The sequence below is a fragment of the Bacillus rossius genome, chromosome 18 (assembly GCF_032445375.1).
Source record: "Bacillus rossius redtenbacheri isolate Brsri chromosome 18, Brsri_v3, whole genome shotgun sequence".
Taxonomy (NCBI): domain Eukaryota; kingdom Metazoa; phylum Arthropoda; class Insecta; order Phasmatodea; family Bacillidae; genus Bacillus; species Bacillus rossius.
This window is the reverse complement of record NC_086345.1, coordinates 26,491,470-26,563,558: the sequence shown is the minus strand read 5'-3', so window position 1 is coordinate 26,563,558 and position 72,089 is coordinate 26,491,470. Positions and strand designations below refer to the sequence as shown.

Sequence of the window (72,089 nt, the reverse complement as noted above, 5' to 3'; positions counted from 1 at the left end):
TGAACCAATAGCAGAAGCAGCACAACGGTATAATTATTTGAATTTTAGCATATCACGAAATGAACCCGCGAATTTTTCCGGTCTCTACTCATTAGTAGGGGCAGGAAATTTTCGCGAAAAAGTCTGAACGCTCACTAGACTGTATGAAGGTATGCCCACACCAGCGGTTTCTTCCTTGTGATTGGCGGCCGTCTGCGAAAGAAGTCGTTGCCCTTTTTTGCACGAGCCACTAAGGACGAGTTTGCTTCCACACTGAGTTAGTGTGATTGGTTGTTGTAACAATCGACATGCACCTCAAAGTAACTCGCCCAATCACGAAACACAGACGATGCTACAGTGTTTTAACTTCCAGCTACTCTCGGGATCTTTTCACGAAATTTTCATGGCCCTACTCATTAGTAGAGACCTGTCAAATTCGTGGCTTAATTCTGTGATAGGCTACAATTCAAACACATATACCTCTTAGATGATTTTGCGATTGGCTTACTGTTCGTCTGGACGAATCACAAACCAGTTATAAACCCTCAACCAAAGAAGGATCGAATCACGGACAAACCATCTGAGACGACTTACAAGTCGGCAGCCAATGAACTTGCGTTATTTGCCCAAGTGTACAGGGGTATGTGCAGTCTATCCTGAAGGCCATCGAAACCGCGAATTTTGCAGGTCTCTACTCATTAGTAGGGACTGGAAAAATTCGCAGTTTCAATGACCACTAGGATGGACTCCACGATTCTCTATGTACTCGGGCAACTATCACCTGGTCATTGCCTACCGACTCGGGACACCTGTTTACTGCGATACTTATGATTCGATACTTCTTTTGTTGAGTGTTTGCCATTGGCTCAGAGTCCTTCAGGTAAATTGCGGTCCATACACTGACGCAGCATTAAGCTAAACGAGTTCGGATTCCAGCCTGTATCGAAAGGAATCCGCGAATTTTTCCTGTCTCTACTCATTAGACTGCAACAAGGTATGCTATTGCTCCCTTGTGATTGGCGGCCGTCTGCGAGAGAAGTTATCGCCCTGTTTGGCCGGGCCATTCAGGACGAGTTTGCTTCCGCACTTGGATGGCTGTGATTGGTGCGCCGACAGTAGACATGCACCTGGAATAAACCCAGCCAACCACGAGACACAGACAATGCTACAGAGTTTTAACACGCAGCTGGTCTGGAAAATCTTTTCGCGAAAATTACATGGCCCTAGTGCGGCGATAGAGACTGGAAAAATTCGCGAGTTCAGTGACCTTCACGATAGACTGGAATGATCTTGTGTCTACTTGGGCAAACGGCGCCCGTTCATTGGGTGCTGAATTTTGAGGCGTCTCAAGTGGATAACTTGTGATTGGATACTTCTTTGATTGATGGTCTCGAATTGGCCAAGAGTCCTACATATTAACAGTGAACCAATAGCAGAAGCAGCACAACGATATAATTATTTGAATTTGAGCATATCACGTAATGAATCCGCGAATTTTTCCGGTCTCTAGTGATAGAAAAAGCAACCTTAAAGGTATACTTAATTGAATTTTAGTCCATCGCAAAACGATGCCCGAATTTTTTATTCTCCTGTCTCTGCCCCCTTTAAAAATGCACGCTGCACCGTCGTGTATCGGTTTTTCTGAAATGAACAAATTAATAGATAAATGGAACGTCTCAGACGGGCCTAACTGCCGCACTCAAGTTGAAGAAACTTGACCCCGCACATGAAAAGGGATAAGGGAAGAGAAGGGGAGGCGGGTGGCATGTGCTCCGAATAACAATCGTCGTCCTTTCGGGGAGAACTTTCTTGAAAGAAAGATGCGGAGGGGAGGGGATGACAAATGGAAGCTATAGAAGCGACCGACACGTTTATGTGACCCCCTTTCCCCACCCCTCTCACCCGGGGTGGGGGGTGGGAGGGGTAACACTCTACTCTGAGGACACACAAGATCCATCACAGGCGTGTAAAGTGCGAAACACTGTAGCGACATCATGGCCGCAACCCGTGGTCCTCAAGCCAATCTTGCCAACCCGCCGGAAAGAAAAGAAAGAAAAAAAAAGACCCGGTTCAGTGGCTCGTCACACCAACAGTGTTTACATAGAGACCTGAAAAATTCGCGGGTTCATTTCGCGATATGCTAAAATTCAAATAATTATACCGTTGCGCTGCTTCTGTTGTTGGTTCGCTGTTAATATGTAGGACTCTTGGCCAATTAGAGACCATCGATCAAAGAAGTATCCAATCACAAGTTACCCACTTTAGACGCATCAAAATTCAGCACCCAATCAACGGGCGCCGTTTGCCCAAGTAGGGCAGAGGATCGTGGAGTCTAACCTGGAGGCCATTGAACTCGCGAATTTTTCCAGTCTCCAATTATAAGTTTATTTGCAACATGAACAACACCTGTATTCGCTCGTTACCGAGGTTAGATGTTTTAAAATTCACTAGCAAGCAGTGAAAGTCTCGTCCACAATTTTTTTTTTAAACTCCCGGGCTATCCCGGTCGCAGCCCCCAAAATAACCCCTCTGTGCAAACTCTCTCTCTCTCTCTCTCTCTCTCTCTCTCTCTCTGTGTGGTTTCTTTCTCACTCCGGGTAATACATACGCACACGCACGCACGCAATAGTTCCATCGACCGGGGAGGTACGACAGGTAGCGTTGGAGGGGTTGGCCGAGAACACCTGAGATTCACTTGCCCCGAGTCAGAACACCTGAGATTCACTTACCCCGAGTCAGACCACCGGACAACCCAATGTAGTTAGGAATTGCCAGGAGATGGCATGCTGGTGACGTAGGTGAAGTCACTTTTTAACCTCGTCATCGTCATTTGCATGCGAAATTTCCGTATCCCTATGCGTCGCCTCCACTTTCCCCTACGGCTAGGGGGAATGCAAATTTCCCGGAAAAAAAAAATATTCTGAGACTAGCTGACATTTGTAACCCTGTAGCATCGTCCGTGTTTCGTAATCGGGTGATAAGAGACCTGAAAAATTCGTGGGTTTATTACGTTATATGCTAAAATTCAAATAATTATACCTTAGTGCTGCTTCTGCCATTGTTCCAGTGTTAATCTGGAGGACTGAGGGCCAATTAGAGACCCTCACTCATAGAAGTGTCGAATCACAGGCCACCCAGTCGTGACGACTCACAAGTCAGCAGCCAATGAACAGTTGGCATTTGTCCGAGTGTGTAGAGGATATTGGAGTCTATCCTGGAGGTCATTGAACCCGCGAAATTTTCCGGTCTCTATCGGGTGAGATTCTTTCAGGTGCATCTCTACTGTTACAGCACCAATCACAGTGATTCAGAGCGGGAATCAAACGCGTCCTGAGTGGCCCGGTCAAACGGCAGAAGGATGTCAATCACACGGAAGAAACCGCCTGTGCGGGTATACGTTTTTGCAGTCTTAAGAGGCGTTCAGATTTTTTTTTTTCGCGAAAAAAAAACTGTACCCCCTACATACGGCAGTAAAGATTTTTTTGTAGAGACCTGAAAAATTCGCGGGTTCATTTCGTGCTATGCTAAAATTCAAATAATTATACCTTAGTGCTGCTTCTGCCATTGGTCCACTGTTAATCTGGAGGACTGAGGGCCAATTAGAGACCCTCACTCGTAGAAGTGTCGAATCACAGACACCCAGTCGAGACGCCTCACAAGTCGGCAGCCAATGAACAGTTGGCATTTGCCCAAGTGTGTAAAGGATATTGGAGCCTATCCTAAAGGGCATTGAACCCACGAATTTCTCCGGTATCTAATGTTTTGCTTCGAAAACAAAGATGATTTACCCAGGCATCTGACTCGGGGTAAGTGAACAGTAGGGTTCCTCGTAAGAGGGTAGGTGAGGGGGATGGGGGGAAACAAAAAAAAGGCAGTACAATTTGTGAGAATGAAGGGAAAACATCATCTGTGATGAAAATGGAAAAGGAAACGTCGGGAGGGGGGGGGGGGGGGTGTTGAATAAGGGGGATGGAATTACAAAATCCTCTCGCGTTTGTCCGAGCGGTTTCGCGCACACACATAAGGCCCCTCCGTTGGCGCGCCAGCAATTTTAATTAAATATTCGGATGGGTCAGGAATCGGTTGGGTTTTTTGTTGCGGAGGATGAACTCTCAGCTGAGGCCAACCCACAATTCACTGCGACGCTTCTCCTTCACCCGGGAAGACGTAACGGGTCAGTGATAGGCTATATAGGAACATGCACATTTCGCGGAAAAGATTCCGAGACCAGCTGGAAGTTAAAAACACTGTAGCGTCGTTTGTGTTTCTTGATTGGTAGAGACCCGGAAAAAATTCGCGGGTTCATTTAGTGATATGCTGAAATTCAAATAATTATACAGTTGCGCTGCTTCTGCTATTGGTTTTTGCTGTAGATTTGTAGGACTCTTGGCCAATTAGAGACCATCAATCAAAGAAGTATCCAACCACAAGTTACCCACTTGAGACACCTCAAAATTCAGCACCCAATGAACAGGCGCCGTTTGCCCAAGTAGGCAGAGGATCGTGGAGTCTATCCTGGAGGTCATTGAACTAGCGAATTTTTTCCAGTCTCCAATGATTGGGTGAGTTTCTCTCGGGTACATGTCGATTGTTACAGCACCAATCACAGTGATCCAGTGTTTAAGCAAACGGCGTCCTGAGTGGCTCGGTCAAACAAGGCGACGAATTCTCTCGCAGACGGCTGCCAATCACAAGGAAGAAACCGCTGGTGCGGGTATACCTTGTTGCAGTCTAACAGGCGTTAAGATTTTTTTCGCGAAAAATGCCTGCCCCCTAGTGATATATTATTAGTGGATTCGATCCCGGCCAATTTACAGCCCCCGAAAATTTCGGGATGTGAATTTCCTAAAACACGGGATTTTCGGGATCTACAAAGAAAGAAACATTCGTATGAAACTTTCATCATCAAACGAAAAAATTTCCGAACGAAACGCACTTGTTTATGTCACTAACACTTTGGATTTTTTGCCCGCCATCTTGCGGCATAAAAGCTACATACCATAAGCTAGTGTTTTTGTATATTTAAGTTGGTTTTTTTTTTGCATAGTGTACGATTCGCGCACTGGGGTGATGTCACGACTTAGAAACACAGAATATAGGATTTTCTAAGTCATGAAATTTCAAAGTTGCGTGTTCAGGTTTTGTTTTTTCCTAAATTGCATGTTTCTAAGTTATGAATGTTCTAAGTCATGAAATTTCAAAGTTGCTTTTCAGGTTTTGTGTGTTTTTTAGATTTCACGTTTATAAGTTATGACTGCTCTAAGTCATGAAATTTCAAAGTTGCGTGTTTGGGTTTTGTGTGTTCCTAAATTACATGTTTCTAAGCTATGACAGTTCCAAGTCATGAAATTTCAAAGTTTCGTGTTTAGGTTTTGTTTTTTCCTAAATTGCATGTTTCTAAGTTATGAATGTTCTAAGTCATGAAATTTCAAAGTTGCTTTTCAGGTTTTGTGTATTTTTTTTTAAATTTCATGTTTCTAAGTTATGACAGTTCTAAGTCATGACATTTCAAAGTTTCGTGTTTAGGTTTTGTTTGTTCCTAAATTACATGTTTCTAAGCTATGGCAGTTCCAAGTCATGAAATTTCAAAGTAGCGTGTTTAGGTATTGTGTGTTCCTAAATTTCATGATTCTAAGTAATGACAGTTCTACGTCATGAAATTTTCAAAGTTGCATGTTTTTTGGTTCACGTTTCTAAGTTATGATGAATCTTCTAAGAATGTGACTTTCTAAGACACGTGGTGATCCCTCGCAGCACCAAAAATCACCCGCCGACCCCAGAGGATCAAGATGAATGGACCGGGTTGGAAGGGGGGGAGGTTAGGTGTTGACATGCGATCCCAGGGTCGCCTCTCCTTAACTGCCCCCATCATCGCTTCATCCGGGGGGGGGGGGGGAAGCTAGAGTGTGAGAAGTGGAAAGGTTAGGTGGGGGGAGGGGTGTGTTCGAGATTTTCGGGAAGACGTGATTACACGGTTCCCATCCTCGGTTTATTTTCCCTGCTCCGACGGGTGGACGTGTTAGGCGAGAAGAAGGAGTGAAGAGAAGAGGGGGGGGGGGGAGAGAGGGGGCCAGAGAGGATGAAGGAGGCTAGATGTTCGCCAGCGAGGTTGTAAATATTTGCCGACGACTCATTTCGGCGCCGGCGATCAGAAACGTCGCGGAAGGCGCAATGCAGATGGCGCCATCTCTCTCTCTCTCTCTCTCTCTCTCTGGTGGAGGCTGATCTCCCCCCCCCCCCCCCCCGAGAGACGAGGCCCATGCGAAAGGGCTTAGCATCATTCGGGGGGGCAAACAAACCTCCCCTCCCCAACCCACCAATACACCATGTCGCATCGCTAGAGACCTGAAAAATTCGCGGGTTCATTACGTGCTAAGCTAAAATTCAAATAATTATACCTTAGTGCTGCTTCTGCCATTGGTCCACTGTTAATCTGGAGGACTGAGGGCCAATTAGAGACCCTCACTCGTAGAAGTGTCGAATCACAGGCCACCCAGTCGAGACGACTCACAAGTCAGCAGCCAATGAACAGTTGGCATTTGCCCCGAGTGTGTAGAGGATATTTGGAGTCTATCCTAAAGTTCATTGAACCCGCGAATTTTTCCGGTCTCTACGCATCGCACGTGAGTTTTTTTTTCTGAGTTCATAGCTTGGACACGTTGCTACATGAACCGCAGCGATTTTTTTTTGACGTGATAACTAGGGGCAGGCATTTTTCGCGAATAAATCTGAACGCCTGTTAGACACCAACAAGGTACACCCGCACCAGTGGTTTCTCCCTTGTGATTGGCGGGCCGTCTGCGAGAGAAGTCGTTGCCTTGCTTGACCGAGCCACTCAGGACGCTGTTTGCTTCCGCGCTGAGTTACTGTGATTGGTGTTGTGACAATCGACATGAACCTGCAAGAAATTCACCGAATCACGAAACACAGACGATGCTACAGTGTTTTAACTTATAACTAATCTCGGAATCTTTTCGCGAAATATGCATGGCCCTAGTGATAACGTCTTATAAAAAGGGATATCAATTTTTCGCGAAATAATCTGATTGCTTGATAGACTGCAACAAGGTATGCCCACTATAGCGATTATTCCCTTGTGATTGGTGGTCGTCTGCGAGAGAAGACATCGCCCTGTCTGGCCGGGCCATTCAGGACGAGTTTGCTTCTGCACTGGATGGCTGTGATTGGTGCGCCGACAGTAGACATGCACCTGGAATAAACACAGCCAACCACGAAACACAGATAATGCTACAGAGTTTTAACACGCAGCTGGTCTGGAAAATCTTTTCGCGAAAATTACATGGCCCTACGTGTACAGAAAAACGACGTAACAGTGCCTTTTCGGTCTACGCGTAGCGGCACTAACGTAACGTTTGGATCCGGACATCTCTAGCTTTTTGGCAAGCGTCCGCGCGCGACGAAGAAAAAAAAAAGCGGTGGGTCAGAATTGACGGCGTGAATCGCCGGATAAAAGAATCTCTGTGGAAGAGAAGGTAAAAGAACACTTTAGTTCTCAGCGGCAACTTTTATGATCGTTTTAAACTTGGTCCAGTTGGCAAAGGAACGGCGCCATCTCTTCATTCCGACCTCCTTACGTCAGTGTCTGTCAACAATCTTTGTGTTTCTCTTCCTTCTACACTCTCATACATTAAATATTAGTTTGTTTTTTTGTAAACGGAACATAAATATTCGTGTAAAACTACAGATGTTTATACGTTTGTACACTTACACGAAAACCGCTGTTTCACAACAAAATAGTGTTCGCAGTAATACTGGGTTCGGATTCTTAACCCGAGCATTTATGCTTTGTGTTGTTCCAGCTCCTCCAATAGTAAAACTTTATTTGTAAACCGTTTCCTGACTGGGTTGCCATCATTGACTGCGCACATGGTCAGTCTGCATGATACAACAAAATAAATCTCAAATCGTTGAATATTCTATTATCTTTCCCATGGTTCGGGTAAATTATATGCTTGAATGAAACGTGAATTAAGGTATAAAATTATGCGGAGATTTCCTGAAGAAATACTCAGAATTGTCTCGGAAAAGGTATTTCATACATGCAAAAAATAACCTTAGCCATGTGTAGAGACCGAAAAAATTCGCGGGTTCAATGACCTTTAGGATAGACTCCAATATCCTTTACACACTCGGGCATATGCCAACTGTTCATTGGCTGCTGACTTGTGAGTCGTCTCGACTGGGCGGCCTGTGATTCGACACTTCTACTAGTGAGGGGTCTCTAATTGGCCCTCAGTCCTCCAGATTAACAGTGGACCAATGGCAGAAGCAGCACTAAGGTATAATTATTTGAATTCTAGCATAGTACGTAATGAACCCGCGAATTTTTCCGGTCTCTATTAGTAGGGGCATGCAGATTTCGCGAAAAGATTTCGAGACTAGCTGAAAGTTAAAACACTGTAGCATCGTCTGTGTTTCGTGATTGGATCAGTTTCTCCCAGATACAATATCGATTGTAACAACACCAATCACAGCAATTCAATGCACAAAATGAACGCGTCCTGAGTGGCCCTGTCAAATTAGGCAACGACTTCAATCGCATTCGGACGCCAATCACAAGGAAGAAACCACACGTGTGGGTATACCTTCTTGCAGTCTATTAAGCGTTTAGATCTTTTCGTGAAAAATGCCTGCCCCTGTCTATTAGCAATTAATAAAACTGTAACATTGTTAATTTGGCGAACGAGACCACGGGGTAGCGGGGCTTGCAACTCTGCGCTTCTGTAACAGCGCGCGCTCTTGGCCGGCACATGGGGCAGGGATGCTGGCTGCTGTCAGGTCGCGCGCAGGCAGCCATCACTCACGTCTCGAGCCAGGCCTGCGCGGGAGGAGAGGGGGCGTAAATAATCCACATCGCGCATTTTCAAACACTATCCCCCCCTATCCCCCTTCCCCCTTCCACACCACCAATCCATCCTTCCCGTCGCAGTATCTGGCTCCCGACAGCTCTGGGCCAGTGGAACTACGACGGGGCCTACTGTGATTCCCTCTTCCCCGCTCTCTCTCTCTTTCTCTCTCTCTCTCTCTCTCTCTCTCTCTCGTCAGGAGGTAACATCAATAGAGACCGGAAAAATTTTCGCGTATTCATTTCACTATGTGCTAGAATCCATCCAACTGTACCTTTATATTGCTTCTGCGATTGGCTTACAGTTTATCTGAAGGACTTTGAGCCAATGGAAAACCTTCAACCAAAAGAGTACGTACCGAATCGCAAGCGTCCCAGTCGACAGGTGTCACGAGTCGATAGCCAATGAGCAGGTGGCATTTGCCTGGGTGTGTAGAGGGTTGCGGAGTCTATCCTGGAGGTCATCGAGAGCGCGAATTTTTTTTTCCCCGGTCTCTAAACATCAACCAGCAGAGGCTAAATAAAGTAGCATTGGCTTCTGGGTGTTGTAGCCGCGTCTTCGGCGAATAATTCAAACCCACGTTTTCGGTCGACATTCCAGTCGCCATCATCAGGGAGCAGTTTACCTACTGTACCTACTCCTACAGTAGGTAACTGCTCCCTGATGATGGCGACTGCAATGTCGACCGAAACGTAGGTTTGAATTATTCGCCAAGGACGCGGCTACAACCCAGAAGCAGGGGCGTAGCCAGGTTTTTTTTTTAGGGGTTCAAACACCCCCCCCCCCCCCTTAGCAACAAATCTTTAGTTAATTTCTTATTCATCACTCAAACAAATTTCATATTAAAGTTAATAAAATTTTTACCATTGCAATATTTAAATTTAAGTAGCGAAAACTGCTAAAATAGCATTATTTTACACCTTAAAATCCGAATTTTTCCGGGGAGGTCCCCCGGACCCCCCGCTTTAATACGGGGGGAGGGGGGGGCATGCTTCTTAACACCCCCCCCATACACAAATCCTGGCTACGCCACTGCCCAGAAGCCAATGCTACTTCAGACGATGGCCGTGAAAGCCTGCGAACATCATCAACAGAGGCTGGTTGAAAACCACAGGCATTATGGTGAGCTTGTTAGTCCCATTCCTGACGAGCAAGAAATCATTAACGTGGAAGGTGCATTTATTTTCAAACTTACAGTTCACAAAGGCTTAGCGTGGACGTGAGCGACGTATTAAATAATATTTTAAAGGTAGGTAATACTGAGCTATAAGTAGGGGCAGGAAATTTTAGCGAGAAAAAAAATCTGAACGCCTGTTAGACTGCAACAAGGTATACCCGCACGAGCGGTTTCTTCCTTGTGATTGGCGGCCGTCTGCGAGAGAAGTCGTCGCCTTGCTTGACCGAGCCACTCAGGACGCGTTTGCTTCCCGCACTGAGTCACTGTGATTGGTGTTCAGACAGTAGAGATGCACCTGGGAGAAACCCACCCAATCGTGAAACACAGACGATGTCACAGTGTTTTAACTTTCAGCTGGTCTCGGAATCTTTCCGCAAACTATGCATGCCTCCAGGTATAACTATTTGAACTTCGGCTAACACGAAATTCGGTTCCTGGTTCTTCACGGTCGTAGAACGGGCGTTATTAAAAAAAAACTGCTGACCAATAACATACTCGGTGCGAAGTTTGAAGATTTTTTTCATTCTTAGTTACGACCAAATGAATCTGCAAATTTCCAGTATCTCTAAAAATTACAAAAAAAAAAAAAAACTAAAAAATCGGCTGCGATGCCATTTCGCCCCCGACGTTGGAAACGAACCCAGTTCAAATCTTCCCACGCGAGGGAAGGAGATATTACACTAGACCGCACACGTCCTCTAACTCTCCCGCTATCTACCGTCTCCTTCCACATTTGAGGCATCCTTTACATCCACGCTTGGGGTTTTTTTTGGTCCAAAATCCTTCCCAACCGTACCCTTTAGGAGGCATACGCCGTAAAAAAAAATTTTTAAAACCTTCAGCATACAAAGAACCCTGGTTACTAATTATCCAGGGATCTTGGTAAAATTTACTGGGACACTGAGTTCACTTTCTTTTAACATCAAAATTCTTGGTAAATTAACATTACATTCAGAAACTTTTTATGTCCACGGTGAGAACAATTTTCGATTGTCCAAGTGTGTGTTCATCTAGGTTTATATCGAAACTAACAACTAGGTAATAGTCGAAATAGGTTAAATGGGTGCTAACTTGTGAGGCGTCTCGACTAGGTAGCTAAGGGACCAAAAAAAAATTCAGATTATCAATTTCCCGAAAATTACGTCTTGCAGACGGCGTACTAGTCTACGTATACGTTCTCCTAACTTTGTTGTTCGGGTTCCACATTGACCGCTGCGACATCTCAGCTGGAATGCCACGAAATTTCTTCTTCAGTTCTTTGTATGGACTGGAATAATTCGCGAGTTAAATGACCTCCAGGATAGACTACAATATCCTCTACACACTCGGGCAAATGCCAACTGTTCATTGGCTGCTGAATTGTGAGTCGTCACGACTGGGTGGCCCTGTGATTCGACACTTCTACGAGTGAGGGTCTCTAATTGGCCCTCAGTCCTTCAGATTAGAAATTGGACCAATGGCAGAAGCAGCACTAATGAATAATTATTTGAATTTTAGCATAGCACGTAATGAACCCGCGAATTTTCCAGGTCTCTAGTCCCTGCTAACCAACGCGGTATCTACTTTACCGCGGCGCGGAGTGTACGCAGTCTATGCCCTGCTTGCTGCGGTGGCATGTCGGGGCTCTATGCGGCTGCGGCACGCACCTTACCTCCGCCCCTCCCACCCCCACCCCACCACCCCGGTGACCTCACGAACCTCATAAACCACTCGACTGCAATGGCGTGTCAGGGGCGCGTGTCGATACGGCGGTCTGGCTTCGGGCTTCGACCCTGCATGGAGGGGGGGAAGTTTCCTTTGGAAACCAGTTGCCAAGAAATATGTTTGTAACTTTGTGCAACGCGTGGGCCATGGTTAGAGACCGGAAAAATTCGTGGGTTCATTTCGTTGTATGCTAAAATTCAAATAATTATACCGTTATGCTGCTTCTGCTATTGGTTCGCTGTTAATACGTAGGACTCTTGGCCAATTAGAGACAATCAATCAAAAATAGTATCCAATCACAAGCTACCCACTTGATACGCCTCAAAATTCAGCACCCAATGAACAGGCGCCGTTTGCCCAAGTAGGCAGAGGATCGTGGAGTTTAACCTGAAGGTCATTGAACCCGCGAACTTTTCCAGTCTCTACCAATAATATAATAAACGAGACGTTTCACGTCTGTCACGCGTGGACTCCACGCACATTGATTTGATTTTTTATTGCGACACGCCTCTTTTTTTTTTTTTTTTTTTTTTCGTGTCTGCGCAGTTGTCCGCCCCATCGACCCGTCGAAATCTGGAGAAGCCAAGCAACTGCCCTCGCTGGCTTTACTCGTCTCGCTGGCCAATCAGAGTGCGCGTTACCTTTGAAACCTACGAGTACGTCTGACAGGCTGTGAACAGGCGACACTTTCGCCGATCCGAAACGCCTACAGCCCAGAAAAAGAACAAAATCTCTCTTGATTCTCCCGAAATCACCTGGAATACTATTTGTAAGGCCATGAAATTTTCGCGAAATGATACTCCGACTAGCTGTGTGTTAAAACTCTGTAGCATTTTATGTCTCTCGTGTTTGGCTGGGTTTACCCCAGGCTAGGGACCTGAAACATTCGAGGGTTCATTACATGCTATGCTAAAATTCAAATAATTATACCTTAGTGCTGCTTCTGCCATTGGTCCACTGTTAATCTGGAGGACTGAGGGCCAATTAGAGACCCTCACTCGTAGAAGTATCGAATCACAGGCCACCCAGTCTTGACGACTCACAAGTCAGCAGCCAATGAACAGTTGGCATTTGCCCGAGTGTGTAAAGGATATTGGAGTCTATCCTAAAGGTCATTGAACCCGCGAATTTTTCCGGTCTCTACCCCAGGCGCATGTGTACTGTCGGCGCACCGATCACAGCCACCCAGTGTTGAATGGCCCGGCCAGACAGGGCGATGTCTTCTCTCGCAGACGGCCGCCAATCACAAGGGAACAATGGCATACCTTGTTGCAGTCTAACGAGCGAGCAGATTATTTCGCGAAAAATGCATGATTGAACCGCAGTTTTTTTTTGGACACGCCCCTCTGCGACTGCCAGACATCTGTGCCCAGCCAGGAGAGAAGATAGCAAGACAGGGAATGCCTTTTCTACTCAGCTCAGCTCCAGACCCAGATGTGACGTCCCCAGTAATTAATAGAGACCGGAAAAATTCGCGGATTCATTTCACGATATGCTAGTATCCAAACAACTGTACATTTATATTGCTCTTGTGATTGGCTTACAGTTTATCTGAAGGACTTTTAGCCAATGGGAATGTCCTTCAACCAAAAAAAGTATCGAATCGCAAGCGTCCCAGTCGACAAGTGTCACAAGTCAATCGCCAGTGAGCAGGTGGCTTTTGCCTGAGTCTGTAGGGGGTTGTGGAGTCTATCCTAGAGCTCATCGAAAGCGCGAATTTTTCCAGTCTCTAGTAATTAACCTTCCACACTCGCCTGAGAGATGTATAACTAGAGACCGGAAAAATTCGCTCATTTCGTTGTATGCTAAAATTCAAATAATTATACAGTTGCGCTGCTTCTGCTATTGGTTCGCTGTTAATATGTAGGACTCTTGGCCAATTAGAGACAATCAATCAAAGAGGTATCCAACCACAAGTTACCCACTTGAGACGCCTCATAATTCCGTAACCCAATGAACGGGCGCCGTTTGCCCAAGTAGGCAGAGGATCGTGGAGTCTATCCTGGAGGTCTTTTGACTCGCGAATTTTTCCAGCAGTCTCCACTGATTAGAGATGTAGAACTGACCCGAGACTGCTTCTCCCCCCTCCTGCGGACCTTCTGTTCGTATCCCTTCCTCCTCGCGAGGGTCGGGAATACGTCTGTGCGTCGCGGGCACCACTTACGAGCTGCTATTTCCGGCGGCCGGAGAACAGGCCAGTCCGCATTCCGAGAAGGCTAGCTCCGAGCCGTTGCGGTGTCGGCCGACACGGCTCCGAGTGTTCCCTAGCCCGATGCATAGTCGACGTGGTGAGCGACGACACAGCTCCGGTGCTAGCCTGGACAGCTGGCAGAGGTTTGGATAGGACCTCCACCGGGTGTGATGTAGGCGCCAGCAGTTGCTGATGAAGTCTCAGGGCTCAGGACACAGCCAACTGTCTGGTCAGCTGAGCGAGGCTGGGGATGTGAAGGTGGTGTCTATGCTGGATCACTAACACCTCTCCTGTTACGCGTATACGGCCCGTGTGGGCCCCAGGTCGGTATGGCTCAGGCTAAGAGGGCTGGATCAACAAACCAAAAGGCGGAGAAATCCCTTGAGCAGTCGTACCCGACAACTGCACAACCTTGGTGTCCCCACACGCGGTTGAAACCAAAACCAATCATTTTACAAATTTTAATTCCCTCAAATAAACAAAAAAAATTGCTGAAATTTTTTATTTAATTCTTTAAATGGTTCATGCAATGGGGAATTTTCGATTTAATACAATTTCTTGGACATATATAGGGACTGGAAAAATTCGCGAGTTCAATGACCTCTAGGACAGCCTCCATTATCCTCTGCATTTCTTCAAGTAAACACTCGTGTTCATTGAGTGGCAAAAAATTGTGAGGCGTCTCCACACTGGGTAGCTTGTGATTCGACGTTTCTTTGGTCGATAGTCTCTCACTGGCCCAGAGAGCTCCAGTTAAACTGCGAGCCAATGGCAGAACCAGCATAATTGTACACGTGTTTGAATTTCAGCCTATCACGAAATGAATCCGCGAATTTTTCCGGTCTCTATGTATAGGCCTCCACCGGGTGTCTTGAGGGGTCTCAGTGTGATTTAGGCGCCAGCAGTTGCTGATGAAGTCTACAGGGCTCAGGACACAGCCAACTGTCTGGTCAGCTGAGCGCGGTACAGTTTCGAAACACTGCAGTGTCCGTCTGGTCTGCGTTTCGTTACCGTGTAACGTGTGTTCTCCTCCAACTCCGTTACGCTTTTCCACCGCGACGCACGAGGTGTTTCGTCGAGCCCCTGAAAGGACGCAATCATCTCTCGCCTGTGGGTTAGGTGACCCGCGAAGCTTGAGTGAGGCTAAGTAACGTACAGGCCGGGAAGAAATTCGCGATAGACTGAAATGCAAATATTTATTTATTACCTTATTTTAAGTGGCGAAGTTGTCTTACACTTAACCACATACATATTTACTAACTAGTAGAGACCTGAAAAATTCGCGGGTTCATTACGTGCTATGGTAAAATTTAAATAATTATACCTTAGTGCTGCTTCTGCCATTGGTCCACTGTTAATCTGGAGGACTGAGGGCCAATTAGAGACCCTCACTCGTAGAAGTGTCGAATCACAGGCCTCCCAGTCGTGACGACTCACAAGTCAGCAGCCAATGAACATTTGGCATTTGCCCGAGTGTGTAAAGGATATTGGAGTCTATCCTAAAGGTCATTGAACCCGCGATTTTTTCCGGTCTCTAATAACTAGGTACATGCAAAATAAACCTGATAAATATTATAGCCTAGACATAACCAAAAATTGTCATAAATACATTTAAATAAAAACTGAACTTGTACCTTAGGGCTAGTTCTGCTTATGGCTAGAGTCCTGGAAATTTCGCGGATTCCTCTGGCCTCAGGATAGAATTCAAAGTTATAGGTGTGCTCGACCCATGTTTACTTTCCCATTGGTTGATTTCTTAGCGAGAACATTTTTATCCTTGTTATTTGGCACTACCTGATTCGCTTACTTCTCTCCTAGCTGGACATCGTTGGCTCACGGTCGTAGAGGGGCGTGTCCAGATAACTGCGGTCCAATCATGAACACAGTGCGACAGTGTGGAGGTTTGCATTCTAGCTTGCGACTAAATGAATCCGGGAAATTTCCGTGGCTCTACTTATGGCTAGGAGCATGCCTTCTCCGCAAAAAAAAACTGATCGCTCGTTAGACTGCAACAAGGTATGCCTGCGCCAGCGATTTTTCTCTTGTGATTGGCGGCTGTCTGCGAGAGAAGACATCGCCCTGTCTGGCCGGGCCATTCAGGACGAGTTTGCTTCCGCACTGGATGGCTGTGATTGGTGCGTCGACAGTAGACATGCACCTGGAATAAACCCAGCCAACCACGAGACACAGACAATGCTACAGAGTTTTAACACACAGCTTATTTGGCAATATATTTGCGAAAAATACACGGACTTAAAGATTTGTTTTTAATCGAGTATTAAAAGCGTCTCTTGAGTTGTTTAAATATTTATTTTTTTAACGCTTAACCTAATTCTGGCACCCATTTCGAAAGGAAATAACTTGATATGTACAGGCAGTGAAGAAGTAACAGCCATTCCTTTGGATCAGGAATTTACTGCTAAATTATTAAGGGAGAAGAAAGGAGTTTTACTGTCGAGACGTGACGTCATCCAAGAGGAAATAACTTGCCGTGTAAGGGGAGGGGGGGGGGTATGATAATGGGAGCAATGGATGGAGAGACGAAACTTTCCGAGCTTTCAATTCCATCACGTACGCTTTTCATAGTCGCCTTTAGATTCATAAAATAATATCCTCTGATCTAAAAAAAAAAAAAAAAAAATCCTACTTCGATAAATGCGTTATCGCTAGAGACCTGAAAAATTCGCGGGTACTTTTCGTGTTATGCTAAAATTAAAATAAGTATTCCTTATTGCTGCTTCTGCCATTGGTCCACTGTTAATCTGGAGGACTAAGGACCAATTAGAGACCCTCACTCGTAGAAGTGTCGAATCACAGGCCACCCAGTCGAGACGACTCACAAGTCAGCAGCCAATGAACAGTTGGCATTTTCCCGTGTGTGTAGAGGATATTGGAGTCTATCCTGGAGGTCATTGAACCCGCGAATTTTTCTGGTCTCTAGTTATCGCAATCGACATTCTCTTCCAACCTCAGATTTTAAAAAAAGTTAAGTACACTATTGAGAAAAAAAACATTAATAAGACCCACTGAAGAGAATCATGTTTTTGTTTAGTATATATTTGGCGTACCTGCAAGCAAAAGAAAAAATTGAATACAAATGATAATTTATTATTAGGGTCATGAAGATTTCGCGAAAAAATTTCGAGACTAGATGAAAGATAAAACACTGTAACACCGTCCGTATTTCGTGATTGGGTGAGTTACTCCCAGGTAGCTACATATCGATTGTAACAACACCAATCACAGTGATTCGTTTGTGGAAGGAAACGCGTCCTGAGTGGCTCGGTCAAACAAGGCAACGACTTCTCTCGCAGACGGCCCGCCAATCACAAGGAAGAAACAGGTGAGGATATACCCTGTTGCAGTCTAGTAATTGTTCAGATCTTTCCGCGAAAAATGCCTGCCCCTATTTGATTGTTAGAGACCCGAAAATTCACAGTTTTGTTTGGCGTATGGCTAGAATTAAAAGCCATATATTTGCTATAACAATTCTTGGCTTTTATATTGGCTGATAAATTAGCGAGAACATTTTTTCCCTTCTTAGTTGCCACTGCCTGATTCGCTTTTTTTCTTCCGGCCGGGCATAGTTGGCTCACGGTCGTAGGGGGCGTGTCCAAATAACTGCAGTCCAATCATTAACTCGGTGCAAGGATATGAGGGTTTGCAGTCTATCTTGCGGCCAAGCGAACTGCAGAATAGCCATACCTCTACTAACGGCCAAACGCTAATATTTAGAGTCCGGAAAAATTCGCGAATTCATTTCGTGACAAGATGAAATTCAAACATGTGTACAATTCTGCTGGTCCTGCTATTGGCTCGCAGTTTAACTGGAGTTCTCTGGGCCAATGAGAGACTATAGACCAAAGAAGCATCGAATCACAAGTTACCTAGTGGTGACGCCTCACAAATTAGACACCCAATTAACACGCGTGTCTGCTTGAGAAATGCAGAGGATAGTGGAGGCTATCCTAGAGTTCATTGAACCCGCGAATTTTTCCGGTCTCTACTAATATTAACTGATGTACGTGGATTTGCAAACAGATGTTCCTAATGATTTATTTCAAAATATACGAAACGGATTAGATGAAACATCAAGTTTAAGAAATAATATTTTCTGGAATAAAGGTTTGCAAAAGTGCAATTTTATTACAGTTTACTGGGTAATTGTTATGTTCCTTTTCGTTGAGGATGCAGGTGATACAATACCGTATTGCCGTTGTATAAAAACAACTTATCTTGACAGTAAAGCAAAATGTGTTTAATCTATTTGTTACGGCCACAACATTTGTTTGCAAACATATATTTTCTTAGTGTAACTAGTCAGTTTTTACACATTACTGTTAACTAATGTTTATTATTTCAAACAACCTTTTTCCTTCTTTTATAGGAACATTCCGACATCACCTTTCCCAGTTCTCGAATACGTAGAAAACTTGCAAAGGTAAGTAAGATTAATTTTGGCACTTGAATATTAGTTTCTTATTTGTTTTTATTTTATTAATTTGCAGCGTTTTCCAGAAATAAATTAGATCAGCAAGTATATACATGTATTGAAAAACTAGTAGTTTTATTATAAATCAATGTATTCTTAAGTTTTGTTTATTACATTCGTGCCACACTCTTGTTTTTTTTTTACTGTTAACTTATATTGTTTTTAGATGTTATGTTTGTTATTTTACAATCAAAAGTAGGAATAAATTTTATTTTCTTGTGTTAAGTGAATGTAAGACAAGGCCTTTACTACATCGCGTGCAAGAATAATACATATAAATAAAATAAATAGTGATGAGTCGAATCCCAAATTTTATCAAATCAGCATCTAGAATTCTAATTCCACAGAGTGCCTTCAATAAACCCCTCGAATCCGAACCAAGAAATCAAGAGTCAAAAAGAATAAATGAAAAAAATATATTAACTATGGTGTTGAAACATTCAACCCTTTAAATGGATGTTTCACCACCCAAGTTTCCAAAATCAATACATAGTGTAAGAGTTAGTAAACTCCGGAGGTTATTAGTGTTGAATTTTATAATTGACTTTATTTCGTCCAATATTTTTTCTTCGAATCTTTTTCCTCGAATATCGAATCCTTTCAATACTAAGGATTTAATGGGATTTGAGGATTTGAGGGTTTGATTGGCCACATTCCTGTGCTAAATAAATATTGTCTCGCCCTACGATACCAGGAGAAAACAATGGAGTGTTACAGGTGTGTGTTTGGCTTGCGAGAGATCCAGGTTGACCATAAATCGATTCACGAACGCTCGGTCGACTTAAAAAAAAAAATACTGCCACCGATAGCGAAGTGTTTCAACAATCTGTAGTCGTAATATTCATAAACTATTCATGCAAGTAGATTTGTAGCCAGGAAAGATTGCGTGGAGCATCTAAGAACACATAACTTTTTTTTATTGCGTATTCTTATTACTTTTAAAATAATACGTATACTTACCTTCGAGTTCCAACTGAGAGAAATAATTAGTTGAGATTTTTAATTAATTAATTTTTTTTTTTACTTTTCATGCAAATAGATCACAAACATATGCTCGCAAGTCACGCTTGTACATCGGAATGATAAAAATTCTTAATTTATCATCTTCAGACGTTTAAAAATGAAGAAAACAGTTTGATGACATGTCACCAACGCTGCATGATTTCTTGAGTCTAAAATTGCAGATCATTTTATGTTACGTCGCATTTACGTCACGTGAGATTTCGATTAAGGGAAAAAAAATTAACCTAATTTCTTTTTTTTTTTAAAGACCTACGTTGCAATTAATGCGAGGGCGTAGCTCGCGATTAATATCAGGATATGTTAGTTATGACTATGTGTATGGTAGCAATATGATGAATAAGAACGCCATTGCGTCGCAACAATCAACAGGTCTTCAGACAAGAAAAATCCCATCCGCTACATCACTGAAATCTAGACTCTTAAGCATGCAGAACACCAAAGACGAGAGGGTCAAAAAAATTTTTTTGTACTTACAGACAGAGGAAAAAGAAGTGTCAGGCTACTTTGGAGTCACGCTTGCCCGTATTTTTTTTCCCCCTCTCTCTCTCCCCACGACGGGGGAAAAAAAATATTTTTTTTAAACGTTCACAGTGGGTTCGTTGATGCGTTGCCAATCATGATGTTTTCCAACGCCGTCTCGAAGGACAGTCAGTTTAGCTTCGACGTGAAGATGCGTCGCGTATGGAGTCGTCCAGCTTCCTTCAGTTCGTTCACGTAATTGACATGCGTTTGGCGGAGGGGAGAGAGGGTGATGAAGAGCGGGGGAAGAGAAGAGAAGAAAAGGGGGTGAGGAAGAGACGGTTGAATGGCACGCACCGGGCGGAGTCCTCGGCGGACGTAACGGACAAAGAAGAACCACGAGCTGCCGAACCCGACGCGGGGCGTCAACTGCTTTGGCGCGCCCGGTTTCCGGCCCGCAGGAAGGTAGCAGCTTCGGGCCGCGTCCGCTACGCAGCGCCACCGTCGCCTCTACGGCGCGCGCGTTGCCATGGCGACCAGGCATCCCCTCCTCCTCCACCTACGTCTAACCTTTGAATATATTATACTGTATAGAAGTCGCCAGCCCAGGTTAAAATTTCTAATACGGTTTTGAGGTAGTTGGTTAATTCACCGCCGCAAATCGCCACCGTCTCTAGGGCCATCGACTTGTGGTGGTCCCTGGCGGACAAGTGTCGAACTCTTCAAAAAAACCCTTCCCCCTCCCGTTGAACGACCTTGAGCTGCAGTGAATGATTGATGGGGGGGTGCGGGGTATGACAGCGGGCGACAGTGCTGCGCTCTAACGTGTAAATAACAACTAAGACGATGCAGGGCGTTACGGCAGCGCACTGCAGCGGTGAAGTTCCCAAGCTGCTCATCATACGCTCCTGAAAAAACGTAGAGTAAATCCTATCCACTCGCGACTTCTATACAGTATATATAGCCTATATTCAAAGGTCTAACCTCCAAACCTCCCGCTACATTGTTGAATCTACCACACCTGTACCCTAACCACGGACCCCCACAAGGGTGGGGCAGGGTGGACCCCCGTTTATTTTTAAATGTTCGAATATTACAAGTTTTTTTTTATTTTCTTTTTACAAACTAGAAAAAAAAACATATGGAATATTTTATTGACGTGATAAACGTCTTATAAATCGATGAACGCCGGCTGCACGTACGAAAAAAAAGCATGACTCGTTGTCACGTTCCGCCTGAGCCGAGCGTGCGAGAACCGGCCAAACCAACGTGCGAGAAAACCTTCTGTAATGTCAAACAGGTTAAGGCGGGCTTTTTAAAAACAGCAATTTAAATTTTTTTTTTATTTATTTGTCCAATTTTGTCATTTCAAATGAATAAAATTATTGACATTGATTTGATTTCAGTTTATTTCTATAACTAATTGTTCGTGATTATATTTTAACAAATTAGTTAAATTAAATTTGCAAAAACTGTAAGTAATATTTGGAAATTTAAAAGTATGCAATTTTTCATCAATGTTTTCGTATGAAGTTATCACGTAAAATTATCGTCCGTAAACCGACTTTACCGACAACCCCCCCTTTTTTTATGAACGATGTTTTCTGAAAAACAGCACTCGAGGGATTTTTTACCCTGGGCAACGCTGGGTGATTCAGCTAGTATTGTACGCGAATATTTTTAAAACCATTAATTTGTGTGAGTAAGTGTATGCACAATCTTCTTTAGAATGTTTTTGTAATTATTTATGAATGATGAGTTGGTGATTAGAGACCGGTAACATTCGCGTAGGCAATAGGCTAGAATTCAAACACATATACCTCTTAGATGATTTTTTATATTAACTTGCTGTTCATCTGGACGCCTCTCAACCAATTATAAACCTTCAACCAGAGAAGGATCGAATCACAGACAACCCAACTGAGACGACTTAAAAGTCAGCCAATGAATTTGCGTTATTTGCCCGAGTGTACAGGGGAATGTGCAGTCTTGAGACCTCCAGTGCGAAATATTTATTGCCTTTTTGGCCAGTGTGATATCAGGGATTATAACATTCGGAGATGGCCAGATGGGGTATTGTTTAGTTATTTTGTGTTATATTACACACCTCTTCTCTGATCCTAACAGCCTGGTACTACCTATCATATAAAGGCGAGAGAGTTCTGATAATTTGCTATTTAGCTGTTTGTTTATATCACTGATATCAAGAGCCTATGAGATTGTGAGAGGTGACATCCACTATCTTGAACACTAAATAAACATTACCTACGTAAGTACGAAATTCCACCCTTAAAATGACGACAAAACGGTAACATGTTGTTGCATTAATTAATTATAGCTCCAACGCTAATCGAGCAAAATTTAGGTTATTGGTTACAAATATTAAATCTATACTAATAACAAAACTGTTCGAAGCAAAACGTCTGTTAATTGGAAGGACTGATAATATATATATATTTTTAAATGGTTATTTACATTTTAAGAACTTAAAAATATGTTTTTTTAGAATTTTTTACTGTTTGTCCGTTCCAGCATCAAACGAAAAAACTTTGTATTTTTTATGACAACGGACCTTTGCGGCCCGAACAAGATGTTGATGTTGCTTGTTGGATTCTGTATCGATACATCGCTGTCGAGGTAATGACGTCTTTACTCTCTGCCACCCGGCATGGTCTTTGCATGTCTTAATCTTATCATTTCTTGCAAACTGCTCACATGCTTACTTTTCTCACAACTAAATTTCCTGCAAGATGGATTTTATTTCGGACATTCATCTCGTGTAAGTCGAGCATTACTGTTGTTCGAGAACTTCTTTCCGCCTTGAACACATCGATATGAATGACGAGGTGGGAAAATGTGGTTATTAAATGCGGACTACACATCCACATGTCAAAACTAACAAAAAAAAAGGGGGGGGGGTTGTTTGTCTGTAAAGTCGGTTTACGGACGATAATGTTACGTGATAACGTCATAAGAAAACATTGATGAAAAATTGCATACTTTTTTTAATTTTCAAATATTATTTACAGTTTTTGCAAATTTAATTTAAATAATTTGTTTAAATATAATCACGAAGAATTAGTTAAAAAGCCCGCCTTAACCTGTTTGATATTATAGAAGATTTCCTCGCACGGTGGTTGGCCGGTTCTTGCACGCTCGGCTCTTGGCGGAACGTGACAATTTTTCGTGCGTGCAGCCGGCTTTCATCGATTTATAAGACGTTATCACGTCAAAAATAAATATAAACTAGTTCCATGTCTTGACATTTTCTGGACACGAGATACGCGCCTCTGATTTGCAGCATCTCAGAGTACTGTGCGTGTTGCATATCTAACAGGCGCTGCACTTTTGATGTGTTACGTCTTAACTCTCGGTATACTTACTGCATTTGGTGGGAGAAATTTCGTGAACGGATGTCACACGGAAGAGACATGTGTAAAAACGGTGCTGCCATCTGTGGCGGATGGCACGAACCTAAGTTCACAAAGCCAAAGGGAATTTTTTTTTGTATTAACATTTAATGAGTTGTGACAAGATGGGCCGTATTTTAATAAAATTCCTTATCGAAAACCAGGCCCATAGCCGGGGTTCAGTATTTTTTTTTTTACTTTTATCGGAGCCGTTTTATTACACAAATTAACATTTCGGTCTCCAGATGGAATGATTAGATAGTCGACGTGGCTGCCCTGGCAGCGAATTCTAACGGCGGGTGCGGAAACTACGTGTTATTAGCGTCCAGAAATTTTATTTGGAAACACACTCAGCGTTATTGTTTCGTTCTATAAGTGCATTTGAAGGATGAGAACACGCGAATTTACTTGTTATCTGGGTTAGATGTTACACATATCTGGTAAGTACATACTGAAAGACATAAGTGACTTTTTTTTAGTCATCTACTGTTTCTAATTGCAACGTGTCCGTCTGAGCTATGACATGTTTCCAATTTCTTCCATGGAATTCTGTGTGATTTCTGTGATTTTGGCTTGTTTTATGAGTGTTTACACATAAATCCATCTTCTACATTATTGAGTTTTACTTACGAATTTCAGTATAACTAGCAAAGGATGTAAAAAATATATATATTTGGAGCTATTCTTCTTTAGGCTTGTAATGTAAAAACGAGTTAATTTTTGTGATGCATGCACACCATGCAACACAATATTCACAGGAACAAAAAAAGGCTACATACAAAAAAATATATATATATGCTTTTAAATAATACACTTTAGTGATATAAAATGTGTTTATAAACTTTTTAAAATGATTTAGCTTCCATTGTCGCTGGCAGGGAGTGTCTGTGGTAGGTTTTGTAGTCTCCTGGCCGTTTTCATGGAAGTGTTTGTGTTGTTATGTTCCAGAATACATAATTTATTTGCATTATGAATTAAATAATAATTAAAAATTTTCTAGATTATTTTACTAAATTAAATAATTAATGTTATACACTATTAACATTGAATAGTGAGTATTTATTTAATTTGTAATTTTTTTTAATATATGCTTACTGACTGTATTTATAATATCACTCCAGTCTTTTTATTCTTTTATTTCTATTAATTATTTGCATCAAAATTGAAGTTACTTTTTTTACCATGCCAAGTAGGTATAACTTTTAATGCATGTACTTAAGCAGATTCGCCCTTTTATTTTTAATTATGTTATGTAATATACGTCATTTTTGTGACAATTGTTTTTGCAAAATAAAAAACTGCACATATTTAAAAAAAACTAAGATTTTTGGACACCCTTGTTCCATGAGAACCAGCGAGATCAAACCTGAATTCTTCATCTGAAAATAAAATTATTTTGTATTATAATTTTTATAGGAAAATATATTGATCAACTGTCTTGATGTGAGCTTAAGTTTGAACTTGGCACATGTCAAATTAAGCTCGACTGTGTTATTGGTCACAAACATTGTTACATTTTCAAATGTTGACATTATGCATTCATGATGCACATTGCAATAAAATTCGACCTTGAAATTTTTACTCCCGTCACGCCTAAAGAAGTTTCACTTCAAAAACTTGAGTTTCTAGGATGCTGAAAAATAATTTTTTTTTGAAGTGCAACTTGTTTGGGCACCAAGGGAGTAAAATTTCAAGGACAAATTTTAATGCAACATTTACGTGAAACATTTTTTTTTTGCTAACCTAATTACTAAGTGTATTTGGGAGGGGTCTGGGTAGGGAAGACTCTAAGTGCGTCTCAGGCCGAAGCCTATACGCTCTAAGCATGCAGGTTATGAACTATGCAGGAGAGGAAGCATGCATAAAATTTTTACCATTGCAATATTTAAATTTAAGTACCGAAAACTGCTAAAATAGCACTATTTTACACCTTAAAATCCAAATTTTCGACCCCCCCGATTTGATACGGGGGGCCATGCTTCTTAACACCCCCCATACACAAATCCTGGCTACGCCACTGCATGTATAAATCAGTATTGTTAAACAGTGTTATATGAGTAATGTTTAAGCTGTGTAACTGAATAATTTTGAAGTGAAACTTCTTTGAGCACGATAAATAACATATCAATTACAATTTCAAAGGCCGAATTATAATGCAAAATTCATTTTCGTGAAACATTGTTTTGGAAATTTTCTGACGACAAAGAGAGATAAAGAGAGCACTTACAAGTCGAGGCTTGAATTGCCAAAGAGGTTTCACTTCTATCACATGTCCCGAGTTACACGTGCTCTTTTTTTTATTTTTGTTATAGTTCTATACGAGGTTCTCACGTTTGATGTTTACGTTACTTTCTAATGCTGCCGTAGAGGGGGAAAAAAGAGAGAAAGAGAGATATAGCCAGTGAGTGATTGCTCGATGGAGCGAAGTTACCGATGCTTAGAGACACCTGTAGTTTGCGAATACATTTTGTGTGAAGGTATTTCACAAAATACTGTAGCTTTTCTCCTGTGGTTATTGGCTGAGGTCGGTGAGAGGTGTCGTCTCGCTCTTGACAGGACCAATGAGAATGTGGTCACCGTACTGCTACACCCTCACAATTTGCCATGACTCTTAGAAAAAGCTAGTGTTTTGTGAAATACCTTGACATGAAATGAAATCGCGAAATACAGGTGACCCTACCGATGCTGGTTACTGGCGGCAACAACAGCATATGATTTCATATACTTTCAAATACTTTTGTAAAAATTTGCATATTTCCTCATTCTTTTGTCTACGTTTGCATACTTCCGCAACTCTAAAACTCTTAACTCTGAAGTAGGATCCCACATTAACATTAAAATTGTGAAAAGAAAATATGTACAGACATTTCCAATACGGTTATTAATCATATTTTTGGCTATCATGATACCCTTCGAATCATTCTTATATTCCATTCAAGACATGGACAGACATTAGCAAATGTCTACTTTCAAAGCATGATTACAAGTGTTTAAAATAATTGAGTACCGCAAAAATTTTCTATCCCTCTTACATGTGACGTTGCACTTCTGACGCGCATGAAGGCCAACACCAAAGATTTTTTCTTAATTTGAAATGGAGAAGCTAATCTTCACAAATTATTCTATTGGATGATAATATACACCCAAGTACTTTACGTTTGCTCGTTACACACACAAAATGGGAACTATAAATAATCATTGGAGGAACAGTATATCACTTGGTAAACACATCTGCTAAGTCCGGACAGCTATCAAGTTACATGCTGAGTTCAGCTGGTGACGAGCACAACAAATTGCCCTAATTTGTCTACATCCATTTAACATCAAATGCCATCTATGGGCATTAGGCACAACTTTTCAAGTCCACTGAATATGGTATGCAATCTTATGGAAAATTTTCATTTGGTTGAATTTATACTTTAGCAACAGTATTTATATTATCACTCCAGTCTTTTTGTGATTTTATTTCTATTAATTATTTGCATGCAAAATTAAGGTTGGGTTTTTTTATCACACCAAGTATGTATAACTTCTAATGTGGGTACATAAGTACACGCACCCATTTTTTTTTTCTTTAATTACAAATGATATACTGAAAAAAAGAAGAGTTTTACCACAAACGCTACACACAAACCATAAATTAACTGTCAGTCTCATGTCATGATGGGATTGAAATTTTTAAATTTGCCTTTTAAGATTATCAAAACAAATAAATAAAAAATTTATTTCATAAAACATAGATATATATAAACAGCTAACAATACTTATTTTATTCATTTATTTTCTTAAATCATGAGCAAAGCATAAATTCATAGATGCAAAAATATTATGAATAAAACTCCTCTGAAAACATTTTTAGAACAGGGTTCTACTGCAGTTGAATAAGGCAACAGGGATAACGCATTATTGGTGGATATCATGAGAAGCACTTGTTTCTGAAGTACTGTATGTCAAATACAATTAAGCATTATATCTTTGGTGTGCTGGAAAAGATAAAAATTGAACGAAAAAATTTCTTCTAGCTGTAAAGGATTCAGGTTTGGTGGGAACATAAATAATTTGAACATGGCCTCTGACTTTAAAAACTTTAAATTCAAATTATTAACAACCAAATCATAAGGAATCATGATTAACACAACAGCTCACTAAACACATTATTAATGTATTTGTTTTAAGTTGATACATATAACAAAAAATTCATCTGTACAAATTTGTGTTACTTCAACTACCCACTGGACTTTCATGACATGTTCTATGATTTAAAAATATGTTGTGATAAACTATTTATTTTACTATAAAATGCAAAATTTCAACATTATTGTATTTTGATGGAATACATATAACAAAAAAATACCACCAAAATTTCCTGCTCTAAATACTAAATTTGAACTAAAATAAAAACATAATATATTTTCTCTATACAAACATAATACTGATTGTATTTTCCCCGTGCATAAGACAAGTATCGTATTCACCTGAATATAATGCGATGACTTTTATCAGAACTGCTGGAACTGAAAGTGAGGACCGCAGTATAATCGCAAACATATATCTTTGCTGCTAGAAGAATGTTTTGAAACGGCACGAGACAACAGCCGGCGCCAGCAATGCGACCATAAATGTGAAATAACAGAGCTACTAGTTAGCGCTTGGGTCAGTATTAGAAGTGATTACCTTTTTTTTTTTTTGTTAGGACGCCTGTGCTTTGGTTTGCATTGTAGGAGAGTGAAATTTTTTTTATGAAATGTATACTGTAGAGAGGCATATGAGTTCACAATTTAAAATGTCAAAAGGATTGAGACGAAGTTACGATGCTAACTAAAGATGATAGTGGCAAAATCACGCAGTAACAAGCCAACAACTGACAAGTTGCTCATAAATATGGTGTTACTGAAAGCAACGTGTGTGATTGGAGGGCGGATATGCTTCTTCTCAAGAATACAGTAATACTTTTTTGATTTTGTGTACACTATTCTATTCTGGACCCTTGATGAGACATAGATTCGGATTCTAGGGGTATATTCCAAGTAACATTTGTGATTCAAATTTGAAAAAAATTGGTATTCGACCCATCAATAATTTCAATAAAACCAAAATAGCATAGTACAAAACATATTAAATTTTTTTATGTGCGAAATTCAACGAATGTCATTATTTTCGGATCTAGTTTGCAACAAAATGTACACTTAAAAATATTTACATATTTTTTTTTATTTTAAATTTCTTATAAAAACTATTTTGAACTACAAATGCTTGCTGATTTATTTTTAATTGTTCTGAACAAATATAATTAAACTCATAAGTTATTTTATTGTATATATCGATGGCTTAGAATGAAAACCTTGTATCTCAATTTTTTGACGAAAATACTTTTTCATGTTTTCGGCTGGAAAACCTCGTATCTCACAAAATGGTTTGGCTGAAAGAAACAAAATGTGCATCCTAATGCTTTCTATCGGGAAAAAAATAAAAACCACGTATATCAGTAGGGTGAAGGGGGGGGGGGAAGGGGAGTAGGGGGGGGGGGGGGGGGGAAATGAAACTTTTTTTTTGTCCCTGCTGTAAAAATTTGCATTTTATGAGATACAAGGGGTTTTCATTCTAAGCCATCGATATGCAGCATATGAATGGTAGAATGGTAGAGTAGGTATAATGAAAAAGAATTTTCGAGATTTTAAAAACAATTAGATCAAATTTTTCATAATTTAAAAAATTAAATTTAGCTGACAAATTAAACCACAAAATGTTTTGTCTCCGATCCGACAGCCGTGTGGTCAGCCGCAGAGCGGCGGCCCGTCGCAAACTTCAACCAGCGCGGCCGTGACGTTCCTACCCGGGAGATCCCCGGGACGGACGGACGATCGGGCGGGCGTCCCGTCTTCACCGCGCAGACCGGCCCACACGGACGACCAGCGCGCGCAGAAGGTCGCGCTGCTCCGTCGAGAGGCGCGGCCAGAGGTCGGGCTCGAGCGAGCGCAAGGAGTCCACGTCGCGCGACTGGCACGCCATCACCAGGGACTGCAGCAGGAGGAACTCGTCCTCACTCAGGTAGCTCACTGGAACACACACACGCCGGTCATCGACACCGCCAGCTGCCGACCTCTAGGAAATATCTGTGCTTGTTGCGTAAAAGGGGTCCAAAACCAAAATCAGTTTTGAGAATAGCTCACTGGAACACACCCCAACATCGAAACCGCCAGATGAAAACCTCCAGGAAATATCTGTGCTTGTTGCGTAAAAGGGGTCCAAAACCAAAATCAGTTTTGAGAATAGCTCACTGGAACACACACGCCCCGATATCGACACCGCCAGCTGCCAACCTCCAGGAAATATCTGTGCTTGTTGCGTAAAAGGGGTCAAAACCAAAATCACAGTTTTGAGAAAATCGCCATTGAAAATTATCAGGTTTTCTTGAAGTCAGCTTTTTTTTTTAGCTTAATTAACTGCTTTAGAACTCATTAATTGTTTTAAAAATAATGTCTCTGATCTCCCTTATCAATTTTAAAAGTAAATAAATCAGTGTCGCTATGTATTAACCATTTGTGACTTACACAACAAGCACAGATATACGAGAATTTTCTAAACCTATTCTCAGTCACACTAACATATGCCGCGTTTCATCGCACAATCGTCGCACATTTTACGTTAAAATCAAGTTTGAAAAGTATAGGTGCAATTTTTATGTGAAAATTTTTTTTTTATTAATAAAGTTATTCATAAAAACAAAATCTATTCACTGAAAGTATGTTTATTCAAAAAGAAGAGTACACAAAAGCATGCCAAAAATTCAAATAATTAACTCACGCAAAAAAACATTTTGTCAACTTTAAATAGAAAAAAATGAAAACTATGAGCCGATAGTCAGCCGGAACTAACGCATAACTATTGTCATAGTACACACTTGCCACGAAAGAGTGTGATGGGCACAGCGATTTTTTTTACAGAATCGGTTCATTTGAATCGATTCCAAGTAATGATTCTTTCAAATGATCCATTCTTCTATGGATGCGGGTCTTGTCAAGAATCGTAACTCGTTTACCCTTCCGAGTATTAGTTATGTCTTTGTACCTGGCTGGTTATCATAATATGCTCGGCTCGGATAGCTGAAATTACAGACGTCTAGCTGTATATTGTCTGCTAGCTGATGACAATTTTGCCTAAAATAAAAAGCACTGTTAAATAAACTTGTTTTACAAATTATTTTTCTTTATATGATATTTATAACAACCTGGTTTTAGGACCGCTCTAAAAAGCCAGTACAAGCATTGTGAAGTAATTAACCTGAAAATGGTAAGTGTGGTGCATTTTTGGTTGTGACTTTCCCTGTTATTTTTTGTTTGCATGGTGTGTTATTTTTTTTATTATTTCCAAAGCTTGTGTGTGTACGCAAAAAATAAATTTTAGACTACTACTTAACTGTTGACATTGTCAGGTGCAGATACTTTCGTGTTACCCTAATTCATTTCATCGAGTATTGTTTGCCCTTGTGCATACGCATGCTCACGCAGCGATTACTGATTACTCTGACTCCCGACGTCAATATTCGCATCACAAACGAATCCAAGGAACAAAACAGATTGCAAACGTGGCCGGTTCTCATCTTGTTCATTCGCAGTTTCGTTGTTCTGACTCGTGTTCAGCTTTCAAGGAATCAACTCTCAAACAACCGATTCTTTAAATCGCGAACGAATCACATGATATTGTTCGTTTTCAACGAATCGTTACCGAAAAACACATCACTACTATTGTTTACCATCGCATTGCTTAGTTCCTTTGTTGTTAAAACCCACGTTCCACCAGAGGACCACGCAAAATAATTGCGAGATATAATTGCACGAAACTATCCAAACCCACAAGTCCTATGGTCCAGAACACGAATTGTATGCACGGCATACCCCAATGTTCTTGTTCACGTTGAAGTCAACCGCACAACCTACTCAAATTATGTGAACAAAAAAAAAAGAACTGAACAATCACAAAATGGGGGTCCGGTAACAACAGTATCCTTATGGTCAGTGTCGCCAACATCTCAACGGTTAAATTCCCTTCTAAACACCAGTTATACCTGGTTACACAACAACTATCCACGAGACGTTATCCTCTCGTTCCGATGGTTCCCGCCGGCACGGGCGAGCGAGCGAGAGAGAGAGAGAGAGGGAGGGAGAGACGAAGGTGCCCACCTGCAGGGCCGGTGCAAGGTAAATTTGCGCCCTAGGCGAAAAAACATTAACCCCCCCCCCCCCTCCCCCCAGGCTGACACCCCAAAAAAAATTTTCCTTGCCTCAAAATACATCACGTAAGCCTAAGATTTTTTTCAACAATCAAATGTAAGCAAGCATGTGTTTTTTTTTACTTTTTTTACTTATTACAAGACATAAACAGGTCACACAGTGGACTTTAAATAATTACTTATATCAATGTAAACATTCCGAAATGTTACAAAAAATCCATTTTCATCTAGTTTCAATAGTCGTTAAACATATTGTATCAGCTGTTATGTGTCGTGCTGCGCCGCCCCCCGGCTACTTGGCGCCCCGGGCGGTCGCCTGGTTCGCCTGCACGGACGCGCCGGCCCTGCCCACCTGGCACGGAGACGTCCTCCACCCAGGCATAGCGCTCCAGCACGGCGGCCAGGTCGGGAGGCAGGCGCCGCGCCACGGGCTGCAGCACGAGCAGCAGCAGCACGCGCGTCACCTCGCAGTCGCGCAGTGCGTCGCGGCACGTCCCTACGGCCGGCCCGCCGCCCTGCTCCGCCGCCAGGGACGCCTCCTCCAGCACGGCGAGCGCCCCGTCGTAGTCACCTGCCGGGACCGCCGACACACGTCACAGTTCGTCACTAGGGGGCCACGGCTACACGGTGCACAATTCATCACTAGGGGACACGACTACGCGGTTAACTGCGATACAACATCATAGGTTCATCACTAAGGACACGGCTACACGGTGAACTGCGATGACACGTGACAGTTCATCACTACAGACATGACTACACGGTGAACTGCGATACGTCACAGTTCATCACTAGGAACACGGCTACACAGTAAACTGTGATGACGACACGACTACACTGTGAACTGCGATGACACGTCACAGTTCGTCACTAGGTACACTGCTATGCGGTGAACTGCGATGACACGTCACAGTTCGTCACTAGGTACACTGCTACGTGGTGAACTGCGATGACACGTCACAGTTCATCACTAGGGACACGACTACACGGTGAACTGCGATGAACGAAGTAACCTTTTAATGTTTGAATTTCAAGAAATGTCTTTTCCTGACAAAAAAAAATTGTACAAAAAAGGGCATTGTTCAAAAAAAATCAAATTAATTTTTTTTTTAACTGTACATCATTCACTTTGAATCCACAAATGCCGGCTAAATTAATTTTTTTATTGTCCTGAACGTATACATTTTAGGCAAATTAACTACATTATCTCTCTCTCGGTTCTATATATTTTTTTTTTTTGCAGGGGGACGAATCAACGCACAAAGACGAGAATGAAAACGAGCCCAGCAACGTATGTAGCATAGCGCTGCTCTCTTTGGCCAAGTACCTATTCTCCATCCTTTTTCATGTCACAACATTTTATGAAAATGTTACATTAAAGTTCCAGGTTTGAATTCTTATGCTCATCACGGCCAAAGAACACTGGCATACCTGCCGACATTCAAATTTAAAAAATCATGAGGTTTTCGGTAAAAATTTTCTGGTCCATAAATATAGGTTAGATATAAAAAACAACAAATGAGAATCTTTAAATTTAAGTGACATACCTGTACATATGTTACATGGTCTCTGCTTCAAAATTTATTTCAACAAATTATAGGTTGCAGATTTAATTCAGTTGAACATAATTTAGCGCTGTCGTGTAGTGATCATGCAGGGCCGCAACTAAAAAGGGTGTAAAATAACATCCTGCTCGTATAACACTTTTATCACTGTTCACAGCAAAATTAATTTTTTTTATTGGTAGCAATACACTTTCACGTGTTAGTTGTGTTTTTTTTTTGTAGCGACATGTTTCACAATGTCTCCTCTTCCACTATGCGAGATAGAAAAAATCAGCACGGCACACGCTACAAAAACGCGAAATTGCTTCCTTTACGCGACTCGAGTATTGATGGAAACTCGTCACTGCAAGCTTTCGTAAATATTGTTTTTTTAACTTTTACAAACAAAATCTCGGGGTCCCGAAAAAATCGCGAGGATACACTGTTTTGGCGTGAGGGCGTGAGATGGACCTTAAAATCGGTGAGCCTCGCACCAAAATCGTGAGAGTTGGCAGGTCTGCGTACGTAGCATAGTGCTGCTCTCTTTGGCCAAGTACCTACCTATTCTCCATCCTTTTTCGTGTCACAACATTTTACGAGAATGTTCCACTAAAGTTCGGGTTTCGAAATCTTATGCTCGATCACGGCCAAAGAACGCCGGTAATGGTTGTTTCATGCGTGTCGACACACCCACCCAGCTGCATCTTGCAGGAGGCGAGGAGCCGGAGGCTGGCCAGCCGGCCGAGCGGGCTGCAGCGCTGGGCGTCGGCCGCTCGCCGGAACTGAGACGCCGCCTCCTCGGGCCGCCCCAGCCCCTCCGCCAGCGCCTGCCCCAGCTCCAGGGCCAGCCCCGCCGCCAGCGGGCTCGACGCCTGCGCCCCCTCGGCGGCGTGGTGCGCCTGCCAGCGGCCCGCCGCGTGCGCGTAGCAGCTCACCGCCGCCTGCACACGCGCCCCCTCCGTCGTCGGGACTACGCCTGGCCGCGTGGCGCGAGGGGGAACTGTACAAGTAAACTAGTCAGAGAGAGAGAGCGAGAGAGAGAGGGCGAGAGGAAGAGAGAGAGAAAAGAGGGTGAGAGGAAGAGAGAGAAAAAAAAGTGGAAGGGAGAGAGAAAAAGAGTCGAAAGGAAGAGAGAGAAAGAGAGCGAAAAAGAGGGCGAAATGAAGAGAAAAAAGGCGAAAGAAAGAGAGAGACAAAAAGACAGCGAAAGGAAGAGAGAGAGAAAAATAGGGTGAAAGGAAGAGAGAAAGAATAAAAGGGTGAAAGGAAGAGAGAGAGAGAGAAAAAGAGTGTGAAAGGAAGAGAGAGAGAGAAAAAGAGTGTGAAAGGAAGAGAGAGAGAAAAAGAGAGTGAAAGGAAGAGAGAGAGAAAAAGAGAGTGAAAGGAAGAGAGAGTGATTTGAATGCGAGTGGCCATGCAGAAGTACTGATAGGTCCTCTCTCCCTCCCTCTCATCGTTGTGAATGTCCGAGAACCGGCACAGTAACAAACTTCACGCGTTTATAGAAGGAAAGAACAGAAGTAGTAGTGTTTCGCATTATTCTCTCTTGGGCAAGGAAATGTTAAAAAAAAATAATAGATGAGCAGGAAGATACACATATAAAATTATTATTCCTTAATTTTTTTAAGTGAAAACTTCTATAGGAAGGTTTGGATAGGGAGTAAATTCATTTAAGTCGTCATCGACATGGTCATGTGACGTGTTAACGATAACACTATATCTGTTCCTATTAGTATAACTTATTGCGCTTTTAAATCTTAAGTACACGATTACTGCACATTAAAAAGTGAGTATAAAATATATTAATATTCTCATATAGATATATAGTTTGGAAATGAAGAAAACTAAGTCTTTGTAGCAATATAACCTAAAAATTAAGAACATCCTTATTTATTTTTTTAATACCTAAAATTACTATGCAATGCGTATTTTATAGTAATTCAGGAGTTATTTTACTAACGTGATAAAACAAATTTGTTGTGTGATAATATTTTTTCGTAAAAATTGCGGAAAAGTCTCTGATTTGTATCAAAATATATTTTCTTATGTTACACAATGTTAGTCCAAATTATACTTGTATTTCCTTAATTTTATTACAAATATTTATAATAGTTACTTCTATTTTTATTATTATTATTATTATTATTAATTCTATCATTTGAAGTTTATGAAAAAAATTATGTGTACATTATATTGTTATTCTCTCATAATACTCGTCTTTCATGCAACTGTTTGTTTATATAGTTTTAAGTTTTCACTTCTGTCAGCAGTCCTCATGACTACTTTGAAATTTTTTCTTTTTGTTACGTAGTCTGGTGAGAAGAGGGGGCAGAGACAAAAGAGGAAAAAGGTCAACAGTGGTGCCGTATTCCTTAAGCCACAACAAGCTAAAACATTAATCACATCACTGCTCCTCTACTGCTATACGGAGGGACAAGATCATACGGTGAGCTGCGATAAAACACTGGGTAGCATGTCAATATACCACATAACACATTATTTTTAAAAAAAATAGCGTGTGCGCTTAAGACCGCACGGCAGAAGTGAAAACTTCACTGGCAATCGCAATCAATGTTTATAATTTTTTTTTCAATGCATAATATCAGCACACACTAACCTCACAATGTAAACCAAATAATTGTTAAAATAATTATTATTACGTACCAATAATAACTATTAAATTAATAATGACAATTATTACGCATTAACTGAATATACTAAACACAGCGACACAACAGCGAAGAGCAGCTGACTGTGTATCTTTCTCGCTCGGGTACACTCGGCGGTCCCAAGTTCACCCGATCGAGCCTTTTCACCTCAAGAGCGTGACGGATCAGCCCGACTTACTACGTGCGGAAAAAAAATGTGTGTGCGGGTGCGCCAAAAGAAGTTTTCACTTTAAAAAAAATTTTGGTTTTTTTTTATGAACGCAACTTGGTTTGGAACCGTGCACGGTGGTTTGTAATTTTTTTTTATGAACGCCACTTGGTTTGGAAGCGTGAACCACGGTGGTTTGTAACGAGGCCGGGACGGACCTGCAGGTGCTCCCCGCCGGGACGGGGGCAGCCCAGCGCCTCGCCGCCCGCCTCCGCCTCCAGGAACTTGCGCCCGGCCCGCAGCAGGTCCCAGGCCTCGCCGGGGGCGTTGCCCAGGGAGCCCTCGCACCGCGCCGCCGCGATCCAGCACAGCCCCGCGTACTGGGGCAGGTCCTCCCGCTCGCACCGGGCCGCCAGCTGGCCTGAGCGCACACGGGGGGCCACGGGGGTGAGTACGCCAGTTCCCCACCCGGGCCATCACACCAACCTTTCCCGACAACACCTCGCATCGCCACCAGCGTATCAATTCCACCTTTTACAAATATATCTCTAATTCAAGTCTTGGACGGTAAATATACAGATTCACTTGCAGAAATATTTAGTTCACCAGTTGGATGGTTACGCGTAAAAATTACCAGTTTTTAAATATTTTGAAGATATACATATGCATGTTATCTTTCGTTACAAATAATAATACAGTTCATCTTTCCAACATTACACGATATTCAAGTAAATATCTATAGTAAAAATTACTTTGCCAGTTCCCCCCCCCCCCCCCCCCTGGGGCCCCAATGTGGAAACCAGAGCACAAGCGCCCCCCTTCCCCCCCCCCCCTACGTCCCTGACTCAGCAAAGCAAGAGCTCTCCGAACAATTGGAGCGATACCCGTTTGCATGTACTTACATACGAATGTTATGTTCCTACATATGAAGGTATGAGACTCTCTGTCAGATGATAACTTTCGAACCGTTAACTTGATATTCATACAGACATACAACGCAGCAAAGAAAAACGCACCCCATTCGACAAAATTCGAAAGCCACAAGCAAGCTATATTTCATGAATTCACTACAAGTTGAATCAGGCAGTCTAGGAGTTAATTCATCAAACTCATTTTTGATGTGCTTTCAATTGGCTGATACATTTCTTTAGTCTCATTGTAAACACTTAAATATCTCAATCATTGTGAATGCCTTACATAGTACAACAGATAGCAAACACACAAACAATAATGAATTATAAATTTCAATGTGCTTAGTTTTGGAGGACTTACCAAACTGGTTACTTGCTTCTGTAACATTTGGTTTCCTCAGAAATCTCCTGCAACAAAACCAGTATATTATTAAATCATTTTTTAAAGTAGAACAAAGTTAATACAATTTGAACAATAAAGAATGGTATCATTTTTTTCTCTCCATTTACCCATTGTGTATTTTCACAATCAAGGAGTGTAAACAAATTTAGGAATGTCTCACTGGTGCAGAAGATTAAAAATTGTAAATTAAAACTATAATCTGGATTTCGTTTTGATATTTTGCAAAACAAAATTGTGCACATAAACATACAAACAAAATTAAAAATTGGTTAATGTTACTCTAGAGTAGCTACTCTAAATTATACAAAATACATCAGTGGGTTCTAAAATTTTTTTCAGTTCCAATACTTATGTATTTTGTCGCTGCTTACCTTGATTAATCCTGCTAATCTGAGCCACTCTTACATCGTTATTTTAAATAACCCATAGTATTTTCGAAATTTTATGACTACTTTACAGAGAAGCCACTATGTGAGAATATTACCCATCAGCCTTTCCAATAGGGGGCTGGAGGTATAATAAATTTCATACAAATTCCTTTTTTGTGTATAATCAAGAAAGGTTAGCAGGTAGGTATTAATCCATTAATCTTTTGATACAAGTGTTCAATTGTATGACGCCCATAGAACATGGCAAAGAAAAGCTAATGCATACCTGATCCTCACAAATATTTACGAACCGTGTGATACCAATATATCAATCGGCATCGTAAAGAAAACTAGAATGGTTGTTAATGTAGTTTATTCTATTATTCCCACTATCGGGAAAAAAAACTGTGAGTTAAATAACATAAAACAGAAACCCGTGCTATAACTGCTATTAATACATGCAAAAATAGAAACAAACATCAAAGCATACAAATACTAAAATTATAATGATCATATAAACTGAAGGTACACTACATACTTTTTTAACTTATTTGAAACACTCCTGTACTGTGACAAAATATCACTACTCCCGCTGTCTGCCATTTTTTGTTTGTTTTGGCGAAGAGTGAAACGAGTGAAACGACCATTTATTTGGTTATGTTTACATCGATATAATGATACCAACACAACACAATAAAATACTCTTTAATGTTAACGTTATTTTCTTAAATTTTTTACAAAGAACGATTTGCTAGGTGCATCACTACCAACGTATATAGAAACTTATAGATATTTATAAATATTGGTTAGAAAATGAGACCATGGAACCGCCCGAAAAAAATCCGTGGTTATGTTTTTTTTTTCTTCCTGTTTTCAAATGGTGGTAAAATGTTCCATTTAAAAAGTGAGGGCAGCAACTGTACACACAAATACCAATAAATACATCAAAGTGATTGAAAAACATAATTTTTTTTACAAATGATTATTCAAGTGATGATTTCAGAGACATATATTAAGAAATTAAGTTATTTTAACGGGTTTTTTTTGTTTTATTGAGGTTGATAAAACGTATTCATATGCAAAATAACAATAGTTCGTTAAAGCATAGAACCCTAACTTTTTATAACCGTTGGCGTAACGTAGGTATCGATTTTGGCAAATCTTACGGTTTGTTTCTTCTTGATGGTGTCAGAAATATTTCTCTAAAGTAGCAGTTCACAACATGTGGGGCGCACAGACTAAAGTATTTTTTTTTTAACTACCCCTTTTTTTTTATTATTATTATTATTATTATTATAGACAATAGCATTCGCAATGATATGATTTTCCACGTTAAAAGAAAAATTAAAACAAAGTACAAGTAGTTTTACTGCTCACCACTCAACGTTACACGTTACAATTTTTCTTTTTTTCCATTCTACCCCTCATTTTTTCAACCCCTTGCAACAATGGTTTGTCAAATAAAATTTAAAAAATTCTGACAAAAGTTTTAGATTAAAATTATAATATTTACACCCAAAAAAAAAATCGCAGACAGCGGGAGTAGTGATATTTTGTCACCGTACAGGGGTGTTTCAAATAAGTTAAAAAAAAGTATGTAGTGTTCCTTCAGTTTACATGATGCTTTGACGCTTGTTTGGTTCTATATTTACATATATTAATAGCAGTTATAGCATGGGTTTCTATGTGTTTTCTGTTATTTCGCACAGTTTTTTTGTGTACTTTTCGAAAGTGGGTCTCTGTGTGTGTGTGTGTATGTGTATATAATTATATATATATATATATATATATATATATATATAGTGGAAGTTCTGCCACTCAACAAGTCTATGAGTTTAACCCTGTTAAACGTAAAAATAAAATAATGAATTGCAAATTGCAACCGGACACACACCTATAAGCATCAGGGTGTCCACAGTTAGTACTTTCGTACTAGATCTAGTACTTTTATAAGTTTTTTAGTGGTCTAGTACATTTACGCTCAGATATAGTGTTTTTTTTTCTTTCATATAATAATATTACAGTAACTCCAATATGTTTTATTATTAAGCGTAATTATTTTTAAAAACTATGGAATGTATGTGTGTGTGGTGTGTGATATTTAAGTTCGAACATTGCTATGTCATAATAACTTCCTAAATTGTTAAAGCCATAACAGATTATAATTTAGCACTTTTTTTTTTTTTTTTTTTTCAAATCTAGTACCTTTTTCTCTCCTAATTAGGTACGAAATATTTTTTTCCTTGTGGACACCCTGATAAGCATAGTGGAATGTGTTGTGGAGGGAGGGTTTCGGGGACTTGGCTGCCTTCTAGGCTTGTCGCCGAGAGTAGTAGGCCCACAAGCACCGGTCTGTCCTGATCTGAGCTCGTTGAGCCCATTGACGGTGCCATTGTGTGTGTGTGATGACAACTGTGTGTGGAGTCCACCTCACAGCTACAGCTTCGAGCCGCTGCAGCCGTTCATTTATTTGTTTATTCAGTAATTTAAACTCCAAAAAAAAAAATTTCAGCGCGAGGCCTGTTTGCAATTTATTTCGTGTTATTACACAGTATACAAAGATAAAAATAAACCATTCTATAGAACCATTAGAGAAACTTGACGAATAAATAAATCAACGCAAAATAATGTGGGCGTGTCTTTCAGTGCTCGCCAGATGTGGGTTAGCATCTAACCTCGGTAAATTCGTGTGTCCTCATGTTGCAAATAAACGAAAATCGGAACGAAATATAACGCAAAATTCTTTTAAAAAAAAAAAATAACGCCGAAAGTGATAGATGTACGCAAGTTGAGTTTTCAACTTGATTTCTTGACAAGGAATCACACATCATTTTCACACACGCCGTTGGAGCAGCTTCGTCGACTATCGAATCTATAAATTTTCAGAGCGAATGGTTAAACTATATAATGAAACGGCCTCTATAAAAGCGAAAAAGACTTGAAAAAAAAATTGTGTCTCTGTAAAGTCGGTTTACGGACGATAGTTTAACGTGATAACGTGATAACAAAACATTGATGAAATGATTGCATACATTTATGAATAAAATTGAATCATTTTTATTGACTTATCACTATTTTGTATGGATACAAAGAAGGAGTGAAATGAAATCTACAATTAAATTGATAAATTTACTTATATTTGCACTCATTGATTCAAATATGTTTATTACTTTAACGAACATATTATTTTAACAATAACTTTTATACATGTTTGCTATTTAACTTCTTCCAATCTGTGTTATTATGTTAAGGATAGGACGATGATATGAAAAGTAGGAAACGAATGGGAGTGTTTCAAGTTTAATGTGCCTCGAAAAAGTCAAATCGATGGTTGTTCCAATCGAGTGGAAGAGAGATAGATGCGGCGCAAGCGTACAATGAGCGTAACGGGACACCGTGAACCGGGACAATGTGCGTTATGGGACACTTTTTCATGCGTGCAGCCGGCGTTCGTCGATTTATTAGACGTTGTCACTTCAAAAAAAAATACCCACGACTTTGGACCTGATTCACAACCAGGAATTTCATTAAAATACTTTTCATCTTGTTAAAATTTACTAAACAGTATTACAAAGTTTCAATTTGTCTTTGTGAACTTTGGTTAGCGCCATCCGCCACAGGTGGCAGCACACTGAAAGAAATGATTTGTTAGTGGCTACAAAATCTATTTGGTTGATACTTCTTGAAGTGAAATTTGGTAGTCGCTAAAAAACACTTTGTGGTCCTCACTAACACATAGGTTTACAAGTACTAAAGTCATTTAGTAGTGTTTAAAATATTTATTTGTTGGATATATATTTATTAGCTACAACTAAATATTTTGCTGACACCAATAGTACGCATGTCATCCCCAATAAAACTTTTTGCCATAACAACAAAACAAAGTAACGAAATCATCTGCGCATGCGCGTGACGAGCTGGACAGAAGGAAACCGTGACCCGTGACATTCACGAAATCACTCCTACCAAGTGTTGTTTACCCATCATATCAAAAATTACATCTGTACATTGTACCGCATCTCGTGAATTATCTTTGGTAATATTGGCTGGGTAGGGCTACACTCACAGAGCGATCCCGCCTATGGTGTGCAGAGCTTCAGAAACAAAAACACGCTATTTAAAAAAACTGCTCAAATATTGGATTTGTGTGTATTTGTGGAAAGCATTTAAGAATACACAGCTCTGTTCCCGAATTTCGTTCTGGAGCGGCCCGTCCATTCAAGGATGTATCTGTGTCGGCGATGCGGGGATGATAAGCGCGACGCTCGCTGGTGCTTCTAGCGCGGTGTCTCCTCTGGACTGGCGCGCAGTCTTCTCGTCGTGCGTATGAGCGGTGACCGTAACATTACACGGCGGAGAAATGAAGATAAAGGTGTAATGCAAGACCCTTAAGTGCTTTCAAAAATCTGTACCGGTTGTTTTACGCCTGAAAATTACTCTGAAAACACGTATTTTAGCCTTTTAACTCTTCTAGAAGTATCTACGAAATCAAAAGTACTTTTCGGCCCTCGACGAATTCTTAAATGCTTTTTCGTAAACAGACCCCACTCGGATACCTTGAGTAATTTTCAAATCACGTTTTTTTTTTGTTTGTTTTTTTCCCCTGAAGCTCTGCGCACCGTGTGTGTGCCCGGGTGCACAAGGGCCTTAAAACTGTATTTTCAGGAGAGTGATAATAGCTAACAATGTGTGTTCTCATAATGACTTTTTGGCATGACATATGCGGTAGAGACTACTGAAAGCACCCGAGGGACTTGGATTACACAGCTTTCTTCATTTCTTCGACATACAATGTTATGTTTGCAGCTCAGATCTCATAGTTTCCCTTTGGCACGACGAGAAGACTGCGCGCCAGACGAGAGAGCCAAACGCCCGATCGTGCATCTTAGGTTTTTTTTTTTTTTGTTCATTGTAAATAAATATACAACTCATGGTAACTAATGGTCAATTGGGTTAGGTTAGCTACATTATAAATACTTTAAAACATTGTGGACGTTTGATTTGGTTAGGATAGCTACATTAAAGATACTGTGAAATCATGCAAACGGTTTCCCCCAAATAAATACACCTGTTGTGGTACGAAAAAAAAAAAAAAAGGCGAGCATGAACTTCGGGGAACTTCGGGTGTGGCTCTCTCGTCTGTGAAAAGAAAGGCTTCCCGCGCGCCAGCGATCGATGTTGCCAACTTGCCAACCATTCGGGTACACTCGCCTCTACATTCGGGTACCTTCGGCTGCAAGAAGTTCTCAGTTCGGGTGACATTCAGGCACATGCACAAAATAAAGTGTTGGAAAAAAAAAAAACATTGGTGTCTTCTTTAAAACAAATATCATAAACGCTGTTCTGTTAAGTGTCATAACAGCGTGACAACATAAAATTTTAAAGTTAAAATTCAACATTGGCTCTACTGCTAAGGTTCGTGCGTGGGGTTTTAAAATACGTCGTTGAAGGATTGGGGTTGGGGGGGGGGGGGGGGGGGGTAATGCAAACGTTGAGTACTACTATTCCAGCAGCATATGAAAATTTGTATTTTCAGGTTAAAGGTTGGAGTTAAGTATTACCTATAATACACATACGATGACGTAAATTTGTCTTGTGCTTTAATAGTGCAGCCGATACTGTTTGGAGTGAGAGATATCTGATCCTGTAGTCGTCGCCCTACTTGATACTAGCTTCACCTTGATCCTGTGGTACTCCAGAGATCCTTAGGAATTCAGCGTAGCCGAGGCTGTTTTCTAAAAGGCAGGGATGTTCGATGTCAGTCTTTACGACCACGGCGATGACTGTTTACCATCCTAATTGATTTTCCATTCCAAGTGAATATTGTTCAATATATATATATTTTTTTACTGTTATTTTCTTCTTATTTTCCTAAATTCTGGTGGATTTGAGTACCCTAAGCGGGTGTTCTCGGGTACCGGGTTCAGACACAGCAATTTGGGTACCTACGTGCTTAACTTTCAGGATCGTCAAGCTAATCTACCTAAACGAGATAAAATTTTCGCCACTTTTTAAGCCTTATAGTTAGAGACTGGAAAAATGCGTGAGTTCAATGACCTCCAGGATAGATTAGGTACACAATCCTCTGCCTACTTGGGCAAACGGCGCCCGTTCATTGGGTGCTGAATTTTGAGGCGTCTCAAGTGGGTAACTTGTGATTGGATACTTCTGTGATTGATTGTCTCTAATTGGCCAAGAGTCCTACATAGTAACAGTGAACCAATAGCAGAAGCAGCGCAACGGTATAATTATTTGAATTTTAGCATATCACGAAATGAACCCGCGAATTTTTTCGGTCTCTACTTATAGTCTGTTGGCAGAATCGAAATGGAAAAGTAGTTTGACGGACTTGTCTATCATTGTGAATCACTCGATGGACGGACAACGGACGGACAACGGACGGACCCGACAAATCATTGAGAGTTCGTCTTTAAACTTGGACACAGTTGTGTTTATTCGTTTGCACAAATGGTTTCATTATTGGCTTGGGCCGTGTCAGAACTCAAGTATATGTACACAGTTTTATACTTGAGACACCGCATATTTCACTTGCCCCTTGATGGTGTACTAAAGAAATTCTTTCGTATGAAGTTTTTGGTATCTGTATATTTTAGTACTCAGCTAAAAAAAGGTGGTTAACATTTTTAATAGATAAACTTAAAATTAGAGCAAAATTTTAAGAGTTAAAATATCACCTTTTTTATACTCAATTACAAACACGTGGATTTATGGCTGTAATTTACGTTACGTTTGTTATATATGTGTGCCTTTATTGAAACTTAGTTAAAAAATTGTATTTGCAAATTATTGTTATACATAAAGTGAAAATTATTTAACTAGTCTTTCAATTACTAAAGTGTTCAATAAAATAAAACAAACAAAATGGCGACGTTCCTTCGCCTCGAAGTATGCGTGTACATAGATTAATTTACTTGGATACCTGTATACTTCACTTCCACTACGGATATCCGAAGGGTACAAGTAAGTATAAGTGTAGATATACTTCAGGAGAATTCGGGACACAAGTACGTATAAGTATATACTTCAAGAGAATGACGACAGTGCCTCAGATCGTTGTATCACACCAATGAATGGGAACTGGAGTAATTCATAAATATCTTACAGAAACACAGTCCAAAAAAATTTATTATTATAAAAAATACAAACTATAAATATTTTTATGACTAGTCCATCCACATATATGTCACACATAGTAAAGGCCTGGTATTTATCGATACAAAAAAAACCTGAATGCTCATTTGACTACAACATTCTGCAATTATTATTTCAGGATGTGTTTTCTTCCGTCACTGAATTGGCTGTGATAAGATGTGCCGACCTTTCAATGCAATAATAATGAATATTTATAATTTTAACATATTACTAGATTGACAGAAAGCTTACAAAGACTGAGTTAGTTCAATTTATACGTATACGTATTATGTATATTTCCTGCTCCCACAGTAGGCCTACAAACATCAATAGGGAAAAACCTGCAACCAAGAGAAAAGTATAATATGGCTACATCGTTCGCTGCAGTTGTTTTTCAACAATGCGCACAATTTTGAAAATATATAATATACATATAAAGAAATATATGCGTCACGCATTAACTTCATAATATAATATAATATAATAGTTCATCATCACATTCCGAACCGGCGGTATAACAACATTCACACATTGTGTTGTTTGTGTTCCATTTAAGCCAACTTTTACAAAACATTACTTCGGAAACCAGTAGCCAAGAAATAATTTGAAACGCTACAAAAAAAGATACCGTAACTTTGTACAACACATTGCTATGGTTACTTTTGCGTGTATGAGATATGCTTTTCGAGATTATACTAGGCATTTCTTACGACAATGGACGCATAATTTTATATTTAAATTGATGTTTCATTCATTGGCATTGTTGTAATAATAAAATTAACCTATAATTGAAAACAATAACGTTATCCACATGGGCAACTTCCAAAGTGAAAATTTAAAAAAAAAATACAAAGAGCAAGGAGCTATAGTTATAAAAAATTTGTAACGAATCTTCACAAACTATTGTTCAAAAAATGGTTTGTAGTCAAGGATGTTCTTCTTTTTGTTATTGTTTGTTATGTATTGCAGCATGATCATGGTGAAGAAACTCTATTGCCGAGACAGAAACGTAGTTATTTGAAGTAGTTTTGAGCCTATCCGACATATAGTAGCTTCCATTATATATCACTAACTTAGTTATACTGATTGTGAGAAGTTATGCATACGCTATTATCAAGCAAACAAACCATTAATTTATTTAATTTTTGAAGTTAGATATTTTGCATCTTCTTGTACTAAATCAAAACCAGCGTACCACATGATCTAAATACACGCAGGATCATGCCATCAGGATGAAGTGATAAAATTGGATACGTGATATAATAATGTCACCATATCTGCAGGAGTGTTCAAGGGATTTTCAAGAAACACAAACACAGTGTTTTTCTCAATCAAGATGGGAGTTCAGATCACTCTTGAACTTTTATGTGTGTATCGGTGTGACCTTTCATGGGTGACGAGAACTTCCAAGACTGGCCTGATTACGGTTGCCGCCTCTTACTTAACAATTCGCCGACCACCAACTGCTTTTTGTTTGCTGGAAAACAAACGCTGTAAATATAAAGTTACGATTTTATTTAAATAAAACTTTTTTTAAAAAATTCTGAAATCATTTCGCAAAACCACGTAATTCCTTTTTTTTTTCTTTTTAGGGACACCCATCCACCTGCAAACCACAAACGCTGCAGGCAGACGGGCGTGTGTCTTCTGGCGGTCGGAAGATGGGAAGGTGAGCTGGATTTGAAAAATAATTTATTTGGCCTGACAGTTCAGAAACATTAGCAGCCTTAGACAATTTCGTCGTTTCGCAAACAATACCGCGTGAACTGTTTTTTTTTTGTTCCAACACATCTTATGGGACGTTTCGCAACCACCGATACAATTTTTTTTTTTACGACAAACATTCTACAGACAGCAGGTCAATCGCACAGTAAACGGAACCGCCCATGTACGATAAGCACACTTGCTTACTGCAGTATGCTTCGAGTTGAGGTAATAGGAGGAGTGTATTTTGGTTACTCTTGCTTTATATAAAAAAAGAACACTTGTCTTAGGTCTTTGCTAGTGACGATGAACTAGTCACCTTAATTAGGTAGACTGCTAGGGCTTAAAAAGAGGGGAGGGGTAGAGAAGGTGTGCCCCAGTCTCTATTTAGGCATAATATCTTATTGTAATACACATAACACAATATAAACATGGTAACTACAGTTCCCATCCCAAACAACACCCGATGATGTCGCAGAATCAATGCACGACGTTGGTAACTGCCATCTATGGGTGCTTGCGGGTACTACGTCTCTCCATAGATGCAAGAGATGCTGTAGTTGGGCACACTTGGAATGAGAAGCGTGTTTTCGAATGCACTGCAGCGCCGGCCGAGGGCGAACATGGCGGATATTGACGAAAAGTATTACAAAATGTTATTTTTTAAAAAAAAATAGCATTACGTTAAATACACGCTTGAAAATAAGCTTCTTTTTTTTTTTTTGGTACCCTCCTGTCAAACAAACTGAAATGTTAAATCAGGCGGTAAGGCGACACGGTTTGTGTTCTTCCCTCCGGGTTGAACCCGCGCAGACTCCCAGTGGATTCTTCTGGTCGCGGCGACGTCGACCGACGGAGAAGAGTCCTCACGGCGATCGCGACGCCTCCTCCCCCTCCTCCTGCCCCTCCATGCCCTGGAAGACGACGGCGTTGACCACGTCCAGCGCCTTGCCCCACCCCTGCCTCGCCGCGGGGGTGAACTTCCCCCCCAGCTTCTCCGACAGCAGTCTCAGGATCACCCCTTTCAGGTCCTGCAAGCAAGGAAAAAACAAGAACAAAAAAAGTTAATTTTTGACGTGACGACGTCTAATAAATTCGATGAACGCCGGCTGCACGCACGTAAAAGTGTCCCGTTACGCTCATTGTACGCTTGCGCCGCATCTATCTCTCTTCCACTCGATTAGAACAACCATCGATTTGACTTTTTTCGAGGCACATTGAAACTTGAAACACTCCCATTCGTTTCCTACTTTTCCTATCATCGTCCTACGCTAAACAGAATTAACACAGATTGGAAGAAGTTAAATAGCAAACATGTATAAAAGTTATAGTTAAAATAATCTGTTCGTTAAAGTAATAAACACGTTTGAATTAATGAGTGCAAATTAAAGTAAATTTATCAATTTAATTGTAGATTTAATTTCACTCCTTCTTTGTATCCATACAAAATAGTGATAATTCAATAAAAATGATTCAATTTTATTCATAAAAGTAAGCAATCATTTCATCAATGTTTTGTTATGACGTCATATTAAACTATCGTCCGTAAACCGACTTTAACAACAACCAATTTTTTTTTTAAGTGAAACTTCTTTCGGCGCGATGACAACAAAATTTCAAAGGCCGAATGTTAATGCTGACACGCAAAATATGTGCGTTTCCATAGCACAGCACATAATTTTATTGAATGCCTTGTCATTTAATAGTAATCGACTTGTACAAATAGTATCTCCTGTGAAATAATAATTTGTGTTTTCCATTGGATTTAACTGTCAGATTTACTGCAACTGTGATAATACTGTATTTAAAAAAAAAATAACATTTAAGTTGGGAAAATATTTAAAATTATTATAATTAGGGATGGTATGCAAAGTCAAATTTTTAATGTTAACAAGCGGGGTAGTATCAAGTCTTGAAAGATTGTTCGCCATTTTCTCTGTCCTGCAATCTAAGATTGTCACAGACAATACGTCTGTTCACTGGCTGGTCGCTTGTGCTAGACGCCAGTATACACTGTATGATGCTGCCAGAGTCGAGGCCAGCCTGCCCTGCGGGACTCCAAGGAAGAATCCCAACTTCTCCAGGACACAGGGTAACTCCCATCCCTCCCGCTCATCTTAAAACTGAGGAAACGTTTCCATCAACAGTCCTCTATTTCGACCACCACGCTTCTGTCCACGTGGAGCTGAGGCGCCTTAAGGGCTCCGCCTACCTGGTCACACAGACGGTGCGCAGAGCTTCAGGAAAAACAACGCGATTTCAAAACTACTCAAGATATCCGAGTGGGGTCTGTTTACGAAAAGCATTTAAGAGTTCGCTGAGGCCCGAAAAGTACTTTTAAATTTGGATCATGTTTTTAAACTGTATTTCTAGAAGCGTTAAAATGGCTGAAACGCATGTTTTCAGAGTAATTTTTAGGTGTAAAACAAGTGGTACAGATTTTTGAAAGCACTTAAGGGGCTTGCATTACACCTTTATCTTCATTTCCCCGTAATATAAAAATACGGTCACAGCACAAATTTCACAGTTATCAATTGACGACGAGAAGACTGCGCGCCAGTTCAGAGCCTTGAGCTTAGAGGCGATACCGCGCTAGAAATACCATCGAGCGTCGCGCTTATCATCCCGCCTCACTAACACACATACACCCCTGACGAGGCGGGCCCCTTAACTGTCCGGAACATTCTTCCGGTTCTGAGAGCAACTTCGCGTGAAGTGGCGTATCTAGGACGCCATTGTCCTCTCAGTTTCGAATATTAACTCGGTAAAGTTGTGATGGTCAAGGTCATCCAAGATGGCGGCTATGACGTCACAATCCAAGGTCGCGGGCCGCAATCCTAAACTCTCACCGGCACCAGTAGCAGGAGAAACTGTTATGTACTACTGTTATTTGTAAAACTTTATGTTGACGGTGATTTTGAAAAGCCATATTTCGCTAAGTTTTACTCATAATTTGTTGTAAACTTAGTTGCAGACGAAAATATGATAGTGTGACATGGACTTATGAAGAGACCCGGATATTTTGCGAATTCGTATGCCAATATTTGCTTTGCCATTGGCTGATTTCTTAGCCAGATCCCTTTTATAGAGACCTGAAAAATTCGCGGATTAATTTCGCGATATGCTGAACTTCAAATCAGTTATACCTCAATGCTGCTTCTGCTATTGGCTCACAACTCATCTGGAGGACTCACTCGATCAAATCCGTATAGAATCACAGGCTACTAACTACATTGGGACGTCTCACAAGACAGCAGCCAAAGAGTGACTGGCATCTGCACGAGTCTGTTAATCGGCACTACTTGATTCGCTTACTTCTCTCCTAGCTGAACACTGTTGGCTCGCAGCCGCAGAAAGGGCGTGTCCGAATAACTGCTGTCGTCATGATTTGCGAGTGAATGAACGGGGATCATGGCAGTAGGTCATAAATCTTTACACCGAGAGGCACTATACCTAACAGGCCTACACCGAAAGTCACTACACCAAAAGGCACTAGACTGAACATGCTTTTGACTGAACAGGCACTAGTTAGAAAGGCATTAGACCGAAAGGTACAAGCCCGAAAAGCACTAGACCGAAAGGCACTAAACCGAAAGGCACTACACAGAACAGGCACTAGACCGAAATGTGCTAGATAGAAATGCACTAAACTCAAGAATTACTAGACCTAAAAGGTGCTAGATCTAAAATATTTTCTCCGAAATTTCGGTCAAATGTCTTTCAGTCTAGTGCCTGATGTCCAGTGAATGTGCTCGAATGTTACCACGAAGCCCTGCTGGGGCACGTGGTGCCGGCGGTGGCTGGCGCCCAGCTTCTTTAGCATCTCGACCAAGACGTCCGGCTCGTCCAGGTTGTCGACGACGCTGGTCACTGCGTACATGACGCTGTTGGCGTGCGCGCGCAGTCGCTTGTCGCCGCGCAGGTCGGCGGGCGCCGAGCCGGCGAACGCCGCGAACAGCTTCTGGTGCTCCGGGTGCGTCTCGAAGAACCTGCGGCAAGGTCACCGCACGATCACTTCTTTGGTGTCAGTATTGTCTGTGACGAGCAATGAGACGTCAACCCACAACTCATCAGTTAATCTTTCCTTATGATCCCTCTATCTTTGAGATGTGATGTGTCTACCCATAACTCATCAGTTCATCATTCCATATGATCCCTCTATCTATGAGATGTCAACCTATAACTCATCAGTTCATCGCTTATAATACTGCTATGAGATGTCAACCCATAACTCATCAGTTCATAATTCATTATGATCCCTCTATCTATGAAATGTCAACCCAGAACTCATCAGTTCATCATTCCTAATGATCCTTTTATCTATGAGATGTCAACCCATAACTCATCAGTTCTTCACTTCTTATGATCCTACTATCTATGAGATGTCAAACCATTACTCATCAGTTCATCATTCCATATGATCCCTCTATCTATGAGATGTCAACCCATAACTCATCAGTTCATAATTCATTATGATCCCTCTATATATGAGATGTCAACCCATAACTCATCAGTTCATCATTCCTAATGATCCTTCTATCTATGAGATGTCAACCCATAACTCATCAGTTCTTCACTTCTTATGATCCTACTATCTATGAGATGTCAAACCATTACTCATCAGTTCATCATTCCATATGATCCCTCTATCTATGAGATGTCAACCTATAACTCATCAGTTCATCGTTTATAATACTGCTATCTATGAGATGTCAACCCATAACTCATCAGTTCATAATTCATTATGATCCCTCTATCTATGAGATGTCAACCCATAACTCATCAGTTCATCATTCCTAATGATCCTTCTATCTATGAGATGTCAACCCATAACTCATCAGTTCTTCACTTCTTATGATCCTACTATCTATGAGATGTCAAACCATTACTCATCAGTTCATCATTCCATATGATCCCTCTATCTATGAGATGTCAACCTATAACTCATCAGTTCATCACTTATAATACTGCTATCCATGAGATGTCAACCCATAACTCATCAGTTATTCACTTCTTATGATCCCGCTATCTATGAGATGTCAAACCATTACTCATCAGGTCATCATTTCATATGATCCCTCCATCTATGAGATGACAACCCATAACTTATCAGTTCATCATTCCTTATGATCCCTCTATCTTAGAGATGTCAACCCATAACTCATCTGTTCATTCCTTCTTATGACCGCGCTATCCATGAGATTTCAAACCATAAATCATCAGTTCAGTCCTTCTTATGTTCATGCTATATATGATATATTAAACCATTATTCATCATTTAATTTCTTCTTATGATACTGCTATCTATTAGATGTCATACCATAACACATCACTTCATTCCTTCTGATGATTCCGCTATCTATTAGATGTCAAACAATTATCCATCAATTCAATCCTTCTTAGGATACTGCTATCTATGAGATGTCAAAGCATAAACATATCAGTTATTTTCTTCCTTATTATCATATCTATGAGATGTCAAACCATAACAAATCACTTCATTCCTTCTTATTATCATGCTACAACGAGATTTTCAACAACAAATCGAAATTCTTACAAAATCTTTTTTTGACATATGCACTTGCTGTTACACTGTATGCCATATTAACTCCTCAATAACGGGGGGGGGGGGGGGGGAAATCAAATAATACAGCAACAAATAAGATGAACGTGCAAACACACAGAAAATCAGCCGACAAAAAAATTAAAAAAAAACAATAAAGCACAGAATATCCATGGAAGTAATTAGTCACATGCCCAGACCAAGACAGATGATTGTTAAAGAGAAAACGTCTAAATTCTTTAATTTTTTTTTTTTTGTAATTTTATAGGAATGCCAGCATAAGTGATTTCTGGTGGTAAGGCATAGTCCAGTCCACCCATCATATTATGTTTTCGATCCTGTTATCACAGATCTGGATTAGCAGTCGGGAGGTGATTGCCGCGCGTGACCGCCGTTCCTGCAGCTCCGGACGGGCCTCGATGTATCGATATAGATCGAGATTCACCTGGAATGTTAGGTCCCGCGGGACCCGCGGCACTCTGCGTCAAGAGTCGAATGAGCGTCGTTCCTTTGAGGAACCGCCGCCCCCGGGGCGGTCCTCGGATGTATCGATATAGATCGAGATTCAGCTGGACAGAACTGGCACTCACATGACGAGCAGCGCCTCGCCGTTGAGGGTGATGTCCTTGCGGACGAGCTGCCAGGTGGCCCTGACGGCCGCCTTGTCCCTGGGGGTGAGCCCCGTGGCGGGGCAGGGGTCGTCTTGCCCCGGCCACAGCAGGCTCTGCAGCAGCCCCATCTGCCCTGCTGTCCTGCTGTCTGGGGGGCACACACACACACACGCACATACACGTGACTGTCGCGTCTGCACTCGCACCGCAGCAGAACAGCGCCCGCAGTGCTGTCACAGCTTAGAAACACACAAGATAGAATCTTATAAGTTGTGCCTGTTCTAAGTTGTGAGTTTCTAAATTACATGTTTCTAAGTTATGACAGCTCTAAGTTGTGATAGTTCTAAGTTATGATTTTCTACGTTACGGCGTTTCTAAGTTGTGTGTTTCTAAGTTATAATATTTCTAAGTTATGTGGTTCGGCGTTGTGTGTTTCTAAGTTACGTGTTTCTAAGCTATGACAGCTCTAAGTTTTGACTTTCTACGTTATGACGTCTATAAGTTGTGTGTTTCTAAGTTATGATAGTTCTAAGTTATGTGGTTCGGCGTCGTGTGTTTCTAAGTTACGTGATTCTAAGTTATGACAGCTCGGAGTTGTGATAGTTCTAAGTTATGACTTTCTACGTTACGACATTTCTAAGCTGTGTGGTTCTGCATTGTGTGTTTCTAAGTTATAATCGTTCTAAGTTATGTGGTTCGGCGTCGTGTGTTTCTAAGTTACGTGTTTCTAAGTTATGACAGCTCTAAGTTGTGATATTTCTAAGTTATGACTTTCTACGTTACGACGTTTCTAAGCTGTGTGGTTCTGCATTGTGTGTTTCTAAGATATGATCGTTCTAAGTTATGTGGTTCGGCGTTGTGTGTTTCTAAGTTACGTGTTTCTAAGCTATGACAGCTCTAAGTTGTGATAGTTCTAAGTTATGACTTTCTACGTTACGACGTTTCTAAGTTGTGTGGTTCTGTATTGTGTTTTTCTAAGTTATGATAGTTCTAAGGTGTGTGTTTCGGCGTTGTGTTTCTAAGTTACGTGTTTCTAAGTTGTGATAGTTCTAAGTTATGACTTTCTACGTTACGACGTTTCTAAGTTGTGTGGTTCTGCATTGTGTGTTTCTTAGTTATGATAATTCTAAGTTATGTGGTTCGGTGTTGTGTGTTTCTATGTAACGTGTTTCTAAGTTATGACAGCTCGGAGTTGTGATAGTTCTAAGTTATGACTTTCTGCGTTACGACGTTTCTATGTTGTGTGGTTCTGCATTGTGTGTTTCTAAGTTATGATAGTTCAAAGTCATGTGGTTCGGCGTTGTGTGTTTCTGAGTTACGTGATTCTAAGTTATATGACAGCTCGAAGTTGTGATAGTTCTAAGTTATGACTTTCTACGTTACGACGTTTCTAAGTTGTGTGGTTCTGCAATGTGTGTTTCTAAGTTATGATAGTTCTAAGTTGTGTGTTTCGGCTTTGTGTGTTTCTAAGTTACGTGTTTCTAAGTTGTGACAGCTCGGAGTTGTGATAGTTCTAAGTTATGAATTTCTACGTTACGACGTTTCTAAGTTGTGTGTTTCTGCATTGGGTGTTTCTAAGTTATGATCGTTCTAAGTTACGTGGATTTTTTTCTAGGTTTATAAGTTATGGCTGTTACTAAGTTGTGTGTTTCTAAGTTATGTGTGGTTCCCAGTAACACCGGGTACCTTACCCAGCACAGCTCCAGTGATCAAACCTTTAAAACCAAAACAAAGAGTCCAAATACTTACTGAGTATTCGACAATGCTCGAATGAAATGGCAATTGAAATATGAAATCATGCACCAATTCACGTGGAAAAAAAATTAACTTAGTATTATCTCAAAGAAGAAAAAAATAACGTATTTCATACATGCAAAAAAAATATTCGTGTTAGGTAACTAGCGATTTTTTCGTTAGAAAGTCAAGTAGCAGCCTTTTTTTTAAATTTGATTCAAAATATAATCAAATACTCGATGTCTTAAATATAAGAAAAATGCTATTGCTTGAAAACTTTATTTTACAAATGTTCGATTTATCTTTTGAGGGAACAAAATCTGGCTCACTGTACCGAAAGAATTTTCTATACTTAAAAAAATATATATTAGAAATCAGTTAACAAAAAATAGTTTGTAATACTACAAGAAAGATTTTGTAATTTTGTACAACACATGGCTATGGTTATTTTGGAATACCGTATATGAAATAATTTCTTCGAGATATACCAAGTATTTTTTTCGAAAATTGTCTTTTTTTATATATATTCTAATTCATGTTACATACAAGCATTTTTTTTTTTTAAACCATGCAAAGATAATGGAATATTCAATAGTTTGACTTTATTTCGTTTCATTGTGCTTATTATTGTGCACAGTTAATGGTTTCCAAATGACTTTTAACCATTGGAAGTACTGGGACAACACAAAGCATAAATGCCCGGATGAGAATCCGAACCCATTACTAATTGCGAACAGTAGTTTGAAGTGATACAGCTGTTTTCACGTTAAATGCTATAAATTTACAAATATTACTGTAATTTTACACGAATACCTCAGTTCCGTCTACAAGGAAAAAAAAAATTGGTTGTCTGTAAAGTCGGTTTACGGACGATAGTTTAACGTGACAACGTCATAACAAAACTTTAATGAAATGATTGCATACTTTTATGAATAAAATTGATTCATTTTTATTGAATTATCACTATTTTGTATGGATACAAAGAAGGAGTGAAATGAAATCTACAATTAAATTGATAAATTTACTTTTATTTGCACTCATTAATTCAAATATGTTTATTACTTTATCGAACAGATTATTCTAACTATAACTTTTATACGTGTTTGCTATTTAACTTCTTCCAATCTGTGTTATTCTGTTAAGGATAGGACGATGATAGGAAAAGTAGGAAACGAATGGGAGTGTTTCAAGTTTAATGTGCCTCGAAAAAGTCAAATCGATTGTTGTTCCAATCGAGTGGAAGAGAGATAGATGCGGCGCAAGCGTACAATGAGCGCAACGGGACAAAGCGTAACGGGACAATGTGCGTAACGGGACACATTTCGTGCGTGCAGCCGGCGTTCATCGATTTATTAGACGTCACGTCAAAAATCTACGGTGTATAGAGTGTCCAAGCCATGAATCTGCCATTGTAAGAGGGGTACCGTTAGGGGCAGGTAGCAACTCCCTCTCCTAGCCTGAACACGCACCTTCAAAGCTCTTTTTTTTTAAGGAAGATTCTCCGAAGGGCTCCCCGTAGGTTTATTTTGTGGGTGGGGGGGGGGGGGGAGAGAGCTCGCGGGAAAGTGCCAGGAAAATGTACGCTTTCGCCTGGCCTCCGAGAAACAGGGGGGAAAACTTAACGGCAGGGAAAACGTGCCAGCTCAACTCTACCTTCATCTGATTATACACTCCACGGAATGAGTAAAACAGTTTCGCTCCCAAGAGTTTTTTTTTAGAAAGTACAGGTCCCTACAAAATTCTAGGACCTTTAAAAAAAGATTAATATAACAAAATTTGGCTTTAAATTTCCGGTAGGGATTGCTTCTTAACCGCAATAAATAATCATTTTTTTATATAACAATTAAGGGTTTCGGCACATGGTTAGCAAATTTCATAAATTTCGAAATAAAACCTTTAAGAAAATTTTTTCTGTTCTGCTATTTATTGATCTAAAATTCCCTGCTTATTAGGATTTTTTTAAAACATATCACCATTTTCTTGCGAGATGTAATTTTTTTTTTCACTAGATAAATGTTTGTTTAGATACACACAAAAAATTGTTACCAAGTCCCTTAATTCAAAAAACCTTTAGAAACACGATACTTTGTTTGTAGTAAAGATTTTCTGGAACCCTAAATCGTGTTTTGTTTGGGGAAAAAATTAATTACCAAAATTGTGATCAATTAGTTGTTTATTTAATAATGAGCATTTTAGAGTTTTGAAACTCATTAGTAATTTCTACCGGAAGTTTATAACCGAAAAACATTTTCATCTTAAATTTATCGATGATAATTGAACTTTCGGCGGGACCTGTGGTGTATGGAATACGTCGGCAGGTAGTTCTGACGACCTCAGCAGTTACCTGCCCTAGCATTAAGGGCCCTGCATACCGTTGCTACCGGGGCATGCACAAGGTGTCCAGAGCTCCAGATGAAACCCCGCCATAACTACTGAAGACATCCAAGTGGTGTCTGTTTCAGAAAAAAAAAGTGGTTGTCTGTAAAGTCGGTTTACGGACGATAGTTTAACGTGACAACATCATAACAAAACATTGATGAAATGATTGCATACTTTTATGAATAAAATTGAATTATTTTTATTGAATTATCACTATTTTGTATGGATACAAAGAAGGAGTGAAATGAAATCTACAATTAAATTGATAAATTTACTTTTATTTTCACTCATTAATTCAAATATGTTTATTACTTTAACGAAGAGATTATTTTAACAATAACTTTTATACATGTTTGCTATTTAACTTCTTCCAATCTGTGCTATTCTGTTAAGGTTAGGACGATGAAAGGAAAAGTAGGAAACGAATGGGAGTGTTTCAAGTTTAATGTGCCTCGAAAAAGTCAAATCGATGGTTGTTCCAATCGAGTGGAAGAGAGATAGATGCGGCGCAAGCGTACAATGAGCGTAACGGGACAATGAGTCATCCTTTTTCGTGCGTGCAGCCGGCGTTCATCGATTTATTAGACGTTGTCGCGTCAAAAAAAAATTGTTAATACTCTGAGGGCGGATGAGTAGGCTACTTCTGTTTCCGGAATTCGCTTTTAATACTGTATTTTCAGAAGTGTCAAAATGGCTGTTACGCGTGTTTTCAGAATAACATTTCAGGCATGAAACACCCGGTACAGATACTTGAAAGCACTCAAAAAAGACTTGCGTTAAACGTTTGTCTTCATTTCTCCGCCATATAATGTTACGGTTACCCCTCAGATATCATAGCTGCACCCTATGCACGAAGAGAAGACTGCGCGCCAATACAAGAGCTTTGTGCTTAGAGGCGACATCGCGCTGGAAGCACCAGTAGAGCGTCGCACTTATCACCCAGTCTCGCCGACACAGACACACCCCTGACTAGGCGGGCCAACAGACTGCACTTCTGCCGGTGATTAAGGCAGTTTCCCCCCCCCCCCCCCTCATCGCTCCAGGAAGCACAGGGAAAACATGAAACATTGAAAAAACTTGCGGCAGGGAAAATTTTTTTTTTAAAGCAGTCATGAGGACTGCCGACAGAATTGAAAACGTTTTTCGCAATTTTTTACGAAAAAATATCATACAACAAATTTGTTTTATCACGTTAGTAAAATAACTCCTAAATTACTATAATATTACGCATTGCGTAGTAATTTATTGTAGGTATTAAAAAATAATGTTCTTAATTATTAGATTATATTGCTAAAAGACTCCGTTTTCTTCGTTATTCAAACTATATATCTATATGAGAATTTTATACTCACTTTTTACTGCACAGTAATCGTATACTTAAGATTTAAAATAAAAACTGAACAAAATTACAATTTGAACACTAATAGGAACAGCTGTAGTGTTATCGTTAACACGTCACGTGACCATGTCGATGACGACTTAACTTTTTCAAAGGTTCCATTTATCTTTTGAGGGAACAAAATCTGGCTCACTGCACAGAAATAAATTTCTATACTTAAAAAAAAAATCCTTTAGAAATTTGTTAACAAGAAATAGTTTACAAGAAAGATTATTTTGTAATTTTGTACAACACATGGCTATGGTTATTTTGGCGCATATTAAATAATTTTTTTCGTGATATACCGAGTATTTCATTCGAAAATTGTCTAATTGATATTTCATACTAACATTTTTTTTTTTTAAACCATGGCAAAGATAATCGAACATTCAATAGTTTTCACTTCAAAAAAAATATTTTTGGGCGTCGTAATTTCGCCCGGATATCGGGTTGTGGAAGATAGCCCAGCTGCTGACGGGAGTCGGTGCCAGAATAAACAAAACTCTGTCTGCAGGAAAACAAAATCACGTTTCTTCAAGGCGAGCGCGTTGCTTGGGTGCCAGACCGCCTGGCCTTCGCTTCGGAGATTTCAGGCCGCGGCGACCATAGAGCAACGAAGGGAGGTATAGAAGTGCGACTCTTACAGTGGGAACTGAAACCATCATGCTTCGCGCGACAAGCGACGCTATCTGTTGGCTGGGCCCACAACTACCAGCAAAAAAAAAAAAAAAAAAAACTCGGGATAGAGGTTCTAGTACAAAGTTTTATGTTACTTGACGACTAAAATTCTTAGTAAAAGTGATTTCAACTGTGCAAATAAAACTTAATACTGTTGTTTTATATTTAAAAAAAAAGGGGGGGGGGGGGGTTTGTCCGTAAAGTCGGTTTACGGACAATAATTTTACGTCATAACGTCATAAGAAAACATTGATGGAAAAATTGCATACTTTTTAATTTTCAAATATTATTTACAGTTTTTTGAAAATTTTGAAAACCGTTGTTTGTCACGGTGGACGAATATAAAAATAATTATTCGTTCAGTCATGTTTGTGCCTGATGACGGGATCAGATGGACATCCAGCTCCCGAAACGTCGCAACTGTTTTGCCGTGGGAAACCCCTACTGTCTTCGTCGGTGCATCTGTCTTATCTTCTTCGCTGTGTTCGTATACTATTTCTGCGTTGTCCAAGGGTGTTGTTGTCTGCCTGCATTTACTGTCCCGTCTTTGTTAGCCCGCTAGTGTTCGTCTGTGCGAATTCTTTTCGCTGAATTCTTGTGCTGTCTGTTGTTTAAGTTTGAATGTGTTCGTCTGTGCTATCGTAATTGGAGGGCGGATTTGCTTCTTCTCAAGAAATATGACTTTGAATACTGAATCATTAGGGACTGGAAAAATTAGCGAGTTCAATGACCTTCAGGATAGACACCACGATCCTCTGCCTACTCGGGCAAACGGCACCCGTTCACTGGGTGCTGAATTTTGAGGCGTCTCAAGTGGGTAACTTGTGATTGGATACTTTTTTTGACTGATGGTCTCTAATTGGCCAAGAGTCCTACATTATAACAGTGAACCAATAGCAGAAGCAGCTCAACGGTATAATTATTTGAATTATAGCAAATCACGAAATGAACCCGCGAATTCTTCCGGTCTCCAAGTATACCTTTTGGCCCAAGATGGCGCATGGTGGCATGTGACGTAATACCTCTCTCTCTCTCTCTCTCTCTCTCTCTCTCTCTTCTCGACTTCCGGCCTCGTTCGTGACTCAGCATCGGCGGCCCGAGGATCGCAGCCTAAATAATTCCGCCGGTTCCCACGAAAAGTCCGCGCAGGTCGATGGGACAGTTACCTTCTGAAACTTCCTACCCCCTACCCCTCCCTCCTCCTGGGCTCAATCTACGCTTCAGGCAATTATCCTTCCTTGCCCCAATTTCAAATCTTAAGGCCAACCCGCCTACCCGGGCACACATACGGTGCGCAGAGTTCCAAGGAAAAATAACGCCATTTCAAAATCACTCCAGACGTCCGATTGGGGGTCTGCTTACGAAAAGCATTTACAAGTTCGCTTGGGGGCCGAAAAGTACTTTTGATTCCGGATTAGATTTTCAAACTTTATCGTTAAAATGGCTAGTAAGACGTGTCATCAGAGTAATTTTCAGGCGTAAAACAACCGGTACAGATTCTTGAAGGCACTTAAAAGGGACTTGCATTACACCTTTATCTTCATTTCTCCGCCATGTAATGTTACGGTCGCCGCTCATACGCACGACGAGAAGACTGCGCGCCAGTTCAGAGGAGACACCGCGCTAGAAGCACCAGCTAGTCCCGCCTCGCCGACGCAGATACGTCCCTTCACGTTCATTATCTGAAATTTCTTTATTATTAATATTATTATTATTTTGCTGCCGCTTCGAGGACGAGAATTTCACCGACACAACACTTTGAGGTTGAATGACCGTCAGTCTGGGGCCTGTGGGTCAAATGCCTGTTTGCCAAAGTCAGGATGATGTTTTCCCAGCGAGATTTAATTTCGGGTTGTCGGTCAAATCGACTGTCGATCGAGCGACCTATCGATCCACAGCCGCGCGCCTGCGAAGCGACTCGGCCGGGTTCCGCATCGTTGCTCGCCCTGGATGGTGTCTCTTGGGTTGTGTGTTGTAGCCACGTCACAAGGCGAAGATTCCACCGAGATATCAGTCTACCTTGAAGTCGTCACCGTCAGGTTAGCAGTCACCTCAAGAGGTTCTTGGAAGTTCTCCCGCCTTGAAAATATCTACTGACTGTTTTTTTAACTTCGCCACTTAAAATAAGGCAATAAATAAATAAAAATCAAGCTATGCAGCCAATATTTTTTTTTTACTTCAGCCCCTCCACGCTGAAGTTAGTCTCACACAGCCGAAGTGTTTGTGAGCCCTCCTAACGAAAATGGGAGTGATTTTACGGGAGGTTCCTAGTACGTTCCAGGCCGGAGCCTATACGCGTTTCGTAAAAAAAGTAACAATGGCCAGAGCCCTCCTTAACTTTCGTGGGCGAGGACTCAGTGGGAAGACGGGTCGCCTTTTGATTGGACAGGACCCGAATAGAAGAGGCCACTGATTGGCCAGCTGTCCCCAAACCAGTCACGGAGCCCCCAGTTCTGATCGGCCAAACCAACAAGGTAAACCAGAAGAAAGGAAGACTCTGATTGGACAGATGCGGCCCAGACAACCCGAAGAGGAGACAGGCCACTTATTTAGCCAACTGTACCAGACCAGTCACAGAGCTCCCAGTTCTGATCGGCCAGACCAACAAGCCAACCAGAATAAAGGAAGACTCTGATTGGACAGGCGGCCCAGCCAACCCGAACAGGAGAGAGAGACCACTTATTTGGCCAGCTGTACCCAAACCAGTCACAGAGCCCCCAGTTCTGATCGGCCAAACCAACAAGGTAAACCAGAAGAAAGGAAGACTCTGATTGGACAGGCGGCCCAGCCAACCCGAACAGGAGAGAGAGACCACTTATTTGGCCAGCTGTACCCAAACCAGTCACAGAGCCCCCAGTTCTGATCGGCCAAACCAACAAGGTAAACCAGAAGAAAGGAAGACTCTGATTGGACAGGCGGCCCAGCCAACCCGAACAGGAGAGAGAGACCACTTATTTGGCCAGCTGTCCCCAAACCAGTCACAGAGATCCCAGTTCTGATCGGCCAAACCAACAAGGTAAACCAGAAGAAAGGAAGACTCTGATTGGACAGGCGGCCCAGCCAACCCGAACAGGAGAGAGAGACCACTTATTTGGCCAGCTGTCCCCAAACCAGCCACAGAGCCCCCAGTTCTGATCGGCCAAACCAACAAGGTAAACCAGAAGAAAGGAAGACTCTGATTGGACAGGCGGCCCAGCCAACCCGAACAGGAGAGAGAGACCACTTATTTGGCCAGCTGTCCCCAAACCAGTCACAGAGATCCCAGTTCTGATCGGCCAAACCAACAAGCCAACCAGAAGAAAGGAAGACTCTGATTGGACAGGTGCGGCCCAGCCAACCCGAAGAGGAGAGAGGCCACATATTGGGCCAGCTGTCTCCAAACCAGTCACAGAGATCCCAGTTCTGATTGGCCAAACCAACAAGCCAACCAGAAGAAAGGAAGACTCTGATTGGACAGGCCGCCTAGCCAACCCGAAGAGGAGAGGCCACTGATTGATAAAATTTAAATGAAAATACTTAAATATATTTTGAGACAAAAGAACCAACCATTAAACTACGACTGGGGATGTGAAAAATAATCATGGAACGAACAAAAACTATGATAACAAGGTCAGGCATCAAACCGCATGGCCTCTGTTATCTTCGCAGTCCATCGTGCAATAGCTCACCCGTGAACACGCGATAAGAGATTAAAGGTTACTCTCACTACGTACCTTGGCGAACAAACATGTTTTTGCTTTTGCGTGTTCTACAATTTAAAAAAGTAAAAATAAAAAAAAATATTTTAAAAAATAGTTTGTAAATTTTATCAACATGGTAACACTGTCAAATTTTTGTCTCGAATTATATTTGATAAGAGATTTGGAGGAGTAATATTGGAAGAAATTTCGCTTTCAATTTTCTCCGTCATATTAAGTTGAACAAATAACCATAAACCTGTTTTTTTTTCTTGTCAACTCTATCCAAGTTTATAACTCGAATAATAACCTCAAAAAATTCAGGGTGAATCTCACTTTAAAATTAAAATAATGCTTCACGATGCTGAAGTAATTAAATTTTTTTATTATTTTTGTGCATTTATTAATTTTTAAAAACATCTGTAAACTTAGCTTACGTTAATACTGGTAATATAATAATATTTGTTATGTTAATTGTTTTTATGGAATATTATTTTACACATATAATTGATAGTAATACTATTTTAGTTATTTTACCTTTATAACCTTGATATCCCATGTTTTCTTATCCATTCTAAAGATTCGTACGTTTTCGCTGTGCATTATTCTGATTGACTTATTCCACCCTACTTTCAGCAAATTTTAAAGTACAGTCCTATTTACAAATTATTTGATTGAATCTCAAGTCATCCAACTTGTCGAGCGAAAAAAGGCTGCACTGGTGACGTTTTCATCGGTGACGCCATAACGGTCAAACTTTGTTGGAAGTGAAAGTTTGATGGCGTGGGAGGACCTTTACTCTGGAGTGGTGGACTGTAAAATTAATTATAGGTTCAAGATTTGTATTTTCACCAAATTACCGGAGACGGGAATAATTCGCGGATGCATTTCATTCTCCAGTGATGCTGTTGGCTCACCAGCTCATCTGGAGGACTCTGGGCCAATGAGAAGCACTCAGCCAAAACTGTATCGAATTATAGGCTGCTATGTCGGAACGTCTCACAAGACAGCAATGAGAAGACACCGGAAAAATTCGCGGGTTCAATAACCTTTAGGATAGACTCCAATATCCTCTACACACTCGTGCAAATGCCAACTGTTCATTGGCTGCTGACTTGTGAGTCGTCACGACTGGGTGGCCTGTGATTCGACACTTCTATGAGTGAGGGTCTCTAATTGGCCCTCAGTCCTCCAGATTAACAGTGGACCAATGGCAGAAGCAGCACTAGGGTGTAATTATTTGAATTTTAGCAAAACACGAATTGAACCCGCGAATTTTTTAGGTCTCTAGCAATGAGTGGGTGACGTCTGTCTGAGTGTACGTAGAACTGTGGAGTCTATCCTGGAGGTCATTGAACCCGCTATTTATTCCAGTTCCTTCCGATTAACAAGAACAAAAAGGTTCCCGCTTAATATTTAGCCAATAAAAAAGCAACATCAATAATCGCTACATGACGGCATCCTTGCAATAATTCTTCCTAGCGAGGTTGTTCAAGCTATTAAACAACTTTATAGCTTGTTAGCCTTTACACGGCTACGATTTGTAGAGACCGGAAAAATTCGCGGGTTCATTTTGAGATTTGCTAAAATTCAAATAATTATACAGTTGCGCTGCTTCTGCTATTGGTTCGCTGTTAATATGTAGGACTCTTGGCCAATTAGAGACCATCAATCAAAGAAGTATCCAACCACGAGTTACCCACTTGAGACGCATCAATATTCAGCACCCAAATGAACATGCACCGTTTGCCCAAGTAGGCGGAGGATCGTGGAGTCTATCCTGAAGGTCATTGAACTCGCGAATATTTCCAGTCTCAAACGTTTTGTTTTGCTATCCAATTGCTAACCAGTTGACTTCGACTTCAGAACGGATACACGCTCCATGTACTAAAACCGAAATGGTTTTTGGTACGTGCATTTCAAAGATTTACATACAAGTGGAACGTGGTTATTTATTTGCGAGGCATATCACGAAGTAGCCAGCAGCATTGCAGATAAACCTTTAAAAAAAATTCAATTCTGCGATCAATTAAATTCTCCTTATTTGCACGGCCCAAAAACGTTTAAAGAATGTAACTTTGGCAACTAATTATGCAAAACGTATGCGCTGTACATATATATATATATTTTAATTTCGTGAAAGTTCAAACATTTAAAAAGGTCTACAAGTTGATCAGTGATTAATATAAATATAAAAACATGACCTGAAATGGGCGGCATCCCCTTAAGTTACGAAGTTGTTTGTGCTGTCTACGTCAAAACTCTCACGCTAGGAAAAAAAAATTGTCAAGGACAAAGTTACACGGAGGTAACAAAAACAAAAAAAAAAAAAAAAAAAAAAACTCACCTGCGAGTTGACGATGATGTACGAAGAGGAACAAAAATAAAAATGAAATGAAGAAGCGACCGAAAAAGAAGGAAGCCAAACGTCGACTACGTGATTCTCACGTTCGCCGCGCGGGCAAGCGGCTGGCGACTGAAGCACTTGGGATCGTGTTTCGTTCCCGCCTAGCCGCCTCCGCGCATGCGCACACGGCTGTTATACTGCTCTCTCTGTCTCTCTCTCTCTCTCTCTCTGTGTAGGGGTAAGGGAGGGGAAGTGAGAAACAGTGCGAATTAACCAGGAGCGGGGGTAGGAGAGAAGCATTAATATTCACAAACCTCCGCGCAGTCCCCGTAAACATCCGAAGTTCACCGTTTCACCCGTAATACTTCGCGGGCGGAATAATAAATTTAAAAAAAAATAAATAAATAATGACGCCGACATAACCTCAACAAAATTTCATTTAAGTTACGAGCAGAAATTTACCTCTCAGAAAGCACATTTTAAGTTACGATCACCTATGTAGGTGAGCGGAAATTTTACCTCCCCGAAAACAAATAAACCAACGTATTTTCGCGAGAATTTAATTGAAGTTATGATTCCCTAGTGTAAAATAAACAAACCAATGGACTGAGCCACGTATTAAAAGTTGTGGTAACAGTTAGCTAAACAAGTTACAATTAATAATATAATTTTATATTAACTAAGATGTAAAAATGCAAATAATCGAGTCTTTCAGTACTGGTCCGAGATGTGTAACACCTAAACTTGGTAGCGAGCAAATTCATGTGTTTTCATATTTGCAAAAACTCTTATAATACAAAAAAAAACTGACACGATTTTAACGCAGAATCCTTAAAAATAATGGAGAGTAGTGATAAATATATTTTCGCAAATTCTGTTTTCAACTGCATTTCTGGACGCGATTCACAAGTAGTTTCCGCATCCGCCGCTAGAATTCGCTGCCGGAGCAACTACGTCGACTATCGAATCATTCCATTTGCAAGGCGAAGTTTTAAACTTTATATTAAAACGGCTCCGATGAAAGCAAAAAAGACTTGAAAAAAATACTGAACCCCGGCTTTGGACCTGATTATCGACTAGGAATAGGTATAATATATGTGTGTGTTTTCCAAAAAACGAATTTGGCTTAAAAACAAAACCATAAAATCTTGTCTTTACGATTCTAAAGCTTAAAGGGGATGTGTGCTTTTAAAAAAAGAAGGGTAACATCCTCAATTGTACCCATGACATATTGCATACACGGCCAAGAATGTGCAGCAAGAACAAACCATATCTAAAGGCCAGACTTTATGGGTTTTTATTTTCAGGTCAATTTCATTTAAAAAAAAATCTATTTCGGTGATTTTCGTTTGTGGTATAAATACTGTTTGCTTATTACGATTGTTTGTTATAGAATAAACATGACATTAATAATTGTTTCATAATATTTACTCTACTAAAATAAAGTATTGTTGGCATAATATATTTAAAAAATAATAATAAATAATTTAAATAAGAAATATTCATTCAGAAAGATAACAATAATAATAAATCAGCAATAATTTCTATTTTTGAAAAATGTACGACTATTATTAGTGCAAAACTGATAAGATAAGTATGATCAAACAAAAAAAAATTATCTATAGGCCTGCACTTTGTTCCGAAAACGGCCTAAAATAATGGTATTTATTGGATTTTAAATATTATAAAATTACGTGTTTGTGATTTGAATTAAGTTTTGTTTAAATGCTGCTCAGGGATAAGACTGAAACTATTTTCCGGTGATTATATACATATATGTACTTACATACATACATACATTCAAACCTGAATAATACAAACGTGAAGGGTTCATAGTTTTGTCACTTTGTAATAACGAAGTTTGTATTAAAAAACTATTATAAAAAATCACAAAATTTATATATATTTCTTAATAAAATTCAAATAAATTTAAAACTTGCACACAATTTTATACCACACAAATTTTACTTTTTTTAAGGTTTGTAAAATACAATTTTAGGATATTAGGATGGCTACACCTTTAAGTCAAAAATAAAATTTTCTACTGAATCATTCTTAAAAGGATGTAGGACAGAAGAACAAAGCAAACGTTTTACTTATTACCTACAAAACGACATACTACCAACATTTTTGAAGAACAAAATATCTAAGAGATTTTCCTTAAATTAAAATGATGCAAATTATTATTATTGAAACTTCATATTGATTCTTTACATTATTCTAGGAAATTAATATTAACCATCCTATACTAAAAATAACTTCTTTAATCTTGGAATAATAACAACTTTGTATTATATAATAATTATACTTTTGTATTTAACAATTTTCTTAGCAGTATACAGGTATCTCCTATGTAATTTCTAGGGACTGTGAAAACGCTTTGTATTAATGAGAGTTTTGTATTAACATGGTTTTAATTAATGATGCTTCACTGTGTGTGTCTGTGCGTTTGTATAGATGCACGAACGTACTAAGTACGGGCGGCTGACTTGGGCTCAATGAATCTTAGCTAACTCCGACGGACGATAAAGGGGGGAAGTGATAAGACAGAAGTGGCTTGTCTTCGCGGCGTCCTGGTGATAAGGCATCTTATCTCGCAGGCGAAGATAAGTCGAGATATTGCTGCAAGGTCTTTGTTTGCGCTTTTTTTTTTTTTACGCTTGCGTGCCTCACGCATTATCAGTACCTGACCATCAGCAAGGCTGCAGCGCCACAATACGGTACTCGGAACCGGTAATTCCGGTACACTAGTCTCAAGGGAACCGTGAATTCGCGGTACTTTCTGCACTAGGTGTTTTTTTTTATTAATGGTGAGGCAGTCTGTTTTTGAAGTAGTGATAGTTAGGGGTAGGAATTTTTCGCGCAAAAATCTGAACGCCTTACTAAACTGAAACAAGGTATACCCACACCAGCGGTTTCTTCCTTGTGATTGGCGGCCGCCTGGGAGAAAAGTCGTTGCCTTGTTTGCACGAGCCACTATAAGGACGAGTTTGCTTCCCGCACTGGATTGCTGTGATTGGTGTTTTGACAATCGGCATGCACCTGAGAGAAATTCACCCAATCACGAAACACAAACGAAGCTACAGTGTTTTAACTTTCAGCTAGTCTTGGAATCTTTTCGCAAAATATGCACGCCCGCATGCCCCTATCAATCACTCTCCATGCATGTTGGTGGCTCTGATTCGCTTGGATCTTTGAATATATATACTGTATAGAAGTCGCGAGTGGATAGGATTTACTCTACGTTTTTCCAGGAGCGTATGATGAGCAGCCTTGGGAACTTCACCGCTGCAGTGCGCTGCCGTAACGCCCTGTATCGTCTTAGTTGTTATTTACACGTTAGAGCGCAGCACTGTCGCCCGCTGTCATTCCCCCGCACCCCCCACAATCAACATTCACTGCAGCTCAAGGTCGTTCAAGGGGAGGGGGAAGAAGGGGTGTTTGAAGAGTTCGACACTTGTCCGCTAGGGACCACCACAAGTCGATGCCCTAGAGATGGTGGCGATTGCGGCGGTGAATTAACCAACTACCTCAAAACCGTATTGGAAATGTTAACCTGGGCTGGCGACTTCTATACAGTATATATATTCAAGGCTTGGATCAAGTCCAGGAGAATTCCCCCCCCCCCTTCTCCCCAAACTCTTAGCGATGCGCAATCATCCCAATGTTGACTCCATGATCGGAAGCATCTCTGGATGTGGACAGACAGGAACCTTCTGTTCGGCCAATGACTTGCTGATTGGAAGCGATGTGTGGTACGGCGTGTTATCGTGGTGGAGGGCGAAGCCATTCGCCCATTTTTCTGGTCTCCGTTTCGAAAAAAAAAATGAAAATAACGCGTTGTTGAAATCCATGATTAGTAGGGCCATGTAATTTCCGCGAAAAGATTTCCAGACCAACTGTGTGTTAAAACTCTGTAGCATTATCTGTGTCTCGTAGTTGGCTGGGTTTATTCCAGGCGCATGTCTACTGTCGGCGCACCAATCACAGCCATCCAGTGCTGAATGGCCCGGCCAGACAGGGCGATGTCTTCTCTTGCAGACGGCCGCCAATCACAAGGGAACAATGGCTAGAGCGGGCATACCTTGTTGCAGTCTAACGAGCGAGCAGATTATTTCGCAAATGCACCAAATGATTAGATATTCAAGAATTTCGCGCATTCCTTGAGTCGCAACTTTTGAATGAAAACTTTCGTACCATTTCAGCGTGTTCGTGATTGGACCGCAGTTATTTGGACACCCCCCTCTGCAACCGTGAGCCGATAACGCCCGTCTGTGTGGGGGAAAAGTGAGCGAATCAGGTAGTGCCGACTAACAAGAATAAAAAAAATAGCCAGTTATGAGGACTGTCAACAGAAGTGAAAACTTAAAACTTTGTATTTAAATGTGTAATATGACATAATTTCTACGTCAAATGTACGTAAGAAAATGCTTTTGGTATTATATCAGTACGATATCAGAATTATATAATTTATCCTTACATCATTTTTTAGTCACAACAGATGTCAGTGGTATGTAAAAATTACGTAAAAATGCATTTACAAGCTATGACTTACCAGTGATGTCAGACCTAGGTCATGTATTCACGTGGTCAAATTAACTTCACTTACTGCTACTACAGCAATGTCGGTGATGCGATCTCACAATGATTTCACCCATCCAAAAAAAGAGTCCAACACGCACATGATACAGTCAAGTATATACAATGTACTAGTGTATATATGCGTATACATGTACACAGGCCGCTGCGATTCAACCAGTCTGGCGCAACACTGTCACTAGCATGTCGGTGACGCGAAACCCGTAAGTTTTGCCCCCTGCCAAAAAATCGCTCAACGCGGCTTAAGAAGTTTTCACTTCAAAAATGTTCTCGCTAATGAAATCAACCAATGGGAAAGCTAAACATGGGGTTGAGCACACGTGTGACTTGAATTATGACCAGAAAATTCCGTGAAATTTCCACGTCTCTACTTGTAAGCGAGTGCCATTTGATCCAAACGCCCATTAAAACGACGACGGCGAGGGGGAAAAATTTTTCAAGGTTTTCCAGTGTGTGTGTGATGCCGACAACTTGGCGGTCTTTTCATTGGACTTTTACGAGCGACGCCAACAGGCGCGGGAACCCCGTCACATCTGCGCACGTCATCTCGACACAAAGGGCCGTAATACTCCACTGCCGCCTCGCTGTCGGACATACCGCGCGGGGGACAGGGGTGTAGCCAGGGGGGGGTTTTAGGGGTTCAAACCCCCCCCCCCCCCTTAGCACCAAATATTTAATTAATTTCTTATTCATCACTCAAACAAATTTCATATTAAAATTAATAAAAATTTTACCATTACAATATTTAAATTAAAGTATCGAAAACTGCTAAAATAGCACTATTTTACACCTTAAAATACAAATTTTCCCGGGGGAGGGACCCCGGACCCCCCGCTTTAATACAGAGAGGGGTGCCATGCTTCTTAACACCCCCCCATACACAAATCCTGGCTACGCCACTGGCGGGGGATAAGTACGTGCGGGCGCATCTCTCCGCGCGATCAACTGGCATCGGTGCGCCGGGAGGTTTCTGAGCTGCGGTTTCGCCGGGACAGTCCCGGATATACTGGGTTGTCCCGGTGTCCCGCCCGGTTGTTGAAATTGTCCCGGTTTAGATTCAGGGCACAGTTTCTTGGAAATAATTGAGCAAAATTATTAGATCAGAGAATGATTAATCTGCTATTGTGTGATCAGTAACATTTTGGAAAGTAACACAGTAATACAAATTTACAGAAGTCGGCAGCAGAGAAGTTCGTTGGGGGCGAAGCCTGCAGTCGACGTAACCTTGAATCAACCAATACGCAACCCGCCCCCGCGTGATTGTCATTGTCAATATGTTTCCCCACTCTAGCAGCGCCAAAATATACCTACCACTTACGAAACTGCCCGACTTGTACCGAGCACTAACGGAATCTCGCGGTAGTCACCAAGTGAAAAATACGAGTGGTACAACAAGTAGAAAACTGTTTTGTTTTGTAAAAATATCATGTTTGTGTACCATTATGAATAAAATAACAAAGATTATCTATTCTATATGTTAAGTGTTTTTTACATTACTGTTTTCATAACCCCCTCCCCCCCCCCCCCCCCCCGAAACCGACATCCCTAAAACCTAAAGTAAAAAAGACAGAACTGTCCCGGTTGGTCCGTGAAAAAATATGGCAACCCTACTGATGGGTATGGGCATGACTTTATCGTGAAATAATATGGTCGCTCGTTAGACTGCAACAAGGTATGCCCGTTCCCAGCGATTGCTCCCTTGTGATTGGCGGCCGTCTGCGAGGGAAGACATCGCCCTGTCTGGCCGGGCCATTCCGCACTGGATGGCTGTGATTGGTGCGCCGACAGTAGACATGCACCTGGAATAAACCCAGCCAACCACGAGACACAGACAGTGTTACAGAGTTTAAACACGCAGCTGGTCTGGAAAATCTTTTCGCGAAAATTACATGGCCCTACTGATGGGTAGGGACTGGAAAAATTCGCGAGTTCAATGACCTTCAGGATAGACTCCACGATCATCCGCCTACTTGGGCAAACGGCACCTGTTCAGTGGGTGCTGAATTTTGAGGCGTCTCAAGTGTGTAACTTGTGATTGGATACTTCTTTGATTGATGGTCTCTAATAGGTAGAGACCTGAAAAATTCGCGGGTTCATTTCGTGTTATGCTAAAATTCAAATAATTATACCTTAGTGCTACGTCTGCCATTGGTCCACTGTTAATCTGGAGTACTGAGGGCCAATTAGAGACCCTCACTCATAGAAGTGTCGAATCACAGGGCCACCCAGTCGAGACGACTCACAAGTCAGCAGCCAATGAACAGTTGGCATTTGCCCGAGTGTGTAGAGGATATTGGAGTATATCCTGGAGGTCATTGAACCCGCGAATTTTTCCGGTCTCTACTAATAGGCCAAGAGTCCTACATATTAACAGTGAACTAATAGCAGAAGCAGCACTAAATGAACCCGTGATTTTTTTCCGGTCTCTACTGATGGGGGCTACAGTTTCCGAGCGTTACGAAAATTCTCGATCGCACGAGGGGAATAGTGAGGTGCATGGTGGGGGTAACCGGTAGAGGAGGAGAGTGCGTCAGAGGCGACGCCACTCTCAACGCATGTGCTAGCGGTCGAATGGGAAGACGGTCAAATGGGGCTCCGGGGATAATCACGTAGCGTGCTGTACGCTAATTGTAACGGCCGAATGGTTAGACGGTTAGGATAGGTAGAAAAGACGCAGCAGTGATGCCACGGA

General features: G+C 40.8%; 2 protein-coding genes and 1 long non-coding RNA gene across 3 annotated transcripts; 1 reads left to right on the top strand and 2 right to left on the bottom strand.

Moving 5' to 3' along the window:
• Positions 1–26,999: 26,999 nt before the first annotated feature.
• Positions 27,000–38,390, bottom strand: LOC134541053 (40-kDa huntingtin-associated protein-like). Its single transcript, XM_063384197.1, has 6 exons — positions 38,114–38,390; positions 37,166–37,212; positions 36,112–36,314; positions 33,771–34,017; positions 31,885–32,103; positions 27,000–29,358 (listed from the first exon to the last, which is right to left on the bottom strand). The coding sequence occupies exons 1-6, from the start codon at positions 38,176–38,178 to the stop codon at positions 29,183–29,185; spliced, it is 957 nt and encodes a 318-aa protein (XP_063240267.1). The 5' UTR covers positions 38,179–38,390; the 3' UTR covers positions 27,000–29,182.
• LOC134541055 (uncharacterized) lies at positions 35,278–46,397 on the top strand. Its single transcript, XR_010076540.1, has 3 exons — positions 35,278–35,522; positions 36,118–36,340; positions 46,320–46,397. It is a non-coding gene; the product is annotated as an uncharacterized LOC134541055 (long non-coding RNA).
• LOC134541054 (globin-like) lies at positions 44,704–64,979 on the bottom strand. Its single transcript, XM_063384198.1, has 4 exons — positions 64,799–64,979; positions 52,585–52,753; positions 50,195–50,420; positions 44,704–47,462 (listed from the first exon to the last, which is right to left on the bottom strand). Exons 2-4 carry the CDS (start codon positions 52,731–52,733, stop codon positions 47,298–47,300), a joined length of 540 nt encoding a protein of 179 aa, XP_063240268.1. The 5' UTR covers positions 52,734–52,753; positions 64,799–64,979; the 3' UTR covers positions 44,704–47,297.
• Between the last annotated feature and the right edge of the window lie 7,110 nt (positions 64,980–72,089).

Coding starts and splice junctions, on each gene's coding strand:
- LOC134541053 (XM_063384197.1), bottom strand. CDS start 38,178: ATGGCAGACAGCGGGAGTAGTGATATTTTGTCACAGTACAGGAGTGTT. Junction 36,315..37,165: donor AGAAGCAAGTAACCAGTTTG/GTAAGTCCTCCA, acceptor GTGTGCGCTCAG/GCCAGCTGGCGGCCCGGTGC. Junction 32,104..33,770: donor CTCCTGCAAGATGCAGCTGG/GTGGGTGTGTCG, acceptor CGGTCCCGGCAG/GTGACTACGACGGGGCGCTC.
- LOC134541054 (XM_063384198.1), bottom strand. CDS start 52,733: ATGGGGCTGCTGCAGAGCCTGCTGTGGCCGGGGCAAGACGACCCCTGC. Junction 50,421..52,584: donor GGCGAGGCGCTGCTCGTCAT/GTGAGTGCCAGT, acceptor ACCTTGCCGCAG/GTTCTTCGAGACGCACCCGG. Junction 47,463..50,194: donor TGCCCCAGCAGGGCTTCGTG/GTAACATTCGAG, acceptor CCTTGCTTGCAG/GACCTGAAAGGGGTGATCCT.